Source organism: Pinus tabuliformis, chromosome 7 (genome assembly GCF_031772625.1).
Source record: "Pinus tabuliformis cultivar Carrire ecotype Pingquan chromosome 7, CPIR1, whole genome shotgun sequence".
Lineage (NCBI taxonomy): Eukaryota > Viridiplantae > Streptophyta > Pinopsida > Pinales > Pinaceae > Pinus > Pinus tabuliformis.
The window spans coordinates 2,003,032,491-2,003,104,579 of NC_142293.1; positions in this window are offsets into that span (position 1 = coordinate 2,003,032,491).

Genomic DNA, 72,089 nt, shown 5'->3' on the forward strand with positions numbered 1-72,089 from the left:
GTAACTGATTTTCAACTTGAGCGGTTTTATCTCCCTCCATTTCAATGATGCGCCTCAATCTTAATTGAAGGTCATTACACTCCCTTAGATCAATTCCTATCTCTGGTGTTTCAATTATTTGAATAGATTGGACCGGTCTATTATTTAGATTAGGGTTGGGTTGGGCTGGGAGTTGTGGTCTTAAGTTAGACTGGGGGTTTTGTTGTAATGCTGGCAATGTAGATTGAGTGAGCGGAATGGTTCCTATTGGCTGATTCATCGGTCTTTGCCAGTTTGTTTGCCAGGTTTGACTCTATGAAGTAGGAGGGGACCATTGTATTGGATATACATTGTTTTGCCAATATGGTGGAGTATAGGGAAAATTTGGCCGACTGGGTTGACTTGTTTGGTTTGGCCATGGTGATGATGAAGGAAATGGTTGCTGTGACCAATTTGAGAAGGGAGGTTGATTTTTCAACATTGTATTATATTGTTGAGCATGATATTGTGGATGCTGAAAAGAAGAAGCTGGATTTGGGAACATATGGATTGTCGTGGCTGCCATTGACGGCGCTGATTGAGTAGGTACATCGGTTCTGGCTCTTCTTCTACTTCCTTGTATACTGCTTTCAATCCAAGAAGTGAGGGACAACTCTTTGTAGAGTGGTCTTTTGTACAAATGGAGCAAACTTGAACTGCATCTAATGGACACTCCTTGTGGTTGTGTTTCTTTCTGCATTTGGGACAGAAGATTGCCAAATTCTGTTCTGCCTCTTCTTGCTTTTGTTTAGCCTGCATAATATCAAGTTGTGTTGTTAGTGTCCCCAACATGTCAGTTTTAAAATTTTGTAATAAATTTCCAATTCCTGCGCAAGTTACTCCCTATGCAAAGATCTTGTTTTCCCTTATAAACATGTCATGTTCCGCTGGTTTTAGTCTTGTGCTACCTCTCGAGCTCCTAATGCATAAATTAATAATGTCAACAAAATTTTCCTAATAAATATCTCCTTTTCCCATAATATTTCATGTTTCAATCCATTGTTCCTTCATTCCCCTAATTAATGTTGTTTTTAATGCATTATCAGGTAAGAGTAATGATTCATAAGGAGATATTTGAAGATTATATTGAAACACTCAACATATTCTTCTAATGTTTCATTTGGTCTAGCTACCATCTGAAATATTTCATCTTTTAACTCTCTAGACATGCAATAATCCTGATATTTTTTTAGAAAATATTCTTTCATTTGATCCCAATTACTTATAACACCACCACCCAGGCCCATAAACCATCCTAAAGCAGCCCCTTTTAATGTAGTGGGAAATAATTTCAGTTTCTGGGGATCAGTGGTATAGTCATATCCTCTACACAACACATCAAATTCAAATAAGAATGCATCCAGATCTTCTGATGTAAGGCCATGGAATGTAGGGATATGCTGGAGAGGAATTTCTTTCATAGGTGCATTAACTGCAGTATCCACAATAGGGTATTGCAGTGTAGAGGTTTGGGTGTTTGGCTAGTTCTGGGCCATTTGGTCAAACATATGCCAATAGCCTTCTGGGATATCTAGGAGGTTATTCCTAGGTTGCCAAGGGGGAATGGCTCTAATAGGAATGGTTTTTATAGACATTTTTGTGCCCTACAACACCAAGCGTTAAATGTCCATAAACCAAGGGCTCCTAAGTCCCTAAAAGTGTTGTTCTAACCCCTAAAGGAACAAGGTCAACAGATTACAGCTTCTCCCAGAAGTTCTCCATGAAAAACTACTCAAAATTGGTCAAAACAGGATCATTGCAGCTGCTCCACTAGCTAGGTGCGTTTCATCTCACCCAAATGCACTGTGAGGGTGTGTTGCATTTCAAAAATCCCTTCTGTGGGGTGCGATGGGCGAGAAATGACAAATGGCAGTGTCATTCAACGAGGTGGAGAGGCAATGGAAGCTTCCAGAATCTTCTCCTGTGACACTTGCCTCACTGAATTCAACCAAGGATGAGTAAGAGGCCCTCAGTCTCCAAGTGGAAGCAAGAACTGACAGAGAGAAGACACTAATTAAATCACAAGCTGACTCATCTCCCTTACAGATATCTATATATGGATCCCTCATCCCAGAGATCCAGAGGCTGGAATTTTGCAGATTGTAAGGAATTGCTGTTGGTTTTTTGAGACAAACATTAGATTGTTGGGTGATCTATGCTTTGTTTGAGGTGAAGAGGGGATTCTTTACTGGGAGGTTGATGCTGGGTCAGAACAACTGGTTGTAACTCCTCAGGGATCTTTTCTTGTTTTATCAATAAAATCTATTTGAGTTTTCCTCCATGCTTTTGCATCATTGATGCTTGTTACATTTGTATGGTCAATTTACATCTGATCTTAGATTGTTTATGAATATAGATCCATGTCTTTGTATAGTGCTATGCTTCTGTGATCTTACAGGTACTTTGTGAAGTTGGGCGTGCAAGGGAGCAGGTAGCTGGGGACTATCAAAGGAGAGAGGGATCGAATCAAAGGATTAGCGCAAGACAGAGGTTGGTCCTTCTATTCCTCTCTATCTATAATTCATAAAGGAAAAACATAAGTAGCTTTTCTCTGTTTGTTTCTAAGGCAGCTGTTACACCTTAGTGGGATAGAGCAGTTCTATATAGACACTTTTCCCTGTAACAAAATGGCGACTCCACTGGGGAGATAATTAGTTTGTTTGTTTATCATTCTTTGTTGTTTGTTTCATAAACTTACAAGTAGCATTCGAATTACATTTTCCATAACAAATGCAAAGTAGATAATTGTTGCTACAATCCATTCACTGGATCTGTTTATGATTTAAACTGTTGAATCACAAACTATCTGATTGCCCTTGTGATAGCTCGTAGATCCTCCTTAGATCTACCCCTGATTGTTGCATTATTGACTGCTTTTTACTTGGCCAAAAACCAAGGACTGAACTGCAAACTGTGACCCGGAACCCGAACAGAGTCTCATTTCTGGCCCAGCGCAGGTACTGTTCAGAGATTCTGAATTTCAGCGCACTTCCCGAGTGGACAACCTGCGCTGCATTTCAGATTCTCTGTGTTACAGGTGCGCTGATCAGACTAGCTCTGTGCAACTGTGGCTTCTGTGCTTCATTCTTTCCAGTTCTGTCCCTAAATTTTGCTGCCTGTGATCAGTATATGTCTGTTTGAAACCCCTTTTCCTTGCTGTTATTCCGCCTCCTTTGTACAAAAGAACTGTAGATGTTTTTGTGTGTTTGTTGAGTCATTTATAGTTTTCCTTTGCAAAAGTAGCATAGTTGTTATGCTCTTAACCTGCAAAGCAATACCCAAACATAGAATTTGCAAAGAAAAGATACCGAGAACCAGAATATGCGAAGAAAATATACCCAGAACACAGAATAGCAATGATTTTATTATTCAGAGAGAAATGTTCACAGGCCTCTTCGAGGGGGCAACCTCCAATAGAGCAGAGCTCGATCACAAAAACAAGACACGATACTCCTCGCAGGGAGTCTCTATCCTTTATATATGACTCATACATGCAATACCACGGGCCAACACCGTAGGTTTTATTAATACCATCGATCTAATACTACCGCCCATTTACCATCTATCTAATACTACCGCCCATTTGCAACTAACTGTGGTCCCGTCATTAATTGCGGGTTAACCACTTACAAATATTAATATGGGCTTTATTGACTCTTGACTATGACGTGATCCCATGACATAAATAAGGGGGTTAGGGTGGGACCCTAACATGCCCTCCTCCTTAAGACTAGCCTTGTCCTCAAGGCTGAAGCTGCGGAAACTGCTGAAGAATAGTGGCTGGTTCCCAAGTTGCATCTTCCGGAGAAGTGTCTTTCCATTTGATGAGGACCTCCTTAATCATGCGGCCGCCCAGGTGCTTGTCTCGGGTGTCTAGAACCTGTTCAGGTTGAAGCCAGATTGACCCTTCTTCGTCTAACTCAGGTAGACTGGTTTGAACTTGGCAATTGTTCCCAATCACTTTCTTGAGGCACGATACATGGAAAACTGGATGGATTTTTTCCGTAGGTGGCAAAGACAACTTGTAAGCTACTTCTCCCATGCGCTGAAGTACTTGGTATGGTCCGTAGAATTTTGGAGCGAGCTTTTGACAACCCTTATCTTTGAGTGATGTTTGCTTATATGGTTGTAGCCTCAAAAAGACCTGATCCCCTTCTTGAAATTGGCGCTCTGAGCGATGTTGGTCGGCCTGTTGCTTCATGCAGTTCTGAGCTTGATGAAGATTCTCTCGAAGATGGGCGAGCATGGTTGCGCGGTGTTGTAGGAGTTGATCCACTGCTTGTACTTTGGAGCATCCCTTGAGATAAGAAGTAGGGGAAGGCGAAAGTTGACCATATACTGCTTCATAGGGAGTCATTTTGGTGGTAGCATGATAGTTGGTGTTATACCACCATTCAGCCAGAGGTAACCACTGTGCCCAAAGGTGTTGCTTCTCTGAAGTGAAACATCTAAGGTAGGTTTCTAGACATTTGTTGACAGCTTCGGTTTGACCATCTGTTTGCGGATGATATGAAGTACTGAGTTTGAGTTGAGTGCCTTGTAATCTGAAGAGTTCCTGCCAAAAATCGCTGGTGAAGATCGGGTCGCGGTCAGACACTATTGGAGTGGGCATGCCATGTAATTTGAAGATCTGATCCATGAAAGTTTGAGCAACCAAGGTGGGTGTAAACGGGTGGGGTAGGGCGCAAAAATGAGCATACTTCGAGAGTCGATCCACAACCACCATGATGACTGACTTGTTCCCTGACTTTGGAAGACCTGTAATGAAATCCATAGAAACCTCCGTCGAAATTGAGGCCGGAATGGGCAATGGTTGTAAGGTGCCTGGTGTGTTGATGGTTTCCCCTTTGTGGCGTTGACAGACATCACATTCGGCTACGAAAGTAAGGACGTCCTTTTTCATGCCTGTCCAAAAGAATGATCTTCTGGTGCGAGCATACGTCTTCTGAAAGCCCGAATGTCCTGCAATGGGAGATGAGTGCAATTCTGCCAAAAGGCGACTTTTGAGGGTAGATGTTGGTGATATGACGACTCTGTCCCTGTAGCGAAGAATATCATTCTGCCACGAGTAGCCCGTGCTAGAATTAGGATCTACCTGCAATTGCGAAATGAGTTGGGAGAGCCCTGGGTGTGAAAACCATTCCCTGCGAGCCTCTTCAATCCAGTCTGGAATGGGAAGGGAAATTGCGAGCAGAGTACTTTCCTCCTCAATTTGGCGCGATAATGCATCTGCTACCTTGTTGTCTTTCCCTTTCTTGTAAATGATCTCATAATCATATCCCAGCATTTTGGCTAACCATTTGTTTTTTTGTGGGGAGGATAGGCGTTGCTCCAAAAAATATTTAAGACTGTGATGATCTGTGCGGATTTGGAAACGTCGCCCCAATAAGTAAGGTCGCCAGGTCTCGACTGCATGTAAGATGGCCATCATTTCCTTCTCGTAGGTAGATTGGCCCAGATTCCTCCCACTGAGTTGTTGGCTTGTGAAGGCCAATGGTCGCCCTTCCTGCATTAAGACCGCCCCAATACCTGTACCCGAAGCATCACTTTCAATGACAAAGGATTTGGTGAAGTCAGGTAGTGCTAAGACTGGAGTGGTACACATGGCGTTTTTGAGCGCGGTAAATGCCTGTTGTGCTTCCTCGGTCCAGAAGAAGGAATTTTTCTTTAGGAGTTGAGTGAGGGGCTTCGCTATGTGGCCATAGTTGCGGACAAATTTATGATAATAGCCTGTGAGACCCAAAAATCCTCTCAGGCTCTTCAAAGTCTTAGGTTGCGGCCATTCTTGCATTGCCTGGATCTTTTTGGGGTCCACCTTGACACCTTCACGCCCCACAATGTGGCCCAAATACTCAACTTCTTCCATGCCAAATGCACACTTAGACATTTTGACAAATAATTTATGCTTGCGGAGCAGTTGCAAGAGTAGATCTACATGCTAAAGATGTGCCGCCCAGGTGCCACTATAGATGAGAATGTCATCGAAGAAGACAAGAACAAATTTTCTGAGATATGGTTTGAGGATGTGATTCATAAGACTCTGAAAAGTAGAAGGGGCATTACAGAGACCAAATGGCATGACCAGGAACTCATAATGGCCTTCATGAGTTCTGAAAGCCGTCTTGGGAATGTCGACTTCCTTCATGCGAATTTGGTGGTAGCCGGAGCGAAGATCCAACTTGGTGAAGAATTGAGCCCCATTGAGTTTGTCCAGCAAATCGTCAACCACCGGAATGGGAAATTTATCTTTGACTGTCAACTTGTTGAGGGCCCTGAAGTCGGGACACATCCTCCACTCCCCATCTTTCTTGAGGACCATGACTACTGGGGACGAATAAGGACTAATGCTGGGACGAATGACACCTGCTTCCAACAATTCCTTGATGATTTTTTCTATTTCATTCTTTTGAGTGAACGGATATCGGTATGGCCTCACATTTGGGGGTTGAGCCCCTGGAACCAAGGTGATGCTATGATCATGTTCCCCTCGCGAGGGTGGAAGCTCATGAGGCTTGTCAAAGATCATCCGATGGGTATTTAAAATCTGCTGCATCTCAGGATGAATTGGCAGAGGTCTGGTTTCGACTACCTGGATGGCATTAAATTGCGCTACCACTCCATGATGGCCCTTTTTTAACAATTTTTCCATCCGATGCGAGCTGATGAACGAGGGGGCTCCCGCCTGGAGGCCATGGAGGGTATGTGTGGAGTTGTTCTGCTTAAAACTCATATATAACTCCTGGAAATCCATTGTGATTGGCCCAAGGGTGCGGAGCCATTCAGCACCGAGGACAATGTCACATCCCCCCATGTGTATGGCAAACATGTGGGTTTTCAACTGATAATGCCCCATTTGAAGTTTGACATTTTCACAGCGGCCTTCACATTTCATTGTGCCCCCATCTGCAATTTGGACTTGGAAGTTAGAAACTGCCCTTACAAAACAGTGCGCTGCTTCGGCGATTTTTTGATGGATGAAATTATGGGTACTTCCACTATCAATCAGGACTATTACTGGGCGATGTTTAAGAAAACCCCTGATTTTGAGAGTTTGCGGAGAAGAGATTCCTGCCAACGCATTGAGCGAAATAACTGGGTCGTCAGATACAATCTCCTTTTGGCTGTCTTCTTCTATCGCCTCCGGTTCCTCAAGAGGTGGATCTTCCTCGATGGAGCTGTAGTCAGTGGCATCTATTTGAAAAAACTTGGGCTCCTTGCATTTATGACCAGGGGAATATTTTTCATCACAGTAGTAACATAGTCCTTGCTTCCTTCTTTCGGCCATTTCCTGAGGTGACACCTTTTGGACCTTAAGTGTCTGAGTCGTGGTGTGAGCTTGTGGGGGACGACCTTTAGTGGGGAAATTTGGGCAGCTGTATTGGGCTGTTATGGCACGTTCCACCTTACGGGCTACCTGGCAAGCCTCCGTCCATGTGGGAGGGTGGTGGAGTAGAACTTGAGCTTTGATGGCTTCTTTAAGACCACTGATAAAACATTCCGTGTAGAACTCATCTGAGAGATGCTGAGTGCGGAAGGCTAAGGCTTCAAAAGCGGTGATATATTCATCCACGGTACCCGTCTGTCAGAGCTTAGTGAGACGGCCCAAAAAGGAGTCTCCCTGTTCAAAGCGATCTTGAAGAGCTTTGGCAAATTGGGCCCAACTCGAAAAAGGTGCATTGCGACGTTGATGCCATTCCGCCCATTGCCATCGTTCATTGTCCAAGTACATGGTCGCCACTCCAATCTTAGTCCAATCATCTTGGAGACGATTCAATGTGAAATACTGGTTCATTTGTGCTAGCCATGCGGATGGGTTAGAACCATCAAATTTCTGCATATCCAACTTGGGAGGTCGCTGACTATCCAACTTGGGAGGTGGTGGATGGGTGTGCCAGCCGTGAGGAGAGTGGCTAGACTCACCCTCATGGTGTATATGGCCATTATAGGGTTCCTCAAGAGCTGGCTCCTTGCCCTTATCGAGTGCTTGCCGTACCATGCTCGATAGTCCATCAAGCATATTTTTGAGCTCGTTCATATCTGTTTCAAGTTTGTCTAGTCTTTCATTGGCCATTGCTTGAGCTCTAGTTTCTACCATACACCAACTTGATGAAAAATTGGGACCGCCAAATTTTTTTTTTTTTTAAGGAATTGAATGGTACCACCGTGCTCAGCTCGTTGTCCTGATGCTGATGGGCTAGATCACAAATAAGCACTTCGGAAGATCTCAGACTCTTTTTTTTTTTTTTCGGAAAACTCCTAACGGAGTTTTACTCCTTCCTAATCAATACTGCAGTCGCCAAATCCTCAAAATGTCAATGCCGCCAAAAGTCCTGCAAAAATTATATCCAGGTACAGGAACCCTTCACAGCTACTCCGATCTGGTGGATCTGAGAGATCTGAATGGTGGAACAACTGCTGCTGTTGATCTGGAATATCCGATCTGGTGGATCTGAGAGATCTGAATGGTGGAACAACTGTTGCTGCTGATCTGGAATATCCGATCTGGTGGATTTGAGAGATCTGAATGGTGGAACAACTGCTGCTGCTGCTCTGGAATAGATGATGTGTGATCCCCCGATAGAAAGGGAACTATGGTCTTGGGGAGTGTCAGGTGCTACAGATCACAATATACATAAGGGTCTGACAGTAGTACTCGGCCCAATGTTTCAGGGCTCTAACTAAGGAGGATCGACCGTACCCTTAGCCGTACAGCCCGACTACCCTATCGTACGGGCGAGTAATCTCTCCGAGTGCTGTTCTCGGTGTACTGTAGCCACAAGACGGTCGAAGGTTTATCTATGGTGAGGCTTCAAGGTAGCTAGGGGGCTTCCTATATACCCAGAGGGTACGTGGAAGACAGTCCATGCACGATTCTGTCTAATGCGCTACTACTCGAAGGGGTACCCACAGGGGTTACAAGGGAGTCCAACAGACGTGACCACCTCTTGTATTTCCTGCATGCATGCCTCCCCAAATCTGCAAGTTTATGCGCTTAACGACAGATCTCGTGGTTTAAAGACGCCGGAATACGTCTCTAGCCAAAAAATATTTTGCTAAAATTTGGAGATCCCACCGAGCCCTGGAAAGTGCTCTGATACCACTTGTTATGCTCTTAACCTGCAAAGCAATACCCAAACATAGAATTTGCAAAGAAAAGATACCGAGAACCAGAATATGCGAAGAAAATATACCCAGAACACAGAATAGCAATGATTTTATTATTCAGAGAGAAATGTTCACAGGCCTCTTCGAGGGGGCAACCTCCAATAGAGCAGAGCTCGATCACAAAAACAAGACACGATACTCCTCGCAGGGAGTCTCTATCCTTTATATATGACTCATACATGCAATACCACGGGCCAACACCGTAGGTTTTATTAATACCATCGGTCTAATACTACCGCCCATTTACCATCTATCTAATACTACCGCCCATTTGCAACTAACTGTGGTCTCGTCATTAATTGCGGGTTAACCACTTACAAATATTAATATGGGCTTTATTGACTCTTGACTATGACGTGATCCCATGACATAAATAAGGGGGTTAGGGTGGGACCCTAACAATAGTCGTATTGTCGTCCTTTGATTTGAATCTGTCGCAAGTGTCGATTTCGATCATAGGAGAAAGTTTGATTACTGTTGATGGTCGATTATCCTGTTACTATTGAAAATATAGATTTACTATTGAATGACTTGGAAGGGGTAACCTTGAAACTCTGTTTTATACCTGGGGGCATGCAAACCTTTTGGAGTGCAAGCGAAGAGCGGCTATTTATTTTTTAAATTTATAGGACCTCTAACCCTTTAAATTCATAGGATTGGTCGTTTCCTAACTTGCATATTGAAAGGATGTGGGGAAAATCTCTAGAAGTTGCCGCTTTTATATGAGACATTCTTATCACACGACTGGATTAATCGAGCAGTTTTAGCACATAGTTCAAGCTCGTTAAAAAATAAACATAAGACATGAGCAAATGTTTCCACCCGCGTTTAAGCTCATTAAAAAATGAACTATTCCCCGGTAAATAACCATCATGAATGTAGTACTTCAGCCATTAAAGCCTTGGTCGTGTTTGCACCGTCACCTCCACTTTTTCATTGGCCGATCATTCACCTCCATTTGATTGTTTACCCATTTTGAGGAACAGCTGCGAAGAGTGATTTCACTAGCCATCCTTGTGACACTGCCATGATTGGAAAATTCCAAACCTTACCTGGAATCAGCTGCTACCCGTTTTATCACTCGTTCCTCAAAAGACGAGTCTCCTTTAAGCTCTTTTCAACTGACTCGTAAAATATGAAAAGATTTCCGAGCCATTGGCCTCTCCAACTCGTTAAAGGGATAGGAAGTGCTATCCCTCCTCTAGATTTTAATCTTTTTGGACCCGAGGGATTATTACACAAAAAGATTGAGCACTTGTTTTGTTCGGCTCGTTAAAAGTATCGAAAATTCATCCCTTCTGTATTGTTTTATACTTTTTCGGACTTAAGGGATTAGATGAAGAAAAAGGAATTTTGGAGTTACCTTTAGGTTCCTTTTCAGACTCTCTAAAATTGAAAAGGACCGAGTTATCTTTTTCGTTAAACTCGTTAAAAAGATTAATAGCGACAAACTTGTCTATAGACGAGAACGAGTTTCACTATCGCTAGGCTCGTTAAAACATAGCGATGGGTTTGCCCAAAGGGAAAATTATAGAACAAGCATATGTTATCCTCCTCAAGATTGACAAAAATAAAGAGGTACTGGTCAGCAATGACTGGGGAAAAATTGGGAAGAAAACTCAAAGAAACTTTGTTGGTAGCAAGTCGCTCTTGAACATGACACTTCCACTCCGTGTCCGAGTCGGGTTGGGTTGTTTCATTCACCGGTCACATCACCATGGTCACGCCATACCATCCACATTTGGGGTTAATGCTACCAATCCATCACATCAGTGTCACCGATATGTTCAAGAGAATTCATCCAGAGAAGTCACCTGTGTCTCACCCACTACCATACATTATACTCCATTCTTTCATGACCGCCACCCTGAACCTTATATCACCAGATCGTTTTCACCTCCATCAAAATCATTTGCTCCGTTCTGTGTCATTGATGTGGGATTCATTAAGGCCCTCCTGTGACGGATCACTTCTTTTCGACATCAGCTCATTATCCAAGAAGTTGATCTAGGAACACCCCATTCAGTACTTTGAAGCTTGCATGCCTCAATGGCAAGTTTCTCACTTCCGGCGACAGGTTTACATCAATGGCCTTCGACCGAAAGATTTTGCGTGGTGTCCGACGCCAAGTCCTTTATTCACACCACATGAATTGTACTGCAGTACCTTGAGGGTCATTATCATTATCGGTGATTCCTCTCGCGCTTGTTAACAGTTTACATCATTGACTGGTAATCAAGCGATGTCTTTCCATGTTCGACTTCAGAACATTTCTCACATGGATCGACTTGTACTTCAAGTGAAGATCGGACGAGATTGAAGACCCCAGATCTAGTTTCATCCATCGGGGTTGCGATATATATTTAGGGAAATAAAGACATTAAATGTACAACATTGCAGCACAGATAATCATCCTATCAAAAGGATGATGGCTCTACCAGAATCATCAGTCTACACTCAGACGATTGTCTGTCCTATGTACATGAAAATGAATTTATAAAGTTGAGCATGGGAATGCCCGCCTCAGCTAGATCATGAAAATATTATGAAGATAATGTATTGTATTGTATCTTATTACAGGTTTCCTCCCAGCATTGAAAGAACTTCGGATCCTCATAATAAATCATTTCACCCGACACCAAAAGGTTAACGGCCTCATACTTTAGGGGGCAACTGTTATAGACATTTTTGTGCCCTACAACACCAAGCATGAAATGTCCATAAACCAAGGGCTCCTAAGTCCCTAAAAGTGTTTTTCTAACCCCTAAAGGAACAAGGTCAACAGATTACAGCTTCTCCCAGAAGTTGTCCATGAAAAACTACTCAAAATTGGTCAAAACAGGATCATTGCAGCTGCTCCACTGGCTAGGTGCGTTGCATCTCACCCAAATGCACTGTGAGGGTGCGTTGCATTTCAAAACTCCCTTCTGTGGGGTGCGATGGGCGAGAAATGACAAATGGCAGTGTCATTTTGCGAGGTGGAGAGGCAATGGAAGCTTCTAGAATCTTCTCCTGTGACACTTGCCTCACTGAATTTGACCAAGGATGAGTAAGAGGCCCTTAGTCTCCAAGTGGAAGCAAGAACTGACAGAGAGAAGACACTAATCAAATCACAAGCTGACTCATCCCCCTTATAGATATCTATATATGGATCCCTCATCCCAGAGATCCAGAGGCTAGAATTTTGCATATTGTAAGGAATTGTTATTGGTTTTTTGAGACAAACATTAGATTGTTGGGTGATCTATGCGTTGTTTGAGGTGAAGAGGGGCTTCTTTGCTGGGAGGTTGATGTTGGGTCAGAACAACTGGTTGTAACTCCTCCTGGATCTTTTCTTGTTTTATCAATAAAAGCTATTTAAGTTTTCCTCCATGGTTTGTATCATTGATGCTTGTTACATTTGTATGGTCAATTTACATCTAATCTTAGATTGTTTATGAATATAGATCCATGTCTTTGTATAGTGCTATGCTTCTGTGATCTTACAGGTACTTTGTGAAGATGGGCGTGCAAGGGAGCAGGTAGCTGGGGACTATCAAAGGAGTGAGGGATCGAATCAAAGGATTAGCGCAAGATAGAGGTTGGTCCTTCTATTCCTCTCTATCTATAATTCATAAAGGAAAAACATAAGTAGCTTTTCTCTATTTGTTTCTAAGGCAGTTTCCACACCTTAGTGGGATAGAGCAGTTCTATATAGAAACTTTTCTTGTAACAATGGCCTTAACAACACTTCCTTTATCTGGGATGATGAAAATGCCTAATATCTGGGGGAATTCTGGTGCTTGAGTTTCTTCGACTTCGTTATAAATGATTTTTGCAGTGCTTCCCTTATCTAGTCTACTTAATGGCTGAATTATCCCAAGAGGAGATCTTGGTTCTTCAGTTTCCCCGGTTTCTCCTCTTCCTTCATAGAGGTTACTAAGGTTCCCTTCTTGTAATGATTTTGGGCTAGAATTTTCAATTTCTTGAAAATCTTGCTCTTTGGTTTGACTATGAACCTCAACAAAGGTACAGATAGTGATCCTGTGGCCTGAAGGGAACTAGTAGGCTATCTAGAAGTAACTTTTCTAGGTCCTATTGAAGGCTGAGATTCTGCTTTCTTAAGGATTTCGTCTATAAAGGTCGATCCGCCAAGGGTCACCGGTCCCTTAGCTTTGTCAGGCTTGGGTAGAGGTTTAGGATTCTTTTCAGGATTTTTCTGCTTAGTCATGCACACAAATCAACTGGTAATTTCTACCCAAAGAAAACAACAACAAATATATAGGAAAGCGAGCAGGTTCTTACACTACTCTAGAAAAGAAACAAATGGCTACAATCTTCCCCAGCAATGGTGCCAAAATGTCGAGCCATAAAAAGGGTCTTGTTCACCTCTATTTACCCTACATTAACTTATCAATCCAGGAACGATTTGTTATCTCAAAGAGTGTACTCAGTTTGAGGCGGTCATTTGTCAAAGTAATGCTAGTAGTATAGTGCTCTAAATACAAGATTAAGTGGATGCTTAAAACAAGATCTACTTATAGAAAAGCTCTTTAAGACTCAAATCATGCATTCAGAAAACTATAGCAATTTATCAGTTAAGGGTACAATAACAGTAACTCATCCCTCTGTAAACTGATGTAATTAAAGATAACCAAGGAAAATATCATCAATCTGGGAGCTAGACAACAGATGTCAATACTCACTATAGTCTCAAATCATTCTGCACATCAAAGCAATGATAATACAACTAACAGGAAATGGAACAACAACTAAGAAATGGAATAGCATTTAGTCTTCTAAACAAGATTGAACAGCAAAACCTTAGTCTATAGAAATAAATGCAGCAATTGTATCCTATAGGAATCAGATAACAATCTTCACTCTAAAGATAAATGAGATAGCAAACGGAAATAGAATGGCAACTAATCAGACATGGAGTATAGAACAACAACTAGAGTCAAATATCAATGTACAATGAACCAAGATAAATAGCACACGCGACACGCTTAATATTAAGAGAAACAATAATCTGACTTCGATACAACTAGTATCAATCTCAGTCATAAAGAGCAACGATTGTAATTTGTAATGGAACAACAACGTTAGTTGAACAACAATTGCAATTAAGTGTAAACCATAGATGAATACAATAATACCAACTTATGAATGTTACAGCACTGTTACTCTCTAATTGAACAACAATAGCATTTTGTAAGGAATAGCAACGTTATATCAATGGTTAAAGGAACAACAATGCGTTACAAGTCAGAAAGAACAACATAGCATTCCTGTCATAGAGAACAACATTACTCAATTGAGCATAAACAAAATATAAAAGATCCATGATGTAAAATAGAAAAACACATCAGATTACCAAACAGAGCTAATAATGAAAACCACACATGAAATAGAGATAATGGTACAGGAGCAAGTGGTCCACCAGGGCTGGTTCCCTAAGCCTCCAGGGACACATTGCTTGAGATTACTCTAGAATAAAAGATGGAACGTCAACCAGATTCATATTAAAACATCAAAGCAAAGTTATAGTGGATCACTTCTCAACAAGTGTCAATGATCAAAGTTTCAAATACAAAGGAGAATTACATAAAAATAACAACCGGCCATCCCCCTCGGCTAGCAGCGTTGCCCCTTCTTATAATAGCCGAGTGAAGATATCAATGATGCAAAAAAAGTAAAGATGGTGATCCCTCAGGATCAAAGGATCCTGAGGGATTCACCAAACTGTTAATTCCCAGTTATCCATTTTTTCTCTTGTGCCGATTTGATATCTCCTTTTCCCCTTTCAGGCTAATACACTCAAATTTTGATCGTCTTGTTTGCATGCGGTTTCCTACCAAAGGGATAGCAGTTAACTTTGTCCTGTCTTTGCCTTTGGGACGGAAATATTTCGTTTTCTCCTTTTTCTACATAAGAAAATGACAATTATTAGTTGCTTTTTGTTTCATATAAATCCCATGGATTTTGTCATAATTTCTTATTATCTACCTAGTTCATGATGCAAAGAGGTTATGAGTTTTAAAGAAAAGATGACAAAATAAACAATAAAAACACACCTTCTTCAGTACTCCACACTAACTTATCTCTTCTTACACAATGTTAGACTACAATCACTCCCAATTTGGAAGCTTCTCCCTCCCATTTACCGAATCTTGGTAGTTGTGCCAACTCTTCGGAAGGTCGAGAAGTGATAGGCTTACTAGATCATATTCAAAAACTGTAATACCAACACTCCAAAGTTCATCCTAAAATTGGGTGAGCTTGCTCAGGTACTGTGATATTGTGTCACTTTTCTCCATCTTGATCTTTCTAAGCTTTTCCTTCAGTGGAAGCTTCCAATGGTCACTATTGTTCTGAAACAAGTCTACCAAGGTTTGCCACATTGCATATGGGTTATCCTTCCCATGGAGATTCGAGACAATATGATCTTGAACTCCTTCTAGTATGATCCTCCTCGTCTTTACCACACATTTCTTCCACTCTGCCAGATCTTCAACGTTAGTTGTTAAAGGCTTAGGAATACTATTTTTTATGAATTCCTTCAACCCATTATCTTACAAAACTGCCTCCATCCTGTCCTTCCAAGAAATATAATTCGAGATACCCTCAATGGCATACTCAAGTCTCATTACATAGAACGATATCTTGCTCACTCTAAAGGATGATACTACAAATGCGATTCACCTCAAAGATAAAATCAAATTATTCTCTTCTATTGTAATTCTCTCTTTGATACCATGTAGAAATTCCTTGTAATTTTCTAAAACAAAAGACTTGAATCTACTCTACTCATCAAAGGAAAACAATTAAACGACCGAGGAATCACAACATAAACATGAGACAATATTTAATCACATATGCTAAGATATTTATCTAAGGAGAAAGGAACTACTCAAAACCCCTTCTTATCTGTATTGCATTAGTCAAAAAATAGAGAATAAATAAAATGCTTGCTCAAGCTCAAGTAACCTCTGCACTAGTATTAGCTATCTCACTTCTTCCTAGACAAGATCTGGTCAATACTTAACCAAATCCAAGCCTTCCCAAGTCCCTATTTCCTTGCACTATTTCTCAAGGAATTTTCCCCCTATTAATTAGGGAAATTCACAATTAGGATCATGTAATACGTGTGGGCCCCTTCTCTGACTGCATGCACCACCAGTAGAATTTGGAATTGTCTACCACTGATAATGCACTACCCTTGAACTCCAATATGAACTAGGTAACTAGAATTTCATGCATTCATGAGTTAATTAACGTTAATTGATTAGTTAACTAGTTTAACACTGAAGTTGCACCCCACTAATAAACCTCCTACTAGTTCTTCCAACAATTGGAACTAGTTTAATTGACCTTAACTCAATTTAACTTAATTAAATTGTTACAACTGAAATTAACTCAACCTAGGCTCCTAAAATTTAGGAATCGGTGTACACAACTCAAGTTCAACCCTCAAATCGAATTAACCAATTTAACTAAGTGATAATATATCAGATAATTCATTCAAGTTGTCTTGTGATGTGGAATTTCGATTTTCTCCTAATTTAATTCAAGGGAAATTAAATTAGGAATTTCTTGTTGCATTTTTTCAACATTCGTGAGGCAACAATCGTGAATGATATTTCCATAAATATTCCTATGATAAGTATAGCACTAGAGGATTAGCAAGCAGAACACCAATCTACTATGATTGAGGTTGAGGGTATTATTTTAAACCATCATGTTTATTGATCCGGATTTAAACAAGAACACAACAAATTACAGAGATAACCATATACACAAAGATGCAGCGGAAATAATACTTCATTTCATTAATGGAAAATACTGAAATATGCTTACAACCAGAAATGGAAATAAACCAGCTAGGGCGATGGTAGCTTATCTCTGAGAAGAGATGTGATGGCTACATGCCTCTGAACTGTCTTACAATGAGGCTCGAAGGCATATTTATTGTTGAGAAACAGTGGAAAAACCCTTAACATTCCAAAACCTAACCCTAGAAGATGAAACACCAAACTATGGGGCCCCGTTTGGGGTAAGTTGGTACATCAACTTCCGGGGTCGTAACTTTGGCATACGATCTCCGTTTGACGCATACAATAGCTCGTTAGAAAGATCTATCCGAGCACTATCATTGTTGTAACGGGCAACATCGGTCCATTCGATGGACCCATGTTGCCCCCGGATTCCCCAAAAAACGTCGTTTAGGGCCTCAAAACGGCTCTGGAAGTTCAGGACCCGAAAAACTGCTAAAAATAGTAAGTTGTGCTACAATTAAGGAAACTGAAAACGCTGAGAAGAAAAATGGTGGGGGTCCGAGTGGACTTGGCAGGTGGCCACCAATATCCACCTGGATCATTTATATATTGAATTATTGAGGGGCTAGTTTAAGTTACACTAGTCCTAAAACTATGAAGAAATGTAAATTAGATATTGAAAACTTTAAGACTGCATGGTTAGTACAGTTAGTAACTTACACCAAGAGAAGGGTAACTAGCCAAGTGAAATAGTGCTCGATAGATTTAAATGGTTGTTTCATGAAAGTAAATCTACTTACACTCCCCTTAACATTCTACGACGTGTTAATAGGCATGGACTATTTGGAAAAACATGAAGTTGTCATAAATTTTCTAGAGAAACAGTAAGCTATATAACTTAGGAGGGACAAACCTAGTTAATAAGAGGAATACCGAAACCCATATTAGATAGACAATTTTAGCCATTACAGTTGAAAAAGAGGGTCATGAAAGGGTGTCATTTATTTGCAGTGTATGTTGAAGAAAATGAGAAAGAGACATAAACACAAAAAATAGACCTGCTAATCATTAGAGATTTCAGGATGTTTTTCTGGAAGAGATTCTAGGTTTACCTCCTTGTAGATACATAGATTTCTCCATTGATATAATGCTAGGAGAAACCCCCATGTCTAGAGCACCTTATCAAATGAGCACTCCAGAATTACTTGAACTAATGATGGAGTTGCAAGAGCTACTCGATAAAGGATATATTAGACCCAATGTTTCACTGTGGGGATCCCTTGTGTTATTTATGAAGAAGAAGGATGAGACATTCAAAATGTGCATATATTACTGACAATTAAAAAAACTGACCATTAAAAACAAATATCCGCTACCCCATATTGATGATCTATTCAATCAAGTAAGAGGGGAAAATATATTCTCAAGAATTGTTTTGAGGACCAAATATCACCAGTTGAGAATAAAGTATGAAGACATTCATAACATAACTTTTCGAACCAGATATGGTCACTACAAATTTGTAGTGATACCATTTAGCCTTACTAATTCACCAACAACATTTATGTGCTTAATGAATAACATACTTAATAAATAGCTTCATAAATTCATGTTGGTATTTAAAGATGACATTATGGTATATTCCAAGAATGAACAAGAACACAAGGAACATCAAATATTGGTACTCCAAACCTTAAGAGAACATCAACTATATGCTAAGTTTAATAAATGTGATATTTATAAAGACAAACTATAATATTTTGGCCATGTTATTTCAAACGAGGGAGTATCTAGTGGTCCTAAGATGGTTAAGGCTATTTTTAACTTTCCCACACCCAAGAATGTGTTGGTTTTCTGATCCTTCATGGGAATTATAGGATATTACTGAACATTCATAGAATGGTTCTCTAAACTATCCTACCCTATCACATCTTTACAAAAGTAAGGAATAAAATTTGAGTAAACAACCAAATGCCAAGAAAGGTTTGACAAATTGAAACATTTTCTTACAGTGGCATGTATTTTAAAATTTGTAGACCCATATAAATAATTTTTTGTTTGCACAAATTCTTCTTTGGAAGGTTTAGGACGAATTTTGATACCGGAAAATTCACTAGTGGCTTATGATTCTACAAATATGAAAACACATGAAAAGAAGTATGGAGTATATGATTTAGGTTTGGATACTATAATACATTCTTTAAAGATGTGGAAACACTACCTATTAGGTAAAATAATCATCTTGGTGACATATCATACTAGCTTGAAATATTTTTTCAGCCAAACAGATCTTAATGCGAGACAAGCTAGGTGGATGAGTTTTCTTAGTGAAATTGAATTTGATATCAAACATATTAAAGGGAAAGAAAGAAAAAATAGTAGTTTCTTAAAGTAGACATGCACATGAAATAGTGGCAAAAACTGTTAGCAATATTCACACAGATTTTATGGAGCGAATCATAAATTCATAACAATGGGATCATAACTACTTGGAAATTCAACATAAATTGCAACAGACGACAATTTCAAGATATGTTGAAAACTCAGAAAAGTTGCTAACCTATAGAAATAGATTGTATGTTCCAAATGTAAGTGTTCTAAAACAGATGATATTGGATCAATATCATAAGAAATTGTATGTTGGACACCCTATAGATTTCCGTAATTGTTTTGTTTTGACACCCTTTTTCCTCCATTTTCCTCTTTTTCATCATCACTATCAACTCAATAAAGGCAGTAAATCATATATTTTGATAAGGTAAAAACTCTTACATGTCTTATTTTTCATATTAGTTAATGTTCCTTATTGTTATGTTAAATATTGCATTAGCTACAGAATTAACATGATTCTGCAACTATTTTATAAATTTGCAATTACCTCCATGGTTTGTGGGGTTCTGGTGTGCCAATGAAGCAATCAAGCACATGGGTAGTTGAGGATCGATCCCTTAATGTATCTACTCCTATTCAATTGAGACAATTCACTGAAGGAATTACAAAGTGGTCAAACACATAGCAACAAACGTCTGAGTGCATCACGTTTCTTTGATTTTCTTTCCAAATAGCAAATCAATGAAATAATGCTTTTCTGTTTAGTTTCAAATTTGAATAAGGATTGAACAACATACCTGTGGGTGTAGAAGTCTCAAACTGTTGAGCACACATTTTATATAAATATGTATCCTCTGTAAATGATAACAAGGAGGACATAATAGTCAATTGTTGAAGAATTGTGAAATAGACCTTTGTTTGTATTAATTTGAAGTTACCTTTATGTGATTCGATGCGTATGTGAGTGTGAATTACACCTACTGGATGCAGAGGGCCCCTACAGATAGTCAAGGTTTTTAGTTTATTTCATTTATTTTCTTTATGGTTTTTTTCATTTAATTTCTTTTTGTTATCATTGCATTCTAATTTAGTTTCCTTACTTCGTTGTTTTCATTATTTCATATAACTCAATTATTTCATTTACCATTTTGTTTATGCTTAATCGTTCAATAGTATGGTTCTTCAATGATTTTCACTTCATTACAATTAGTATTTTTATGCTTTTTGGAATTAGATCTTGTATCTACTCTATAGGCTATAATTAGATATTTCTTTCATGATCTTTTAAGATTAGAATTTGTGTATATATATTTTGTAAACAAGCTTTTGTTTGAATTCCAATACTCTATTTCATAGAAACAAGGTGTTTATATAGATTCATAATTTTAGATGAATAACATAAGATATTCTAGGATGATACTCAAACAGATATGACCTGGAAGATTAACCTAACAATAGCTTAACTCTCATTTATTCTAATTGTACCTTAACCTTCAAGTATTAATTTTTAGAAATATAACTCTAATAAAAATCTAGATAACAACGAAAAATGTCAAAACAAACATAACCATCATCTTACTAAACGAAAGAATAGGATTCTAGCATATATATTGCCCCCGCACTTCATAAATTTACCAACTCCGGTCCATAATTTATGCTTGCAATTTAAGAACATTGAATTAACCAAACATTTTGGCGTTGTTGTCAAGGAAGTGTAAATAGAAGCCTTAAAAAAAATCAAATAAAAACATAACATGCAGAGGGAAAGAGACTCTAGCAGTAGGTTTGTAGGTCAAGGGAGAATTTCAATTTCTACATCATCACTCACTCCACCATGACCTCGCAGAGCCACACCACCCAGACAAACTCAAATTCCATCCATAGTAGGCCAATATAGACTTCTTGAAGTCTTAAGATCTGAAATCTAATCTAAAGGTTCACCAACTTCATCAATAGAGGTTGTGATAGAAGTATATCCTACATATCCAACAATTGGAATAATTTTTCTATCTTCAACTGGAGAAAAACTTCTAGCTCAAGAGTTGGAAGTTCTTTCTAAAGAAGAAGAGGAAGAAACTTACTTCAAACCACTAATATAGGAACCAAAAGAACTAGAAGAAAAACTAGATAGTCATGTTGTAGAACCAGATATCTATTCTAAGGAATCCATCATGGCTGAAGAAGGAGAAGGAGAAGTACACAATGTCAATGATGGACAACATAGGATTGGAGGAGCAGGAGGAGGAAATAGAGGAGGAGGAAGAGGAGGTGGTAGAGGTAGAGGAAGAGGAGATCTAGAACCTTTTGGGGTTCCCTATCCTTGATGAAGATACAACATTAAAAATGAAAAACATCTCACCTTCTATTCTGCCCAATTTTCATGGAATAAGAAGTGAAGACCTAGAGATATTTCTCTTTGAATTTGAAGTATTATGTAGATCATATGATTATCTACATGATGCTCAAAAACTAAAATTTTTCCGTGCCACCTTAAAAGATGCAGCATTAAAATGGTTTATGAGTTTAGAAATGAATTCTATAAGGACATGGGCACAAACGAAAGATGCATTCTTACATAAATATAAGGATTATTTCATGCCTCATAACATCAAAGATGTAGTCTTCAAAATGGTACAAAAATAAGATGATAATCTTGAATACTTTTTCGAAAGATTTTTTTATAATATTAAAAGGGAAAAAATGAATAATCTAGATGAGGAAACTTTGAAATATCTCTTACTTAAATCCATTAAAGATGAGTGGATTGATATATAAAATCTAATGGGAAAAGGAGATATCTCTGAGTTACCATTTGCAGATATTTGTGATCTATGTGGGCATATTTCAAGAGGTAAAGCAAGAATAAGAAAAAGTTCAAGGGATCCTCTTTTATCAAGAGTAAATAAATCTGTAGTCGGGAGAATAAGTAGGGCAGGAATAGGTAGCTTGCTTGATAACTTTAAAGCATATATTTTAGGGAGTCTCAATGAGAAAATTGACACCCTTAATATACAAAACAAGCAGAAAGCTGAAAATGTTTCATTATCCATCTTTTGTCCTAGGTGTAGAAAGAAACATGCTCTAAGAGAATGTCCTTTAGATTTAAAAAGCATATAAACCTATGTTATATGTGCAGAAAATCACGATACAAAAGAATGTCCCTCTATACCAGGTCTTAAGGTTGTGGTTAGTGAAGAAGGAATGCCACATCAGGTAGACCCTCTTTACTTAATTTCCAGAAGACCTTCGAAAAATCATCAAACAAATCAAACTCAAGGTTTTAATGCTCAACAATTTGCACAATATTCACAAAATAATTGGAATCCACCTATGCCATGGCAGCCTTGGGCTCAACCACCACAATCTTGGAATAAAGGATGTGTTGTGGCCACCAACAACCCCCCTCTTTGTTTGGTATTAGCAATAACACCAGGCAAATGGGGACCCTTAATAAAAAATCCAAAAAAACATTTTATGAAAATTTTTGTATTCAACTCCTTAAAACTGTATCGCATCGCGAGAAGAGAATAAAACATTTTGTTATGAGCATAATAAACTGCGAAGAAGCGACGTGAAATTCATCGCATCGCATACATTATGAAGCGCTCTTAAATGAAAAATCTTAAGAAATCTCCAACGGCCGATATGCGACGTCGCATATCGCAACATCGATAAGAAGACTAAGCGCGATCTGTGAGCGCGATCTGTGATCTGCGATGAATGCGATTTGCGATAAATGCGATCATGAATTTCTGCGATGACACATCTTGACGACGCGATCAGCGATGCTGCGATGCGAGTCGCAGAAATCACCCATCGCAAATTTTCCTTGGCACAGTATTCAAGGAAAGCTGTCCGTAAACAAAAATTGGGCGCCCGCCTTAAAAGAAATTAATGAATGTACGCGAAAGTATTCAAGAAGGACAGTTTTGTGTTTTTCGAAGAGTCAGTTCACTATGGGTGTCATGATTTTATACATTCATAAGAGCTTAAAGCTTTCATGTCAATCTTTATTATCATTATTCTTTTCCTTTGCGTAAACTGTAAGACAGGAAATAACATGAAGCAATGTGCAGGAAACATCTAAGGAAAAGGGGAAAACGTAAATGCTCGGAGAACAGAGAAGAGATGCCTTCATAAACGGATGCCGTATGCAACAGGACCATAGATTCCAGAGTATCACTCAACAGATGCTGATGTCAATAGGCCATCCAACGCTCAGAGTCAAAAGCGCACAAAAGCAGCATGTTTACAAAAGATCCTGAAGCTTATGCCCGGTAAAGGAAAAAAGGCACTAAAGAAAGAAAACAAAACAGAAAAGCCCGGAACAAAGAACGAAGGCAGTTTTCGATGCAGAAAATTGTTCAGAGAGCAAAGTCCCTAACTTGTTCAGTCATTCGCAAGGCCGGAAGCCGAAATAGCAAAAGCAGAATCAGTTTCAGAGAAATTTGGGTTATTACCAAGTATACACGCAGTGAATACACCCAGCCAGAGGAAGATTCTCGAAAATATCTTCTAGTTTACCAGAAAGTGGTGCCAATGCTTGTTATTTCTATTTTCATAGCTCAAACAAAAGCAGAAGGTGACCAGCTGACTCTTCCTAGGCGAATGTTGCATGCTTGCAGCACTAAGGAGAAAATACAGAAATGGTTAGGAATTAGATTCAATTTTTAGAAATAGTTTTTCTTTAGCAGAAGGGCAGTCATTTAAAACCGTATCCTAAATTTATGTAATTAAGTTAATTAGTTAGCAGTATTTAAACCCTTCTCAGGCATTAGGAGAAGGGTCCAGAAATTTGTCAAAAAACGTGTCCTCAGAACATGCACTTTTGCACCCTCGGAGGGGGTTTTGATGAATGGATGGATCAAGGTTTATTAATGTTTGCATTTGATATCTGCTACTGATGTTGCACTTCTGTACTCTTAGTAGATGTTAGAGCAAGGAGAGATAAATCATTGTTTCTTGAAGCTTATGAGTGGAACCAGTCGTAAATGGTACTTTTATCTCTTGACCGTTTCTGTTTATATTCTTAAAGTGATATACAATTTTTAGTTGTTTATATGTTACTGCATCAATGTGTGAGTTACCATTTGGCACTTTTGTACGGTGGAGTCATTTATTTATGTTTGATATATGAATAACTTATTATGCGATATGCTGTTCACAACTGTTTTGCCTAACTTTTTATGCAAAGTGGTTTATCTTAATTGATTTCTATTCTTATGATAGCTGAATGATCTTTATTACCAGTTATTGTTCGAAATCTCTTTAGATTGCATAATAGAAGAAATACACCCCGGGTTAGCGTAGATTAGATGTGTTGTTTCTCATTAGATTACAATAGCATAGAATTAGTTTAAAAGTTTGAATTAAATTAGCTTTAAGTACTCTTAGATCAGCATCATCCAACTCTGCACACACACACACCCTTAATTGGGAAACTGGTCCCATTATCCCCAGTCAGACCCGCTATACCAAACAGATAAGGAGCTGCCAACCAAGGTTCGGACCGGGTGGGTATCCCCCTTGTTGTCGACCCGATTTTTGGGGCTTCAACATATTTGGCGCTAGAAGGAGGGCCCGAACTATGAATGGCACCTAAATCAAAATCTAAATACCATTCTGAGAGTAAATCACCCTCATCAACTCCCCCGACTTCTCCAGTACGTTTAAATCCAGAGTCAGAAGTCGCTCGAGTATTAATCGTTGCTACATACCCTAATATTTCAGACCAATCTACCATTGAACCCCCTGAAGTTCAAACTATGATTCACAAACTCCAGGGATTTTCTATTTCTACACAGAGGTCTGATAAATCTCAAAGCAGCGTGACTTCGCAGTACAATCCCGCTCATCCCCTGACCAGATTAAAGAGTGAAAAATTTGGCATCCAGCCAACTGAATTCCCTCTCCCCACCAGGAAAAAAGCAAGGAAAACACCACAAGAGTCTGACAGTGAGACTCTTTCATCTACATCGTCCATTTCAACTCCCTCACCGTGAAGTCAGCCACCCACATCTTCATTCCAAACCACCCATCCATCTTCAACAACCCCTCTTCTTCAATCATCTAAGATCATAATATCTTCATCTTCCCAGCCTCAGGGATCATCCTTTGCACTTTCATTTACTAGCAGCTCAACGATGGCCCAGTCTCCATGGAACAATCCTGGGGTAGTTTTAATGCCTCCACCCCTGAGCCAAATACCGGCCCATCCTGAGAAATGGCTACCCAAATTCAATCCAGAAGCAGGCATGCTAGCTGAAGAGCACATTAACAATTTCATGCTTTCTTTCAATCTCAACGGAGTTACCAACGAGGATGATGTTGTTCGGCTTTTTCCCTATACAATGCAAGGAACAACCGAGTCATGGTACTTTTCATTACCCTCCGGGTCTATCACAAGTTGGGACATTTTTCAAATTCAATTCCTTACCAAGTTTGGTGATGATAGATCAACGACAATGTTAATCAATGACCTATCCAATCTTAAAGCCAAGGCTAGAGAACCCATCAAAGATTTCAATTTACGGTTCAATAAAATCCTCAACAAAATTCCCACTGCTTCCCAACCCAGCGAAGAAGTACGATGTGAATGGTATATTATAGCCTTACCATCAAAATTAGCAATCTTCGTGGATAGGGCAAATAAAACAACCTTAGTTGAAAACCTGACAGAGGCGATAGCAGTATAGAAACGCATAGTAGCCCTGGAAAAGAGATTTGCGATAGAGGAACGCAAATATAAAAAAGTCACCTTCAAGGAAGACTCCAAGAAGAAACAAACGAAAGATCCTTTCGATTTGGAAGGATTGCAAAAAGTATTAAAGACCATGTCCAATGAGATGATTGACATAAAAAAACAAGTAGCAGAAACTTCTTCAAAAAAAACCCTACAGAGCTTTTAAAAGAGGCCCTTCAATGGATGTGAAACCACCCAACGCTATCTCAAATGTCGAATCTGAAGAAGAGGAAGAAGAAGAGAGTACCACTGAAGGGCAGACCGATGACGAAGAAGTTGTGGAAGTACAAGGAATGTGGGATTTCATCCTCCCACAAGAAGAAGATCAAGAAGCATTTCCGGTTAGCACACGAAGCAAAAATCAACTTGATCCTCCCCAAACTACCCCTAAGAAGAAGGGCGCAAGCCCTGCAACAAAAGATAAAGTCGCAACAAAGAAAACGACCGCTAAAGCGAATCAATCTAGCCCAGTCCAACCAGATCAAACACCTCCATCAAGAACACTGATAGTGTCGGATGAAATAGAATACAATATTATTGATGACATGAAAAAGACTAGGGCTAATATCACTCTTTATGAATTGAGAAAATTGAAACATCAAAAGAAGATAATGATGAAAGAATTACATGCCGTGCCTACTACATCTTTGCCTACAGCTGTAGCTTCCCACAACATGGGAAGACCTCCAACCAACACGATCAATAAGATTGATCCAAATGACATCGCCTTGATTGGAGGAAGATCAAGGTCTCACACTCCCCCTTTTCTTCTCACTTATGAAATTTTCAATAAAAATGTGCACAATTGTTTGGTAGATTCTGGTGCTTCAACGAATATTTTACCCAGATCAATATGTGCCAAGTTGAATGTTCAACCACAAAAATCCGCAGTGTGCATAGTTCAGCTTGATCGATCTCAAGTCGAAGTGATTGGTGAACTTAATCAAGTAACCATAAGATTGTCGTCCAACCCGAAGGTATGTCAGTTTATTGACATTCTAGTAGCTGATATCCTAGAATTCTATGGCTTGATTCTTAGCAGGGGTTGGTCCAAAAAACTCCATGGATACTTCTCAACCGACTGGTCGCACATGTGGTTACCCTACAATGGTAAACCAAATCAAATAAAGGTTGAACGAGAGTTACACCAGAAGTACATAGTAATGGAATTGGAGGGAGAAAATGAAGCAATAGCATATAACAACAGTATCATAGGAAATTACTCGGTAGATTCTTTCCTCGGCAATTTCAATGCTCATACATCACCTTAGAAAATTCAGTTTTGTCCCAAGTAGAAATTTTTTCCCAAACTGATAATTCAAAGTGTGTTAATTTTGTAGATAAACCTGTAAATACATCTTTGTTTTGGAAATTATATTTTGATGGCTCTAAATCTAACGAAGGAGCAGGAGCAGGATGCGTTCTGATTAGTCCATAAGGAAATAAGACCATGCTTACGTGTAGAATTGAATTCGATTGCACAAACAATACAACGGAATATGAGGCCTTGGTGCAAGGCCTATACAAAGCAATCGGGTTGAACGTCAAGTATCTTCAAGTCTTCGGAGACTCTGAGATTGTCGTCAAACAGGTACGTAACACCATACATTGCCTATCAGGTCATTTGAAACACTATCAATCTTTAGTACAAGATCTGACTGAGCATTTCATAGCATTCAATATTTCGTCAATCCCAAGACTCCAAAACGCGAGCGCAGACCTTTTAGCTAACGTAGCCTCTAGACTTATTCCCTCCGAAGATTTTAGTCCAGATAGATTCTCAATAGAATTAATCTTTAGACCGTCCATCCCTGACAACATTACAAATTGGAGAGTATTCAATGACGATCCTGATATTGTAAATTTCCTCACTTCTGAAGGATCCTACTCCAATCAAATAATTGACGAAGACCATCACGATCGACAAATACAACAAGATAGCACTGATAATTCTATACCTAAATCGGTGGTTAAGTTGGAAGACTTATATGATTTGAAAAGTCGGTTTAAAAGGTCTACCAATTCTAAGCTCTATAGTTCAACTCTGAACTACAAATTAGTAAACCTAGGAACCGATGATAAACCACAAAACGTTAATCTAGGCCACGACCTAGCCCCTGAAGAAAAACTAGCGTATATTCGTTTTTTGAGACAATACAAAAATGTTTTTGCTTGGAATTACGATGAGCTGAAGACATACGACACTTCTATCATTCAACATACTATCCCTATGATTGACAACGAAAAACCTGTCCAACAGAAACTCAGAAAAATCCACCCCAATTTAGAAAATCAGATAAAAACTGAGCTAAATAAGTTATTAAAAGCCAGAATAATTTTCCTCGTCAGACATTCCAAATGGGTCTCCAATATGGTACCCGTTAGAATCTGCATCGATTTTCGGAATCTCAACAAAACCTGTCAAAAAGACAATTTTCCCCTCCCACCTATGGAGCAGATATTATAGGCAGTAGCAGGCTCAGAACTAATGTCTTTTTTGGATGGATTTTCAGGATACAATCAAGTGCTGGTACATCCCGATGAATGGGGCACATACGCATATCGGAAGATGCCATTTGGTTTGATCAATGCCGGCGCTACATTTCAGAGAGCCATGGACATCGCATTCAAGGGTTTAGTCAATAAATCTGTAGTAATTTATTTGGATGATATAACAGTGTACTCCAAGAAGCGAAGCGACCATCTCAAAGACTTGAAACAAATCTTTCAACGATGTTTAAGGTATGGAATTTCACTTAACCCAAAGAAATCTTTTTTTGTATTAAGTGAAGGAAAACTTCTAGGACTCATAGTGTCAAAATCTACTATTCACATTGAGCCTGACAGAATCAAAGAAATTTTTGAAATATCCCTACCTCATAATAAAAAAGCCATGCAATCTTTCCTTGGTCAAATCAATTTTGTGAAGAGATTTGTCCCAGATTTTTCATGAATTGTTTCTCCTTTGCAAACCATGATTAAAAAGAATTCAAATTTTAAATGCGGTCAAGATGAGCATGAAGCATTCAACCTGATCAAACAAGCTATCATTAACGCTCCATCTTTAGCAACCCTGATTTTTTCAGAATCTTTTATCTTATACACATTTGCCTCAGAGAAATCATATGCCGCGATTCTAACTCAAGCAAATCAAGAGAAAGCGGAAGCTCCAATCGCATTTTTTAGCTCGAATTTACAAGGTGCTGAACTCAACTATTCAAACGTGGAGAAACAGGCATATGTTGTTTTCAAAGTGGTCAAATATTTCAGACCTTTCTTACTTAAAACCCATACTAAGGTCATAGTACCGTTTCCAGCGGTAAGAAATCTTCTAGTACAGAAGGATGTGGGTGAAAAAAGAGCAAATTGGATCACTGCTTTACAAGAATACGACCTTGAGATCAAACCAGCAAGCATTGTAAGAGGTCAAGGCTTCTGCAAAATGTTGGCTGGAGCATCGCAAATTCCTGAAAATTCATCTGAAGAGGTACAAATGTATGAGGTAAGCCTAAACGATGCAGAATCATTATATGCTGACACCATTTATTATCTTAAGAACGAGTATGCTCCATCACACCTGGATCACACCAAGAAAAGAGCTTTGAGATTGAAAGCTAAACAATATCAGCTCATAAATGATGTTCTGTTTAAAAGGAATTACGATTATGTTCTTCTTAGGTGTCTTGAGAAAACTGAAGCCGAAAAGGTTTTGCAGGAACTCCACGATGGACCAGCAGGCGGACACTATGCTGGAGATGCTACTGCACATAAAATCTTACGTGCAGGATATTATTGGCCCACGCTGTTCAAAGACTCACACAGTTACGTGAGGAAATGCCAAGTCTGCCAAACTACTGCAGGGAGACAAAAGAAACTGTCCATGCCACTACAGCCGGTAAACATCGAGCAACCATTCAGTCAGTGGGGCTTGGACATAATAGGTGAGATCGTTCCTCACTCTTCTAAGCATCATAGATACATCCTCACGGCAATAGATTATTTTACTAAATGGGTAGAAGCAGTTCCTCTCAAGACAGCTAATTTTGAAAACATCATTGAATTCATAGATCAATTTATAATCACTAGGTTTGGATTGCCAACGGCTTTAATGTTTGATAATGCCTCATACTTTTCTGGGAATGCAATGACTGAGTTTGCACTTAAAAGAGGGTTCAAACTGAAATATTCGGCCAACTACTATCCTCAAGGTAATGGATTAGCTGAGTCAACAAATAAAAACCTAATCAGGATTATTAAAAGAACAGTTGACCAGAACCAAAAGAATTGGCACAAAACTTTGGTAAATGGTTTATGGGCAGATAGAATAACGAAGAAAGCTTCAATCGGCACTTCTCCCTTTAATTTAGTTTATGGGAAGGAAGTGGTTCTCCCAACTCACTTAGTGATCCCCTCCTTGTCTTTAGTAAAATACATCGATGAAGTATCTACTTCCTCCTTACAATTAAGACAAATGGAAATAATTAAATTAGAAGAATGATGAGAACAAGCTAAGAAAACCCATGCTCATCACCAAGCACTAATAAAATCCTCTTTTGATTCAAGCATAATGACCAGGAAAAATTTTGAGATGGGAGATCTAGTTTTGAAATGGGATAAGGCTCATGAAGAAAAGGGCAAACATACAAAATTTCAGAAGATGTGGCTTGGTCCTTTTCAGATTGTAGAAGTCATAGGCCCATCAACGTTTGTGTTGCAGGATTTAGCAGGTAGAAGGGATTCTTTGCCTGTTAATGGAAAAATCCTTAAAATATATTTTCCATAGAAGATTATTCTTCTATTTTGTAGGATAGTTTTAGTTTTTTCTTTTCTTTCTTATAAATAAAACCAGTTGTAGATGGTTACTACAGGGGTTCACGAAAAAGACACCATTCTCTATCAGATTTTGATTTTTTTTTTTTCGCTTGTAAAAATAGTAAAAATTTTCAAAAATCTGATCTTTATTATTGACAGATAGAGTTAAAAAAAAAAAAAAAAAAACTTTAGCCTAGATATGATACTTGTTTCAACTTCAAAAAATTTGATGAAAGCAACCTTTGGCAAAAAATTGTTTTATATCAGCACAATGAAAGGTATCAATAATAAAATAAATATTCTCTGTAAAACTGTTGTTTTCAAACTCTATTATTGTCGTCCAGAGATTTCTTAAGGAAAAATAATGATTTCCTCCCTGCTAAAGGAAATCGCAGCATTCAGAGGAACAATCCGAGAAAACACTATATCTCAAAGAATAAGAGGTCTCATCACGAGCCGGCTTATCATGATCACAGATATTATAACTTGCTGACTTTGCCAATACTGTCCACCAAAACAGGGCAACGACTCAAGATTGTTGCAATCAAAAGACAAGGGGTCTCATCACGAGCCAGCTTGTTTAGCAAAAGTGTAAATCAGGTGAATGACTGTGTCATAATTTGGCCACCAAACCAAGACATTGTTCTTTAGAGAATAAAAAAGGAAAAAAGTGTCAAAATGGGTTTTTCTCTGAAAAGTTGTAAATAGCCTTAAGCAGGATAAAGGATCATTGCTGGGTAACAGGTAACCCTGTCGAGGCTATGGACGCCTGCTGGCAGCAGAGGCTCTACCTACGACAAATGAGCATATTTTAAAATCCAGCACATAGAGAAGACCTTATTTTATCTTTAAAAGACCAAGTAATGGCTGATGTAAATACAAGGACAAAGCCTGAGGAAGCAAACAACTGGAATAGAAAAAGGTTGAAACAAAATATCATTGATAGGATAAGGCATAATATACTCTATCTGTCCATAACAAAATTTAGACTTATGAAAATTTTTCTGCTTTGGAAGTTAAAATTCAATAGAAAAGCAGAGATAACTGGTTCTTCCCAGTGAATCGCCATTGTTGTGGCCACCAACAACCCCCCTCTTTGTTTGGTATTAGCAATAACACCAGGCAAATGGGGAACCTTAATAAAAAATCCAAAAAAACATTTTATGAAAATTTTTGTATTCAACTCCTTAAAACTGTATCGCATCGCGAGAAGAGAATAAAACATTTTCTTATGAGCATAATAAACTACAAAGAAGTGACGCAAAATTCATCGCATCACATACATTATGAAGTGCTCTTAAATGAAAAATCTTAAGAAATCTCCGACGGCCGATATGCGACGTCGCATATCGCAACATTGCATAAGCAGCACACAATGATTGAATGACTAAGCGCGATCTGCGATCTGCGATGCTGCGATCTGTGATGAATGCGATTTGCGATAAATGCGATCATGAATTTCTGCGATGACACATCTTGACGACGCGATCCGCGATGTTGCGATTCGAGTCGCAGAAATCACCCATCGCAAATTTTCCTCGGCGCAGTATTCAAGGAAATCTGTCCGTAAACCAAAATTGGGCGCGCGCCTTAAAATAAATTAATGAATGTATGCCAAAGTATTCAAGAAGGACAGTTTTGTGTTTTTCGAAGAGTCAGTTCGCTATGGGTTTCATGATTTTATATATTCATACGAGCTTAAAGCTTTCATGTCAATCTTTATTATCATTATTCTTTTCCTTTGCGTTAACTGTAAGACAGGAAATAACATGAAGCAATGTTCAGGAAACATCTAAGGAAAAGGGGAAAGCGTCAATGCTCGAAGAACAAAGAAGAGATGCCTTCATAAACGGATGCCCCATGCAACAGGACCACAGATTCCAGAGTATCACTCAACAGATGTTGATGTCAATAGGCCATCCAACGCTCAGAGTCAAAAGTGCACAAAAGCAGCATGTTTACAAAAGATCCTGAAGCTTATGCCCGGTAAAGGAAAAAAGGCGCTAAAGAAGGAAAACGCACCAGAAAAGCCCAGAACAAAGAACAGAGGCAGTTTTCGATGCAGAAAATTGTTCAGAGAGCAAAGTCCCTAACTTGTTCAGTCATTCCCCCGGATGCGGGTGATTAAGGCGATGGGACGAGAGTTGGGAGCTGGCCACATGCCGTCCCTCAGGCATCACGTGGCACCCCATGCGCGTATATGGATAGGACATACCAGGTTTAAGACGCAGGGACCTGGGACAGTTAATGCCCGGAGATTGCACTCGATCCAGAGCAACGCAGCAGTAATGGCGGATGGCAGGGTAGGTGAGGATGAGGAGAATAAAACTGGACTGGAGCAGGGAATGTGGGTCGTGTTGCATTCGGCTGGCCTCTCTGTTGTCGAAGCGGTCCCTTCTCAGACGGACGGGTCCATTACGAGGCTGGTTCTTGCAATTGATAGTCTGGTTCACTTGGCAGTTTGCTGGAAGTCTCATACAGCTATGGTGAGACCCCGACAGCGGCTGCTGAGCCGTCGAGGCTCTTCCAGAGGAGGGGGTTCGCGCAGACCTGTAAGGGATGATGCTGTGCATTACTGCCACTGCAATCTAGAAAGCTCCATTGGAGCCATTCCACTACACTCAGGCCAACACATGGATGCCGTGGCTTCTAGCTCAGCCTCCTTGCCAGCTTTTGGCTCCACCATCTTCAATTTCACCAGCTCAACGACAAACCCAAGAATCATTGCGCATGTTTCCATACTGTTCATTGAGAATCCTCCTGAGGCGGATGACCCCACTGAAGCTCGGGAGCAAGGGATGCAGGACTACCCTGGGGAAGCAGAGCAGGCTCCGACAGCTGAGTTGGAGCAGGAAGAAAAGGGCCGGGTTACCATCGAGGAAAAGTCCAAGCATTCCCAGAATGCTCCAAACGCGGTTACTGGGGAAGAGGAAGCGATCTCTCCTACTGAAGCTGAGCCGGATTACTAAGGGTGGTGCCCAATTGTGGAAGAGCAACCAGATGAGCCGAATGAATAACCGCGCCAGTGCTCATGCTTCACCAGGTCGCTCCAAGTCCAGTCACCGTTTTCTGGTTTGTTGTCTGTTCAGTCAAGGTTTTTTGGGATGTTATAGCTGTTGAGTTTTTTTGTGTTAATGACGAGAGCAGTTACTGTATCCCCTGCGCGGGCCACCGTCAATGTTACTGTTACTGTTACTGTTAATGTTTGTGTTATGGTTAGCTCCTTTTTGTCTAAGGCCCCTGCGCGGGCCACCGTCTATGGGCAGTCTTGGAATTTCAGTTTACTACCCCTGCGAGGGCTTGCTATGGGGGACTATGTCTTGGTTTCTGTCAGTCTTAGTTTTTGTCTCTGTCTGGTGCCCTTTGAGGGCAAGAGCTTACTGGTTTCACCTGATGTAATTTTGAACTCTGTACATATTTAATAGATTAGCCTTTTTACCGAGAAAAAAAAAAACTTGTTCAGTCATTCGCAAGGCTGGAAACCGAAATAGCAAAAGCAGAATTAGTTTGAGAGAAATTTGAGTTATTACCAAGTATACACGCAATGAATACACCTAGCCAGAGGAAGATTCTCGAAAATATCTTCTAGTTTACCAGAAAGTGGTGCCAGCGCTTGCTATTTCTATTTTCATAGCTCAAACGAAAGCAGAAGGCGACCAACCGACTCTTCCCAGGCGAATGTTGCATGCTTGCAGCACTAAGGAGCAAATACAGAAATGGTTAGGAATTAGATTCAATTTTTAGAAATAGTTTTGCTTTAGCAGAAGGGCGATCATTTAAAACCGTATCCTAAATTTATGTAATTAAGTTAATTAGTTAGCAGTATTTAAACCCTTCTCAGGCATTAGGAGAAGGGTCTAGAAATTTGTCAAAAAACTTGTCCTTAGAACATGCACTTTTGCACCCTCGGAGGGGGTTTTAATGAATGGATGGATCAAGGTTTATTAATGTTTGCATTTGATATCTGCTACTGATGTTGCACTTCTGTACTCTTAGTAAATGTTAGAGCAAGGAGAGATAAATCATTGTTGCTTGAAGCTTATGAGTGGAACCAGTCATAAATGGTACTTTTATCTCTTGACTGTTTCTGTTTATATTCTTAAAGTGATATACAATTTTTAGTTGTTTATATGTTACTGCATGAATGTGTGAGTTACCATTTGGCACTTTTGTATGGTGGAGTCATTTATTTATGTTTGATATATGAATAACTTATTATGCGATATGCTGTTCACAACTGTTTTGCCTAACTTTTTATGCAAAGTGGTTTATCTTAATTGATTTCTATTCTTATGATAGCCGAATGATCTTTATTACCAGTTATTGTTTGAAATCTCTTTAGATCACATAATAGAAGAAATACACCCCGGGTTAGCGTAGATTAGATGTGTTGTTTCTCATTAGATTACAATAGCATAGAGTTAGTTTAAAAGTTTGAATTAAATTAGCTTTAAGTACTCTTAGATCAGCATCATCCAACTCTACACACACACACACCCTTAAATTGGGAAACTGGTCCCAATATCGCCAGTCGGACCCGCTATACCAAACGGATAAGGAGCTGCCAACCAAGGTCCGAACCGGATGGGTATCCCCCTTGTTGTCGACCCGATTTTCGGGGCTTCAACAGGATGGAAAAATCCTTATGGAAGATATTCTCAATATCAACAATATCCGCCACCTTATCAAAATTTTCCACCACAATACTTCCCTCAAACCAACCAGTTACCTAAAGCTCAAGCTCAAAATGCAAATCCACAACTTTCTTTCCCATTTTCACAAAGACAAAATCAATTACCCGTTCAAACACTCCAAAATCCAAACAATAAAACTTCACAACTTGCTTACAACTTAGAAGGATAGAATCCCGAAACTTATATAGTCACTCCATTAGATATGAATAATGTTCAATTAAGGTAAGGTAGAGTATTAGAAAAGAAGAAGCCGTTTGTTGTTATTTAGGAAACAAAAAAGAACTCTCAAAAAGAGAATAATGACACTGAAGAAGAGATTTCCCTTACCCAGAAACAAAATATTGAAATAGAAAAAAATCCCACACATTCTAATAATACTCCTAGTATAGAACAACCTTCAGTATCTATCTGAAGACCGCATTTTCCTGAAAGGTTGAAAATTGATAAAGGAGTATAAAATCAAATCATATTGCCTGATTATGATAGGTTATATGAATTTCAAAATGTCTGTATAAAGATTCATTTATTACAAGAAATAAAATAAATACCGATTTTTGCAAAAACAATTAAGGAATTGAGTACTAAAGGATCAGGAAGAAAAAGAAAAGAAATAAAAAGAATTCAACTAGTAGGGAAAATTGCAGATATCATGATGGGGAAAACAATAATTCAAAAATATTTAGATCCAAGAAGCCCCATTGTGAAAACTGACATCAATGGAATGGAAATACCAAACACATTTATTTATCTAGGGGTAGGGATAAACATAATGAGAAAACAAACTATGAATAAATTGAAGCTTCCTAATATTTAATACACACCAAAATTGTTAAAATGAGCAGACAAGTCTGTAATTAAAATCGATGGTGTGTTAGAAGATATATATGTATCCTTAGATTCTCAGGGATATCCTGTTGATTTCATGATTCTAACACCCAAGAATTATTTAGGAGAACATCCATTAATTTTAGGAAGACCGTGGTCAGCTACAACTGATACTTTTATTAGTTGTAGATTAGGAAACATGTTTATCTCAGATGGAAGCTCGATAAAGAAATTTACATTGTACCCACCTGCAAAAACAATGATAGAAGTAGAAAATGAAGAATGGATAGATGATGATAATGATATACAACTAGTCTTCACTATTGCACAAATAAATGAGGAGGATCCAATTTTAAATTCAATAGAAAATAATGAACCCTCTTTATATTCTGACGATAGTCAAAATTTTCAAGAACAATGTAATAGTGAATATATATCTTCTAGGAAAATGTACTTCCATTTTATGGAAAGAAAATGAAATTATGTAATAGAAATTATTCCAGGAAAAATCTTGAACATCAATGAAAACCTAGAAGAATTACAAAAAAATAAACTAGTAGAAATATTGCAGAAACTCTCTTTTTCATATGCATGGGAATACATTAATATGGAGGGAATTGATCCTAAAACCTGCATGCATCATATTTATATTGAAGAAAATGCTAGACCAAATCGACAACCACAAAGAAGAATGAATCCAAACTTAAAAGAAATTGTTAAAGAGGAATTGTAGAAACTGTTAAATATAAATTTCATCTATCCAATATCAGACAATCAATGGGTTTCACCCCTAGTAATTGTTCCTAGGAAAAATGGAAAATGGAGAGTATGCATTGATTACAGAGAATTGAATAAAGAAACTTTGAAAGATCACTTTCGACTTCCTTTCATAGATCAATTTTTAGATACATTAGCAGGAAAACATATTTCTCATTTTTGGATGGTTTTAGTGGGTATAATCAGATTCAGGTAGCACCTGAAGATGAAGACAAAACCAGATTCACCTTTCCAGGGGGGTATTATGCTTACCAAGTACTTCCTTTTGGATTATGCAATGCTTCAACAACATTCCAAAGAGAAGTACTAGGAATTTTCTCTGATCTTATTCATGATTATGTGGAAGTGTATATTGATGATTTTACAGTTTATGGAAATTATTTTGAAGAAGCACTTCAAAATTTAGAAAAAATTCTCATAAGATGCAAAGAAGAAAATCTTTCATTAAGTCATGAAAAATGTTTTATGATGTTTAATGAAGGAATAGTTTTAGGTGACCATATTTCAGGAAATGGAATTAAGGTAGACTCATCTAAGGTAGAAATTATTTCCAAATTTTCAATAAGATGTTAGGAGTTTTCTTGGTTTTACTAGATATAAAACAAGATTCATAAAAAAATTCACAAAGATTTCATCTCTATTCTTCAAATTACTCACCAAAGATTGTGAATCTAGTTGGAACTGTGACTCTCAAAAGGATTTTGAAACTTTGAAAAAGAAGATATCTGAAGAACCCATCATAAAAGGACCTAATTGGAAGTTTCCTTTTCATATATCTATTGATGCTTCAAACACAGTTCTAGGAGCTATGTTAGGACAAAAAAAAATCAATCCTTATGCCATTTATTATGCCAATAAAAATTTAACTCCTGCAGAGCTAAACGACACTATCACTGAAAATGAGTTTTTAGTTGTCATTCATGCCATTAATAAATTTAGACATTACATTACTAGCTATGAAAATTTCATTCATACAGACCATTCTGCCATTAGATATTTAATGAATAAACCAATTACTAATAGTAGAGTAACAAGATGGTTATTATTGTTAAATTCAATATCACCATTCTAGACCAACATGGAAAACAAAACACAATTGCTGACTTGTTATCTAGAATTCAAAATAATAACAATGATACATGTGTAGAGGATAAGTTTCCTCATGAATATATTTTTGAAGTGTCTAATAAAACACCTTTGTTTGTAGATATTGCCAATTATTTAGTTTTAAGAAAGTTACCCTCCTATTTGTTTCCTAGAGAAAGGAGAAGAATAATCCAAGAAAGTGCATCTTATTCAAGGATAAATGAATAATTATACAAGATAATACTAGATCTCATCATCCAAAGGTGTGTAAGAGAAGATGAAATACCTGAAATACTTAGAGCATGTCATGACGAACCATGTGGGGGTCAGTTTGACAACAAAATAATTGCTTATAAAGTACTTCTCTTAGGATATTATCGGCCCTCCCTTTTTAAGGATGCTAAGGAATATGTTAAGAGGTGTGATAGCTGTCAAAGAATGGGGAAACCTATTCCTTCCAATGAAATGCCACTACAGCCTCAGGTACTTATCGAACCTTTTGAAAAATGGGATTTGGATTTTGTTGGACCAAGTAATCGATCTTCAAAACAAAAAAATATATTATTGTATACATTGATTATGTTACTAAATGGGTAGAATCTAAAGAAATTTATTTTTCTACTAAAAATGTTGTAGTATCATTTCTTTTTTAGGATACTTTTACTTGTTTTGGTGTCCCAAGAGAAATTGTAACATATGAAGGAAATCAATTTACATCCAGAGTAGTGCAAAATATAGTGGAAGAGTATAAAATCAAGCATTGAAAGTCTACTCCATACCATAGACAAGCAAATGGACAAGTAGAGTATACCAATAAAGTAATTGAAGCAATCCTCACCAAGACAGTTCACTTGCATAGAAGGGACTGGGCAGAAAATCTCCCAGAAGCTTTATGGGCCTACCGTACCAAATGGAGAAACACTACAGGACATCCTCCCTTTGAACTTGTTTATGGGAAGCAGATCCTATTTCCAATTGAGCTCCAAATTCTAACCTACAAGACAATAGTCAAGTTGAGACTTGACTTATCAAAAGCATTAAAGCAAAGAATGGGACAACTCAATGAGCTTGATGAAATAAGTCAAGATGCTAACTAGAAGACTAGTTTAGTCCAACAACAAAGATCCAAATGGTATGATAAATACATCAAAGAAAGAAAATTTCAGCTAGGAGACTGGGCATTAATCTTTGATTCAAAGTTGAAAAATTTCTAAGGAAAGTTTCAAACTCACTAGCTTGGGCCTTATGAGATTGAAAATGTTTTTTATAATGGAACAATCAGAATTAGGACTATTGATTAAGAAAAAGTTCCTCTCCTAGTGAATGGACATCGACTCAGGATCTATCATTAGCTAATGGCAAAGGAGGAATTTGTAAAGATTTTCTAGGACAACTATGATTTGAAGTTGGTTAAGAAAAATTCTTCTTCTTCTCCACCTTAAATTTTTCTTTTAAAAAAAATTTAAAAAATTAGAAATTAAAAATTAAAAAATAAATAAAAAAATATAATAAATATGTATAAACATGACAACCAACAATTATTGGCATGTTTTTGTAGAAAATTCAAGATGAAAACCATGAATTCTTGGAATCTTAAATTTTCTTTGTATCCCATTTTCTAGAATTCCATCTTCTTTTATCCCTTTCTTTTAAAAAATAATAAATAGGTACAAAATTGTTGATTTTCTGCAGCTTTGATGACTTTCTGCAACCAATTTGACATACATCTTTAATCATACAATTGAAGGAATGATTGACTCCCTCCACTGCAAAGTACCTGAAGATAACATAAAAGGAAACCAAAGGTTAGCAAGAAAATAATTTAAATTTATGCATTTCTTTAATTTAATAATAGGGATCAAAACATTACATATATGAAATATAAGACATAGTACTACTGAAAAATAAAAATCATTATTGCAAAGAGTTGGTCATGTCATGTCATGTCAAATCTTGCATAATCCTCCATTCACTCTAAGTAATCATAATTCATATCCCAATCCATTGAATCGGTCACCCAAAACATGCACATGAATGATCCTAACAGATAGATTCTACCTCATTTCCTTATACCCTCACTACCTATGCTCTCATTATTCCATCACTCACACTCTCAGCCTTTCCGCTCTTGAAACCCTACCAATCCATCCTACCTTGTCAAACAAAACAATTTTGAAACAAAGCTTCTTGGCCATGGGAGTGATAGTCAGAATAGATCCAATAGGGAATTTTTTTTTGGAAGGGTACCCACAGACAAAATAATTACTGCAGAAAGCACAGTGGCCAGAATTTGTAGAGAAATTTGATGGTTTCCATAGAGAAGTGACAAAATCCTTCACCAGGGCCTTTCATGGAGTCGAAGTGGAGATAGGGGACATCAAATTCACTGTGGAAAAATCATTTATAGCCGAAGCCATTGGAATGCCGCGATTAGAGAGAAATGGTTCAAGAACAAACGTATTGAAAAAAATACTGGAAGGGTTTCCTGAAGCATGGACACCACCATTTGCAAGAAGGGCATTCCAAGCATGACATTGAAAAGTAAGTGGAGGAACCTACTTCTAATAATCCAAAAATTCATTACCTACGAAGGAAGGTTTGGGTGTATTTTTTTTCTATCATATTCGGTTATTAATGAATTTTCTTGAAGAAAATGAGATAAAAATTTTGTATTTCTTACTGAATAGTCTTAGAAAGATGTCAGGAAATGTTCAGAGGAGAATTCAATTTATAGATAATACAACGCATCACCATGGTCTACTCAAAATAATTTTCGAATGCCATCTCCAAAACATGGGTGATAATTGAGAGAGGATTTTAGTAAGAAATCACATTTAAGAAGAAACTCATGGGTAGCCAAATAGCATCAGACCTAAGAGTGGAAGGAAAAGAAAAATTGATAATAATCAGGAACAAGAACCACGACAACCACATAAACTATTAGAAGATGACATCCCTCTTGCAGAAGTTTTAGAGAAAATAAACAAAATAAATGTTAGAAGAAAGAAAGCTAGTAAAGAAATAGAGATTTTACCATGAGAAAAGAAGCCTAAAATAGAAAGGAAGAAAAATCAAAAGACCCTTGCCATAGGTTTAAGAAGGAGAAACAGACTCAACTCAGCAAAAAAATTACCCTCAAAGAGCACAAAGCATGTCAATATATAAATAGAAGAAAAATCAGAGCAGAAGAAGAAGATTTAGGAACTCCTCCAAGGGTTTCATCTCCAAGGGTTTCACCACCGAGGGTTTCATCACCAACTATCACCTCGCCTCCTCAGAGTCCAAGATGAAGAATGCCAGAGATTGATATGGTGTAACAAGAGATCTATGATTATATTAAGTCCCTGGAAAAAATGGACGCAACAAGAACATCAATTCCAATTCAAGAGGAGGAAGAAGTCCAGCTTAATGAGCCACAAGAACCTCTAGTATTCAATATATTGAAACAAGAAATATTCGAACTAGAGACATTAAACAAGTACATTAAAAATGAAAATTAAGCCTTGAAAGCACATAATGGAATCAAAATAGCTAAGAGTGACAACCTCCTCTTACATCTAAGTTTGTGGTTTAATAATAACAAGAAACTAAAGAAGAAAAACAAGGCTTTACAAACATAGGTTATAAACTTGAAATACAAGATCCTCATGAGGAAACCAAGGATGGAAACAATTGAAAAGAAAGTGAAAGAGATGAAATTAGATGTACTGGAAGAAGTTTCCAAGAAAATTCAGTAGTTCAAGATATCAATTTTGCAATTTGTATGAGGACATACAAAATATTCAGTGTGCGGGAACGTAGAGTTCCATAACTGTTTGTTTTGACACCCTTTTTCCTTTGTTTTCCTCTTTTTCATCATTACTATAAACTCAATAAAGGAAGTAAATCATAGATTTTGATAAGGTAAAAACTTGTACATGTATTATTTTTCATATTCGTTAACGTTCCTTATTGTTATGTTAAAGATTGCATTAGCTACATAATTAACATGATTCTGCAACTATTTTATAAATATGCAGCTACCTCCATGGTTCGCGGGGTTCTGGTGTGCCAATGAAGCAATCAAGCACTTGGGTGGTTGAAGATCAATCCCCTCATGGATCTCCTCCTAGTCACTCGAGCCAATTCACCGAAGGAATCACACAATGGTGTAGTCAAAGCCATAGGTCAAAGACATAGCAACAAAAGTTCGAGTGCATCATGTTTCTTTGATTTGATTTCCAAATAGAAAATCGACAAAATAACACTTTTCTGTTTAGTTTCAAATTTTAATAAGTATTGAACAACAAACATGTAGGCGTAGAAGTCTCAAACTATTGAGAACACATTTTATATAAATATGTATCCTCTATAAACGATAACAAGGAGGACGCAATAGTTAATTGCTGAAGAATTGTGAAATAGACCTTTTTCTCTATTAATTTGAAGTTAACTTTATGTGATTCAATGCGTATGTGAGTGTGAATTACACCTACTGGATGCGGAGGGCCCTTGCAGACAGTCAAGGTCTTTAGTTTATTTCATTTCGTTGCTTTATGATTGTTTTCATTTAATTGCTTTCTGTTGTCACTACATTCTAATTTAGTTTCCTTACCTCGTTTTTTTCATTATTTCGTATAACTAAGTTATTTCGTTTACCATTTCACTTATTCTTACATTCGTTCAATAGTTTAGTTCTTCATTGTTTTTCTCTTCATTACAATTAGTTTTTTCATGCATTTTAGAATTAGAACTCGTATCTACATTATATTCTGCAATTAGAGATTTCTTTCATGCTCTTTTAAGATCATAATTTGTATATATATATATATATATATATATATATATATATATATATTATAGACAATCTTTTGTTTTAATTCCAATACTTTGTTTCATAGCAGCAAGGTGTTTATATAGATTCATAATTTTAGATGAATAACATAAGATATTCTTGGATGATACTCAAATACATATGACCTAGTATATCAATCTAACAATATCTTAACACTCATTTATTCTAACAGTAGCTTAAAACAATGTAAACTTTGAAACGGGAACTGATACTGTTACCCGTTTCGTAGAGATAGCAAAAAAGTGACCTGATTCTGAAAATGGGTGATGCCGAACGAACATGTTTTTTTAGAGCATAGTTTTTGGCACTTTAGAGCATAGTTTTTGGCACTTTAATTTTTTTATGTACATTACATTTTAGAATTGTTTTAAATTGGTAGTGATTTTCATGCTGATTTAAAAAAGTGAGTATTATGCATCACCCCATTTTTTTAAAAGACCTGTTTTTTGGCTTTAAATTTTCTAATGTATAAAATGTAAATAATTATTTTGTAGATTTGATCATTTTTGAAGTGGTCATTTTCTTCACATTTTCTTATTTTTTATTTTAATTTTAACTTTTTTTTTAGTGAGGTTTTTATTGTTTTGCATTTTTAAATTAGGAGGTCAATATTTAGAATTTTCGATATTCTACATATTTATACATCCTTAATTAATTTTTCAATCCACATGAAATAATTGTTTCTAAAAAACAATATTTTTTAACAATGGACATAAAAATAACCATATCTAACATAAATATAACTAAAAAACTACACGTTTTGATAATTTTTTGCTAGAATTGACATGTCAAAATCACAAAATTTATACGATAATTTTAACTAAAAATGGTAAAATAATAACTTATTTTATGAATTTCATGTCAAAAAAATAATAATAATCACTTTTTTTTTTTTTTTTTTTTTTTTTTCAGAAAATAATGATTAACTTAAAAATCAATGCGAAAATCACATATTACAAATATTGAACGTATAACAACCCTAATTGAGTGTTTATTCTTCTCATAAAATGTCAAAGTCAAAACATTTCAAAGCTTGATTTACAAGCATAACTTAAATTTAATCAACAATGTCACGTAATCCAAACTCTTCGTCCTCTAGAGTTTCATCATTTTCTTCTTCCACAATATTTTCTGTTTCATTTTGCTCATATTCCTCTTCTAATGGGTCTTTGATGTCTGTTAATCTCCCAATGTATGTCTTTCCAAACATTCCATGTAATGGTGGTTGGGGTTCCTTTGCCTTTTTTGCCACACGTGATTCACTAAAGTTCCCTTTCTTCAACCCAATTTCTTGCATTGCATCTGGAAGAAATTGAAGAGCATTAATTCTTTGCTGAATGAAATTGCACTGTACTAGATCTTTTTCAATTGCAATGCAATTTCTTCCTTTTTGAAGGCAACATGCTAGTGTTGTACCTAATTATCAAGCACAAAATAAATAATGAATTAAATTAATACAATGACATATTAATTAAAAAATAACATATTGAAATTCAATTCCACATAATAAAACTTACTTGAGCCAGAAAATAAATCCAGAACCAAATCTCCTTCATCCGAACAAATGTCTATAAGATAGTTAATCAATAATTGTGGTTTTTGATAAATGTTAACTATCTCTCCTTTTGCTTCTTTGTCTTCATACGTTAGTTTTCTCACAACAGCATCATAATTCAGTATTTGGCTATGACTCTTTCCGTCTACGCAATTAAAAATCATAGACATATGGCTATCATCTTTTGCCCAACTATCAATATGAATGAACTCACAATCATTTATAAATTGTTGATCTTCATTGTTAAAAAGATTTGGCTTTTTCCTGTAACATGAAATAGTAAAAGTTCAATTAACTTGTACATAAATAAATTTTTCAACATTAATCAAATATACATTTTAAACGTCTTACCATGTATGCTGCATCCTTGAATTTGTTTTCCCCTTGAAGCTTGACAATATCAATGCCAATTGTGTGTCTGAATGAAATGTCACAAATCTCCATAATGGTGATGACGTGACTTCTACAAATCCTGCAACCACTTTACTAAAAGCTTGATAAGTATAAGGGTCACTATCATAGTCAATGTTTGGAATATTGAAACCATGGGGAATATCTGCAATGACTAGGGCATAATACCTTTTAGGTATGATTTTAGCAATGTCTTCACAGTCACCTTGTATTACTTGATATTGAATAGTGTCTAGCCCATTCCAAATGAAATGGTTAAGACTTGGATCAAGTTGAACATTCTTAATACGTTGCTTTTTGATTCTTTCGATCTTTATTTTTTCAATAAAGGTTTTGAAACTATCTAGCGCTCCATTATCATCCTTCCTCATATTTTATAAAACAAACAAATATATGTGTAAGTTATAAATTAAAAATAGTACACAGGTGAATAAAAATTAATGTATAAATCAAGATACCTTTTTAAATGCAAGATAAAAAGCTTTTAATGTTGATGTAGAACATGAATCTAGATAGTTGCGTACAACATCATCCCAACTATCTTCATTCAACAATCTAACCATTTGTTCTGGAATTTTCATATAAACTTTGTGACTGCATAGATAAAGTAACAAAAAGTTAATATAATGATATGTATAACAAGTACTACCAAGAACAACATGTTTTATTTAAAATATAATTATAATCTAGAAATAAATAAAAATAATTCAACAAACTTACTTTTGAAATTATTCAGACATTTCCTCCAATGATAATTCCCCTGACCTCACATGAGATAATATTGTTTTGACAATTTTATCATCTTTCACTCCTTGCATCGCCCTCCAAGGTGTGATAGTCATATCGTCTGGAAGCTGCTTCATTTCAGGAGCTAATTTACTATTGACACATATCAATGGCTTCGAATTTTTGACCTTCTGGTTTTTAATGGCAATGTCTTCCCACATGCTAAAAATCTCATCAATCAACTTCCAAACATCTCCAGTTCTAAATGCCAATTGGAAAATGTTATCAACACCTCTAAATAAATCACTATTTTTGTTTCCTTTTCCACCTTTTGAATTTGTTTTCTCTTCAATTTGATATCCTATTTCCATAAAACATTCCTTTCAGAAATATGCAGTAACATTTATCCTATCCCCACCATTTTTTTCTTCAAATTCACTATGAATAAATCTAACCCTTTGGATGAAATTCATAGACATCCTATATTCATTATCTAAATTATGATCCCATGCCACTAACTTTGCTTCTATATCTGATAAACCAACGTAAATGATACATTTCATTATTTCAAAACGTGGGTTATTAGGATATTCATCCATCAATTGTCTTTGAGCTTCTACAGAATGGTCCCCCCCAAGCACATAATAATTGTATTCAAAAAATTTTGACTTATCAAATGCTTCTTTATTGGGAAGTTGAAGTGGATCAACAAGAAGCACATAACTAACCACATGAGCATATGGATTTTACCTCATCAATGTCTTCAAGTTGTGAACATGCAGATGATGTGACTTTCTAACTTGATATTGACATTGTCCTTCACTTGCTCTATAGGTTTGCCTGACATTAAGCTGAAATGTGCGACCACCATCAATTAAGTTTCTCTTTGTCAAATTCTCTCGAATGACATTTTGTTTTGTTTTGATAATTCCATCCTCTAAATCAGCTCCTGGTGTAATGATTTCTTTGCTTTCTTTTGAAGTTTCACTAGGTTCTTGACTGTTGGTAATGACTTCTTCAAAATTTTTAGCGTTACTTTTCTTGGTCATAACATTCCCAACAGATATATTCTTGGGCATTGTTACTTTTGGTTTTTTATGGCTCTTCTCAGTTCCAATGTCAACTTCAATAATGACAACATATGCTTCACTGTCAATTTCAACTTCATTGTTCTCAAAAGTAACTTGTTTACCCTTGCTAGATTTATCCACCAGAGGCCTTTTTTATGATTCTTTGGATGTAGTTTTGTAGCATCATCAATTACTACATTTTGCCTATTTTCCATATCTTCTTCCGACACTGAGTAAAAACTGCTGACAACTTTCATGATATCATGCTCTATGAAATGAATGCCTCCCAACCTAATTGAACAACTTTCAACAAAATTCTGCCAAACAAAATATCATATGTCAATAAAAAACAAAGCTAAAAAATATAGCGAGACAGTTTCAAGAATGCAAAATACAAATATAAATAACAATACTTACGATGTTTTGTGTCATCTCATTTACGATTTGTTTACACAACTTTGTAGATACCTCTCTTATGTCATACAATGAATATGATAGTCGGTATTTAATCCTTTCATGTGACTTGGGAGTCTTTGTAAGTATGTAAACAACTTCAGTGTTCGGTACCAAACACATATCTATGACTCTTCCCATCACCTCAAAAATTCCATTATCATTATGTATATCAATATATAGATATATATATTCACATTTGTCTTTTCTTTTTCTTTCACATACCATATTCTTGATGGAAATTTCACTTCTTTCGAATTCTTCCAGTCTGAAATCATCTTCTTATCACTTGAAAGATTTGTGGTCATGAGCTCAGGTGGAGTTCGTTCACCAATGTTTCTTGAAGATGCACCTTTAAGAGTCTTTGGTCCAAAAAGATTCACTGAAATTCTCTTTAATGCCATTTTCCTGAAAATAGAAACATATAAATCAATAAATAATAAAAACATATTAACTTAAATTAACAATGAAAATATATCATAAATTTTTTATTTGTATGATCAACAATCACCCCACCGGCTGCCCCTCACATTCCAAAAGGGCATGCATTAACATTCTTGTGTAAAAAAGGTAAATCACCAATAAACATTTCAAAATTAACTATATATATATGAAATGTCAATTTTTTAATAAGTACAAAAAAAAATGTAATGGCGCCTCACCTAAACCCCTCAGTGCCCCAGGTGCACCCACCTAGGGCCCCCTGCGGGCACCCACGCAGCGCCCCCCCCCCCGACCAGTGCCCCTGCGGCCCAACCATCCCACCACACCCTCGGGCGCCCTCACCCACCCCCCCGCTTGGTCGCCCTCACAACCCCATGCGCCCCAACCCTCCCAAACCCCTGCCCCCAACCGGCCCGGGCGCCCTCACCCGCCACCCCGCCCGGGCACCCTCGCAACCCCCCCCGGCCGGCGTAGGCGGCCTTACCCACCCGCTCATCCTAACCCTCCCAACCCCCCCACCCGGCGCAGGCGCCCACACCTCGCCAACCCCCCCACCCCAACCCGCCCAACCCCCCCCAGCCCGGGCGCCCTCACCCACAACGCCCCCCCCAACCCACCCAATCCTCCCCCCCAACCCTCGGCTCAGGCGCCCTCACCAGCCCGTCCACCCGGCGCCCTCACTAGCCCGTCCACCCGGCGCCTTCACTCGCCTCACCCACTCAGGTGCCCTCACCCACCCGCGCGCCTTGTTATAGACAATTTTGTGCCTTGCAGCATCAGGCATGAATTGTCAATAATCCAAGGGATCCAAAGTCCCTAAATATGGTGTTCCTACCCCTAGAGGAACAAGGTCAGCAAACCAACAGCTCTCAGATCAGTTCTCCACCTGAAAACGCTCAAAAACAAGCAATCCTGAAATCAAAGCAGGTGCTCCACTAGGCTTCTGCGCTGAAACTCAACTCCTCCATGGTGTACCTACGTTGCAAAGCAGGTAGAACAAAGGCCACCTGCGCTGAGCGAGATGGGACAAGTGGCACACTGAGTCATTGCTCTGGAATCTTCCAAAAATGACACTTGGATCATGGATTTCGCCTTGTGATGAGTCAGAGGCTCTGTTTCTCCAAGTGGAAGCAAGGTTCTCCAAGTGGACTCAAGAACTGAAGATCAACTGAAGAGAGAGAGGACACAAGGCAGCTACACATCAGTTGCAAGCTGACTCATCCTTTCTCAATTCATCTATATATTGAGCTCTCTCCTATGAGCTCAGGAGGCTGGAATTTTGTGCAAAGTAATGATATGCTGTTGGTTTCACTATAGAACTATTGGGTGATTGCTTGAAGGAGGTGAAGAGGAGAAATTCTTTCTGCTGGGAGGTGTTGCTGGATTGGAGCCTTCAATGGTTGTAACCTTCTCAGAACTTTACTTCTTCCATTAATAAAAGCTATTGAGGTTCTTCTATATGCATTTGTTTCAATGATGTATTGTGATGATTGTATATTTGATTTATGCTAATCCTTGAATTAGTTATGAATGCATGCTTCTTGTAGTTTCCTTCTTTGTTATTTTGCAGGATCTCATTGTAGCTGGGCCAGCAAAAGAGCAAAGAGCTAGGAGCAAGCAGCAAAGAGAAGAGATTGGAGCAAATATTAAGCGCAAGGCAACGGTTAGTGCATTTCTTCACTCTCTCTTGCTCTCATAAAGAAGTAAACCTTAAGTAGTTTTGTTTATAGTTGTTGCTGAGGTACTATCACCCTTAGAGTGGGATAGGGTCATCCGAATCGGATACTTTTCCCTACAACAAACTGGCGACTCCGCTGGGGAATATATGGTGCTCTCTTTCGCGAGTTTAGAGATGTCTTTGCGTGGTCATATGATGAAATGCCAGGCATTGACTCGAGTATCGTTGAACATGAAATTAAAATGTATCCTGATGTCAAACCAGTAAGACAACGGCTTCGACAGGTACATCCTAAGAAAGCCGCTGCCATTAAGGCAGAGGTTGAGAAACTTCTCCATGCTGGATTCATCTACCCGGTTCCTCTAACCGATTGGGTGTCGAATATTGTACCTGTTATGAAAAAACAAGGAACAATACGAGTGTGCGTCGATTATAGAGATGTAAATCAAGCTTGTCCAAAGGACAACTACCCTACACCCTTCATCGACCAGATAATTGATGAATGCGCCGGATGTGAAATCTTTTCCTTTATGGACGGATTCTCCGGGTATAATCAAATAAATATCCGCCCACAGGACCAGTCAAAGACTGCATTTATTTGTCCGTGGGGCACATTCGCTTATCGGAAATTACCCTTTGGTTTAAAGAACGCAGGGGCGACGTTTCAGAGGGCAATGAATTATGCCTTCCATGACATCAAGAACATCGTTCAACCATATCTCGACGACCTTCCGGCTCATTCGCGAAAGCGGACTGATCATCCGCAGCATTTGAGAGCAATATTTCTACGTTGCCGACACTACAAGATAAGACTCAATCCACACAAATGTGTGTTTTGCGTCGGTTCTGGTCGTTTACTTGGCTTTGTAGTCTCTAAGGATGGGATTCGTCTCGACCCATGCAAGGTTCAGGCAATCATTAATTTGCCTCCACCTTCAAATTTGCTTCAGATTCAGAAACTCCAAGGGAAAGCAAACTTTCTGAGGAGGTTCATTCCAAATTACGCAGAACTTGCTAAGGGTTATACTCGTCTTTTGAAAAAAGATGTACCTTTCGTCTGGGACCAGGTGGCGCAAGCTTCCTTTGATGCTCTAAAAGATTGTCTAGTAAGAGCATCATTAATGTACGCCCCAGACTATCAAAGAGATTTTAACCTGTATCTAGCTGCAGCAGATACGACCATTGCGATGGTTTTAGTTCAAGAAGTCAATGGAATAGAACATCCCATCTATTATTTAAGTAAAAACTTAAACGATACAGAAAGTAAATATTCTTATGTTGAAAAACTAGCGCTTGCAGCTGTTCAAGCGATTCAAAGATTTCGACATTATGTCCTCTTTCGGAAAACTACCATTTTGTCAGATTGCAACCCCATGACTTATATACTGTCGCGACAGTTGCTGGGGGGCAAATATTCAAAATGGATAGCAATCCTTCAAGAGTTTGATCTGGAATTTGTAAAATCCAAATCGAAGAAAGCTCTAGTTTTCGCAGAATTATTGTGTGATCTCCCATCATCGTCCAACGATGAAACATCGAAAGAGTCAATCGTGGACGAAAGTTTGTTTCTGATATCTGCAACCGATGAGTGGTACGGAGATATCATCGTTTATCTCCAGACCCAAAGGTTCAGGCCTAACACCTCTCGCTCCGAACAGAAACGTATACGATACCAAGCAAAAGACTACATGATCGTCGGTGATACGCTTTACCGTCGTGGTGTCGATACAGTTCTGAGGAGGTGCCTTACCCATGAGGAGGCCGAAAAAGCCCTGAATGATTGTCATTCAGGCGCGTGTGGGGGGCATCAGTCTGGATATGCAACAGCACAAAGAATCTTACGAGCAGGATACTTCTGGCCAACCATGTTCAAAGATTGCATAACCGCAGTCAGAAGTTGCCATGCCTGTCAAATCTTTGATAGCAAAACCAGACGACCACCCGCTCCTTTACAGCCGATAGTTGCTGTTGGGCCTTTCGCCAAGTGGGGCATCGATTTCATGCAATGTAACCCCACCTCGACCGGGGGGCATGGGTATATTATAGTCGCTGTTGACTATTTTACCAAATGGGCCGAGGCGATGCCTACATTGGATAACACTGGCGAAACAGCTGCCCTTTTCTTTTTCAATCATGTAGTCGCCAGGTTCGGCGTACCACAGGCTATAGTTACGGATCATGGATCGCATTTTCGCAATCACATGATGGTCGAATTAGCTGCCAAGCTAGGGCTATCTCACGACAGCTCTACCCCATATTATCCACAAGCTAACGGACAAGTTGAGGCAATCAACAAGGTCCTGAAGCGTATGTTGCAAAGGATGATCGGGGTTCATAAAAGAAGGTGGCACCTAATCCTGTACTCAGCCTTGTGGGCTTACCGAACATCGGTAAAGAACGCAACCGGGTTCACACCTTTTCAATTGGTGTATGGCCTGGAAGCAGTCTTACCAATCCAGTGCGAAATTTCGTCGCTTAAACTCGCAATTGATCTCCTCCCCGGAACTTCAGAGGAAGAGGCTCGTTTCTTGGAATTAATCCACTTGGATGAAACCCGTCGTGATGCCGCTTTGGCTAACGAAGCCCATAAGAAACGAGTCAAGGCTCAGTTCGACAAAAATGTCAAACCCCGTGTCTTCTCAGAAGGTGATTTGGTCTTGCTTTATGACCAAGAATCCGATAAATTAGGAGCAGGTAAATTCAATTCCTTATGGATGGGCCCCTATATCGTTAAAAGAGTGTTAGCAAAAGGAGCCTACGAGTTAATAGATTACGACGGAATTCCACTGGCGCAGCCCCGGAACGGGCTGTACCTCAAGCGTTACTATGCTTAAATAGTAACCTGCATGCTTTTGTTGTATTTTGTTTTCGCCAAAGTTCTTGTTCTGGTTGAGTGATTCCCCTTTTTTTCATTCGTTGCAGATGTCAAACCTTATGGAGACATGTGTTGGATATGCCGACGGAGCGAGTCGTAGTTCGCAGAACCTATCCTCCACAGCATGGGCCATTTTTGATCCAAGTGGCGAGTTAGTAAGTTTCAGAGGTGTATGTATTGGGCAATCAACGAATAACATCGCTGAGTATAGCGTGTTGATAGAACTACTCTCTGATGCCATCACACGAGGCATACGCCGACTAATTGTCAGGCTAGACTCACAGCTCGTAGTACTACAACTCAATGGCATATATTCTGTTCGTAATCCAGCTATTTATCGCATGTTCCTAAGAGTAAAGATCTTGGAAAGACGATTTGATTCAATTCAATATCAACATATTTCAAGAAATCTAAACACATTAACCGACTCATTGGCAAACTATGTGTTAAATAGACATTTGCAACATTTATAAAAAAAGACACATCATAAAAAGTGTACATATGAATCATCCAAATCAACCAGAATGAAAATCGAAAATCAAAATATATATAAGCTGTTCATAAAGTTCATACATAATGTTCTGTAACCGAGACAAAATTGGTCATGTGACCTAAAAACTCAAAAATGCTAGGAGGCACCCTAGCCTAATGATGCTCCTGATAGTAGGCTACAGTCTGTGCTATCATGCGCAGAAGACGGGTCCATCGTCTAGGTACACCGATAGTATGCTGCTGCATCGGCAAAGGTAACTCGTCGATCTGTACATCCGGAAGACCACGGGTAAGGTTCTCGACCTGCCCCTGCACAACTGTAAGGGTCTCAGTATCGCCAAGATCACGAATAATAGCTCTCCTAGCAGGCTCCTCTGCCGGAGCAGCAACGGGCGGTCTCAGACGAACTGCCGGACGAACAGGACCGACATCTGCAAGCACACATGAGTTCAATTAAAGTCTCGATAGAATAAAGCACAAGAACATTATAAATGAAAACAATGAACAGTAATATGGTTGAAGTTTTTACCGGTAGCATCCCACTGAGCACCGTCTGGCAGTACCATATCCGGATCACCCCGGAAATCCATACCAACATATGGGTACTCAGAAAAAGCCATCTCCTGGCGATCGAACCACCTGAAGAAAGCAGCATTGAAAGAAATCTGGGATTGACCAGCATGTCTAGACATGTGATCGACCCATCGCTGCATACGTGGCTCGGTAGGAGAAGGCACTCCGAGATCAATGTACTGAGGTTGCATCAGAGGGATCTTCTCTAAGGCGAAGGCAGTCAGAATCGAACCAAAACCAAAGTTTTTTAGCTTCCCGTCCTTCACCTTGTTCAATTGACTTTTCATCTGAGTAAGCACTGCATCGCTCCAGTTGAAGATCTTCGGTTGGAGACATTCCAAGGCGTGCTGCATATGAGACCTGTTGGCAACATGTAAAGATGCGCTACCGGCCATCCTACCAAGAGTATACAGAATGGACCTGAGAGGCCTGCTAGTAACATCACGGATAACCACCTTGCCGTCTCTGCTCGGCTGGGACCCCTCCCTGCAGTACTGGCGGACATAGTCTCTCACAGAATCATTCCCCCGAACTGTACCTGATAAAGAAATGGGGGCACCCCGCCTTGACAAGCCAGTCAAGAAGTAAATATCTGTCACAGTCAATGGAATAGGTTTGTTCCTGATCTGGAATACTTGGTTAACAGGATCCCAAGCATCAAGCATATACTGCAGAAGAGAGATCTGTGCTCTCATGCTAGAGATACGGAAAAACTTCAGCAAACCACAGTCTCGTAATGCGCCCACCGTGACAGGATCATGAAGGGCAATCATATCTTCTTCTTCATGTTCTCGTTCTCGCCATGTTAGGGCCATCTTGATCAAGAATCCCTGCAAAACAAACAAGAGAATGAGTAAGCTCCTGGAATTGATGAAAAACTGGCGAAAATTTCATCAAAATCTGTGAAAAATTGTTGTTTTTATGCCCCAACGCAGGTACCCAGTGTACTACTTGCGCTGAAGGACAAGCTGCCTTCATACAGCTTGGCTTCCAACGCAGTTTTCGAAAGGGGAACCTGCGCTGATCAGAGGGCGCCCTGGCAAAACCCCAGAGGCTCAATAGAACAGCAAAACAGGCATAAAACAGGAAAATGAAACCATGAAAATGAAGAGCTAAGGTTTAGCTCCTACCTGGTCCAAACGGCGCCGAAAATCGTCCGCAGAATCTCCCGGAATCAGCTGGTGAAAATCAAGAGGAAAGAGGCTCCTCCAAAGCTCCAACAAGCAAAATACAAATGAAATGGTAAAATGAGAGGTAAAAACCCTTTTTATTTGCGTTTTACGTAATTCAAGGTAAATATTAATGTGTTAATCTCATTTTCAAGTAAATATTACTCATTTCTAACTAGTTTGTTGCAGCAATTTTGAAAATGCAGTGCTATCAGTTAAAAAGAGAAGCTAGTTATGGTAAAAAATCAAAAGTAAACCATATATTCGAGCAGTTTTAGCACACAGTTCATGCTCGTTAAAAAATAAACGCAAGATCCGAGCAGTTTTAGCACATAGTTCATGCTCGTTAAAAAATAAACATAAGTTGTGAGCAATCTTCCCCTAGAGTTCAAGCTCACCCAGAAAAAATGAACCGGTAAATAACCTTGGTAAATGTAACCTTTGACAGCCATATTAAAGCCCTTGGTCGTGTTCTTGCAGTCTCACCTCCACCGTTCATTTGGCCAATCGTTCATCTCCATATGATTGTTTACCCATTTTGAGGAGTAGCTGCGAAGAGTGATTTCACTAAGCCATCCTTGTGACACTGCCGTGATTGGAATATTCCAACCTGTACCTGGAATCTACTGCTGCCCTGTTCATCACTCGTTCCTCAAAAGACGAGTCTTCTTTGAGCTCTTTTCTCCTGACTCGTAAAATATGAAAAGTTTTCCGAGTTTTGGCCTTCCAGCTCGTTAAACGACAGGAAGAGCTATCCCTCCTTTAGATTTTAATCTTTTTGGACCTGAGGGATTATTGCACAAAAAGATCGAGCGCTTGTTTTGTTCGGCTCGTTAAAAGTACCGAAAACTCATCCCTTCTGTATTGTTTTATACTTTTTCGGACTTAAGGGATTAGATGACGAAAAAGGAATTCTGGAGTTGACTTTATGTACCTTTTCAGACTCTCTAAAAATGAAAAGGACCGAGTTATCCTTGTCGTTAGACTCGTTAAATTCATTAAATAGCGACAAACTTGTCTTTAGACGAGAAAGAGTTTCCCTATCGCTAGGCTCATTAAAACATAGCGATGGGCTTGCCCGAAGGGCAGGTTATAGAACAAGCATATGTTATCCTCCTCAAGCTTGACAAAAATAAAGAGGTACTGGTCAGCAATGACTGGGGAAAAATTGGGAGAACCTCACAGCTTTAATGGTAGCAAGTCGCTCTTGAACATGACACTTTTTCCTCCGTATCACATCGGGTTGGGTTGTTTCACTCACCGGTCTCATCACCATGGTCCTCGCCACACCATCCACATTTGGGGTAATGCTACCGATCCATCACATCAGTGTCGTTATATGTTCAAGAGATGTTGTTCTGCAAAGAGTCAACCGTGTCCCATCCACTGCCATACATTGTCCTTCATCCATTTCATGACCGCCACCCTGAATCATACATCACAGTTTGTTTTCACCTCATCACAATCACTAGCTCCGTTCCGTGTCACTGATGGGGGATTCATTAAGGCCCTCCTTTGACGGATCGCTCCTTGTCGACATCAGCTCATTATCCAAGGAGTTGATCTAGGAACAACCCCTTCAGTACTTTGAAGCTTGCATGCCTCAATGGCAAGTTTCTCACTTCCGGCGACAGGTATACATCAATGACCTTCGACCAGAAGATTTTGCATGGTGGTCGACGCCAAGTCCTGTATTCCCACCATGTGAATTGTACTGCTGTACCTTGAGGGTCATCATCCTTATCGGTGATTCCTCTCACGTTTGTTAACGGTTTACATCATTGACCGGTAATCAAGCGATGTCTTTCCATGTTCGACTTCAAGAAATTCTCACATGGATCGACTTGTACATCGAGTGAAGATCGGAAGAGATTGAAGACCCCGGATCTAGTTCCATCCATCCGGGCTGCGATATATATTCAGGATATAAAGACATTTGATGTGTACATCATTGCAGCAGATGATCATCCTTCTCAAAGGATGATAATTTCAGCAGAGAATTATCAGTCTACCATCAGACAATCGTCTGTTCTATGTACCAAAATGAATTTATAAAGCTGAGCATGGGAATGCCCTCCTCAGCTAGATCATGAAAAAGTATGAAAAATAATGTATTGTATTGTATCTTATTACAGGACACTTCTCAGCAGATTGAATGAACTTCGGATCCTCCTAATAAAGCATTTCACCCGATAAACGACCTCATACTTTAGGGGGCATCTGTTATAGACAATTTTGTGCCTTGCAGCATCAGGCATGAATTGTCAATAATCCAAGGGATCCAAAGTCCCTAAACATGATGTTCCTACCCCTAGAGGAACAAGGTCAGCAAACCAACAGCTCTCAGATCAGTTCTCCACCTGAAAACGCTCAAAAACAAGCAATCCTGAAATCAAAGCAGGTGCTCCACTAGGCTTCTGCGCTGAAACTCAACTCCTCCATGGTGTACCTGCGTTGCAAAGCAGGTAGAACAAAGGCCACCTGCGCTGAGCGAGATGGGACAAGTGGCACACTGAGTCATTGCTCTGGAATCTTCCAAAAATGACACTTGGATCAGGGATTTCGCCTTGTGATGAGTCAGAGGCTCTGTTTCTCCAAGTGGAAGCAAGGTTCTCCAAGTGGACTCAAGAACTGAAGATCAACTGAAGAGAGAGAGGACACAAGGCAGCTACACATCAGTTGCAAGCTGACTCATCCTTTCTCAATTCATCTATATATTGAGCTCTCTCCTATGAGCTCAGGAGGCTGGAATTTTGTGCAAAGTAATGATATGCTATTGGTTTCACTATAGAACTATTGGGTGATTGCTTGAAGGAGGTGAAGAGGAGAAATTCTTTCTGCTGGGAGGTGTTGCTGGATTGGAGCCTTCAATGGTTGTAACCTTCTCAGAACTTTACTTCTTCCATTAATAAAAGCTATTGAGGTTCTTCTATATGCATTTGTTTCAATGATGTATTGTGATGATTGTATATTTGATTTATGCTAATCCTTGAATCAGTTATGAATGCATGCTTCTTGTAGTTTCCTTCTTTGTTATTTTGCAGGATCTCATTGTAGCTGGGCCAGCAAAAGAGCAAAGAGCTAGGAGCAAGCAGCAAAGAGAAGAGATTGGAGCAAATATTAAGCGCAAGGCAACGGTTAGTGCATTTCTTCACTCTCTCTTGCTCTCATAAAGAAGTAAACCTTAAGTAGTTTTGTTTACAGTTGTTGCTGAGGTACTATCACCCTTAGAGTGGGATAGGGTCATCCGAATCGGATACTTTTCCCTACAACACGCCTCCCCCGCCCGGGCGCCCTCACCCGCTCGCCCGCCTAACCCGCCCGGCGCCCTCACCCGCTCGACCCACCCGGCGCCCTCGCTCGCCTTGCTCGCCCGGCGCCCTCGCCCACCTTGCCCGCCCGGCGCCCTCGACTAGTCGCCCGCCTCACCTGCTCGACGCCCTCGTCCGCCCGCCCCTCCCGGCACCCTCGCCTGCCCCTCCCGACGCCCTCGCCCGCCCGCTTCGCCCGCCGCCCTCGCCCGCCAGTCCCGCCCGGCCGCCCTCGCCTGCTCGCCCGCCTGGTGCCCTCACCCGCTCGACGCCCTCGCCCGCCCGCCCGCCCCACCCGGCGCCCTCGCCCGCCCTCCCCGCCCGGTGCCCTAGCCCACCCGGCCCGCCCGCCTGCTCGCCTAGCGCCGTCACCTGGTCCGCTCGCCCGCCCGCCCGATGCCCTCGCCCGACCCGCCCACCCGATGCCCTTGCCCGACCCGCCCGCCTGGTGCCCTCACCCGCCCCCCCGCTCGGCGCCCTCACGCCCCTCACCCGCCTGCGCCCCCGCCCAGGTGCCCTCACCCTCCCGCCCTCACCCACCCTCCCTCGGCCGCGCCCCCGCCGGAATCGCCCTGCTGCCTGCCGGGCGGGGCCAAGGGTGGCCCGTGTCGCGCAGTCGAGGGACGGTGGGTCAGGCCGCCGGGGAGGGCGAGCAGGTGTGGAGGCAGGTCGATCAGGGCGTCGGGCGGGCGGGCGGGGCAGGTGGGCGGGTGAGGCGGGTGGGGGCACTGGGCGGGCGAGGGCGCTGGGCGGGTGGGGGCACCGGGCGGGCGGGCGGGCGGGCGGGTGGGCAGGCGGGTGAGGGCACTGGGCGAGCGAGCGGGAGGGCGGGCGGGCGGGTAGGTCGGCGGGTGAGGCGGGTGGGCAGGTGAGGGCGCTGGGCAGGTGAGGCGGGCGAGGACGCCGGGCGGGCGGGCGGGTGAGGGCACCAGGCGGGTGAGGCGGGCGAGGGCGCCGGGCGGGCGGGTGAGGGCGCTGGGGGCGGGTGACGGCGCCTAGGCGGGTGAGGGCGCTGGGCGGGCGGGTGACGGCGCCTAGGCGGGTGAGGGCGTCCGGGTCAGGTGGGGGTGAGGGCGCCGTGTAGGTGAGGCGGGCGAGGACGTCGGGTGGGCAGGCAGGTGAGGGCACCCGGGCGGGTGAGGCGGGCGAGGGCGTCGGGTAGGCGGGCGGGCGGGCGAGGGTGCCCATGCGGGTGAGGCGGGTGAGGGTGCCCGGGCCAGGTGGGGGTGCGGTTGAGGCAGGCGGGCGGGCAGGTGAGACGGGTGAGGTTGCCCGGGCTGGCTGGGGGCGCAGTTGAGGCAGGTAGGCGAGCGGGTGAGGGCGCCCAGGCGGGTGAGGGCGCCCGGGCCGGGTGAGGGCGTGCTTGAGGGTGGGTGAGGGTGCTTGGGTGGGGGGACGGGTGAGGGCGCCCGGGTCGGGTGGGGTGGCGGGTGAGGATGTGTGAGGGCGCCTGAGATGGGGGGCGGGTGAGGGCACCGGGGCCGGGGGGCGGGTGAGGGTGCCCGGGCCGGGGGGTTGTTTGAGAGGGTTGCGGCGCGGGGGGTTGTGTGGGCACCCGGGCGAGGGGGGTTGGCATGGCACCCAGGCCGGCAGGGGGGGTAGGGAGGGTTAGGCGCAGGGGGTTGTGAAGGTGCCCGGGCCGAGCAAGGGGAAGGGTGAGGGCGCTCGGGCGGGCAGAGGGTTGGGTTGGTAGGGATTAAGGGGGCAGGGTCGCGGGGTGTGGGTTAAGGTAGTGAGGGTGTCGGGAAGGGGGTTGGAGGTAGGGGACGAGTCGAGCTGTGGCACCCACCCTAGCAGCTCACCTGCCCGTCGTGGGGATTGGGCGATTCTGAGAATCGCCCAACCCCACGACAGGCGGGCGAGCTGTTGGGCCACCCCCACACCCCCTATCCCCCTCCACGCCCTCACACCCCGCCCGCTCGCCCGACCTCCTCGCCCCCATGACACCACGACAGTCCACCCACAAGTATTGGGCGATTGAGTTTGATCGGGCCCACCATGCTTACGATGGATGTAATTGTTATTTTGGCTCAGAAAAATTATTAATTTAAAAAAAAATCTTTGAGGAAAAAAATTTAACTTACCTTTCAATTGCGAGAATTCTTCGTTGAATATATTGTTGATAGCGATGTAGCTGCTCCACAAATTCACGAGTCTTTCTACGTTTTTCAGAAAGCTTGGATGTGATGTGAGTAATAGTGATAATGAAATTTTAATATATAAGTGAAATTACGGAGATGTTTTACCGTATGGTTAATGTGGGATAATTTGTTTTAGAATATATTATAAAAATCTAAAAAATAAAATTCAATTGTTTGGTAAATATTATATACTTCAACTATTAAAATAATTAATGTAGAAGTTGTAATTTACAATTTTAATTTTAATGATTTGTTTCATAAAAAAAATTTAGTTTACATTTTTCAATAAATTGTAGAAGAAAATAATGAAGGTAAATAAATCTAACAAACTTTTTGGAGGGAAATATTTTTGTGAAAATTTTTGGAGGGAAATATTTTCGTGAAACTTTTTGGAGGGAAAATTTCATTCTTTAAGCTATATAATATCTTTAGGGGACTTTCCATTTGTATCATTCAACATCTTCTATTTGAAAGGGATGGATTGTTCTGATAGTGAATTTTCGATTTATACACCATCAACATCTTCATCGCGTAACAACTCTATTCATATCGATGAATATAGCGGGAATTCTTCCACTATGAATAGAAAGTCAATTCTTCCACTTAGTCCTGATTCTAAGGACTATGAGAGCAACACTGATGAAACAGTGGATGAATAATTTCAAATAAATAAAGAGTCAAAGATTCCACTTAGTCCTAATTCTGAGGACTATGAAAGCCACAGTGATGAAGAGCATGATGGTGAAGTTCAAAAGAACAGAGTGTCACGATGTCCACTTAGTCCTAATTCTGAGGACTATGAGAGCAACAATTTTGAAGAGCATGATGTTGAAGTTCAAAAGAATGGAGTGTCACGATGTCCACTTAGTCCTAATTCTGAGGACTATGAGAGCAACAGCTTTGAAGAGCATGATGGTGAAGTTCAAAAGAACAGAGTGTCACAGTGTCTACTTAGTCCTAATTCGGAGGACTATGAGAGCAGCAGTTTTGAAGAGCATGATGGAAAATTTCAAAATAATGGAGTGTCACAGTGTCCACTTAGTCCTAATTCTAAGGACTATGAGAGCAGTAGTGATCAAGAGCGTGATAACGATTTTCAAGAGAATGGAGTGTCAAAGTGTCCACTTAGTCCAGATTCTGAGGACTATGAGAGCAGTAGTGATGAAGAGTGTGATAACGATTTTCAAAAGAATGGAGTGTCAAAGTGTCCACTTAGTCCTAATTTTAAGGACTATGAGAGCAGTAGTGATGAAAAGCATGATGTTGAATTTCAAAAGTATGGAGTGTCACGGTGTCCAGTTAGTCCTAATTCTAAGGACTATGAGAGCAGCAGTGATGAAGAGTCAGATGATGAATTTCAAAAGATTGGAGTGTCACAGTGTCCACTTAGTCCTAATTCTCTGAACTATGAGAGCAATAGTTATGAAGTGTGTGATGATGAATTTCAAAAGAATGGAGTGTCATTGTGTCCTCTTAGTCCTAATTCTAAGGACTATGAGAGCAGCAGTGATGAAGGACAGGATGATGCACTTAGTCCTAATTGTAATGAGTATAAAGGTAGCAGTGACAAAGAACAGGATGTAGCATCTTCAATAAGTAAACAATCACATTTTCGATGTAGTCCTAATTCTATGGACTATGAGAATAGAACTGAAAATGCACATGAGGAAGAATATCCATTAAACATCGAGTCAGATTTTCCATTCAGTCTGAATTCTAAGGACTACGTCAGTAGGACTGAAGAAGCAGAAGATGAAGAATATCCTCCAAGTAAATATTTGAAAAGCAGAGCTGATCATAGTGTGGATAACATTCCTCTTAATGATGATGAAAAGCCTTATACAAATGATGATCCAATGATGGAGATGTTGCCAAGAAATATTGTATCGAGGAGTAGGAGCAGACCTTTTCGTATCAATGCAAGTTGTTCTAGTTATACAAGGGGTAGAGCAGAATATCTAACGAGAAGAAGTTCTATCAGTGCTCTCATTTCAAGTGAATGTTTCCAAAAAGATTGCTTGAAACATATGGATTTCAAATTTGCATTAGAAGGAAGGAAGAGATATTTGTCAATGAATAAAAGCATGCAAAATTCATATTTAGTTGGGTGCATGCAATCTACATTGTCAGGTTATGATTATCATATTGGGACTTTATTTATCTGTAGAAAAGGTTTCAAAATGTTTCATTCCATTGGGAATTTTTGTCTCTCGAGAATTCAAGAAAATTTGGAAAAGGATCCCACATTTCATTCAGAAGTACGTCATAAAAGACAGTTTGGGCCATTATCAAATATTGCAATGTCATGGATGAAAGATTTCTTTTCAAAGCATGGAGAGTGTATGCCAAATAGAGAGACAATACATATTCCAGATAATTTTTCAAGATGAGAAATATACAACTTATACAAAGAATATGCAGAATGTGCCGAGGGACATGGCCAGTTTATTACATATCAATATTTTGTGAAGGTATGGAAGAAAGAATTCAAAAATGTCTGTATTCCTAAGAAGACAAGGATGGGGATTTGCAGTACATGTGCTTCTCTTAAATAAAAAAGGGACAAATGTGAAGGCTTAGAAAGAGGTAAGCGTTCATAAATTTAAATTTTAAAATTGTATAGTCATCACTATGAAAACATATTTCTTAATGAATTTGTTTTATGTTGTGTAGATTTAATTGTCAAAGAACTTCAGGAGCATAGCGAACAACAAACAAACGAAAGGAAGAAGTTGTACAAGCATCGAAAGAACTGTTATCATAATCTGAATAAATATTTGGGTTTGATAATTGATGGTATGGACCAGAAGAAAACACTTTTACCACATTTTGTTCACGCACGTAAAAATTTACAGGAGGAAAATTTTATTCAGTTTCACTTGGTTGGTTGTATGGTCTTCAATGGGAAAATGTTGCCAAGGGTGTACTTCACAGCGCCAAATATTCATAATGATGCAAATCTGACCATAACCATAATTCATGATGTGATTTCTCATTGGTCTGGTAATCTTCCTAAAGTTTTGTATCTACAATTGGACAACACTTGCCGTGAAAACAAAAATCAGGTTGTTTTTGGATATCTAAACATTCTTGTTGAATTGAGAAATTTTCAAAAGGTAAAGGTTGGTTTCCTTCTTGTTGGGCACACTCATGACCATATTGATCAGATGTTCAGTCGTTTTTCAGTCACATTGAGGAGGAAGGAAGTTGGGAGCTTGCCATCACTAATTGAATGTATTAAGAAATCATACATGCTAGAGCCTACTTTTGATGTGTTGGAAGAAACTGTTGACATGCGAAGGTTTATTTTGGGATCATATGGTGAGGGGAAATGCATTGAACAACTTAATGACATTAGCTTCCAACATCAATTTCGTATCAAAAAAATTGATGGGAAAACACTAATATGGGGCAAGAAGTATTCAACTACTGCAGAATGGGCACCATCATCAGGTTTGCAATTTTTGAAGTTCATTCCAGATCATCCAATATTTGCATCAAAAATATTGTTATTACAATTAGTTGGTGAAGTTCAGAATGCACACAGACAGAATAGAGATATAAATCATTCTGATTGCCTGGAAGAAATTAAAAAATGTATTAGATATACATATGAGTACTTTGACATCGCTGATTCAATTTGGTGGGAGTCATTTTTCAATAATCAAACTGATCTCATTTCAACCACAACAAATGAAGATATACCTTTGAAAAATCCATTTATTTGGCCACAAAATGTGTCGAATGAACATGAGGAAGTAAACATTGTTGAACAACAACAATCTCAAGGTATTATTAATTCTTCACAGGCAGCAGAAAGAGAGATGTATATTGGTTCCAGAAGATCTCGTGCACAACATGAAGCCATGGAAGACCTTTATAGGGGTTCAGTACAGGATATTAAGGAGGGTTGCATGATTGCAGTGCTAGCAGACGAAGATCCCAATGGATATCCATTTTGGGTTGCTAAAGTTATAAAGGTCTTTACAGAAAATGAGGATGTTACAAGTGTTGAAGTACATTGGTATGCCACAAATACACACCCATTCAATGGTGTGTATAAGCCAGAGATGGTAGTTGACAAAAGAAATGGCGGAAAAAGAAAAATAAAGGGTACAAATATAAATCGCCACTGCACAGACATATTAAAATTGGAGGATGTTGACATACTTATTTATGACTTCAATTTAAAAAAGAGAGGAACTCTTCGCTTCAAGACGATAGAGATTCTAAAAGGGTTGTTACCAGAAGGAACAATGTTGACATGGGAATCTACTGAAACCAGTCGTAGATATAGAAGAATTTTTAAATCTGAAATGTTGGGCATGCATGTGGACTCAGATGGGGCACTAGTTAATGAAACAGAAGAATATGGAACATCTTCGTCAGCATCCAGTCAGTCATCTGAAGATGTGAATTCTGATGGTGTGAAAGAAAATATGAGTGATTTTGAATAATTGTTTAAGACAGTTTATATCACTGATGTATGCATCGTATCTTTTTCCATATGGTGTTAAATGAGAAGTTTTGAGGCATTTTTATGTTGTTGGATTATATGTCTTAATTATGATAAATTTTATTTTTTAAAATATCTACAATGCAATATTAAATTAGAGATATAATGTATGTTTTATTCAATATACAAATAATGACTTTTGAATTCATTTAGTGATGTAATTTGTTCATAATGTCATGGTTTTTTAATTTTATAGTTGAAAAAATTTCAATTTCTTTTGTATCTAGCATGTTATGGTTGAAAACATGTTAAATTTACACTTAGGAAAGAAAAATTATATTCTACCAAAAACATTAATGTGTTTTTTTCCTCATAAACAACTTTGTTTGACACATAAAAATTTGGTTTTATTAGCATTTTTTAAAATTTTTGAAAATTGACCCTAAAAAAAAAAATCATTATTCCAGTATCATCACTTTCATTTTGAAGTTATATTTTGCATGAAAATTTCATAGTAAATTTCATAGTCACTGCCATTTTTAAAACATGTTCAAAATTAACGCCTAAAAAATAAAAACATCGTTCCAGTATACACACTTTTCATTTTTAGCATTGTTTTTGATGTTTTTTTGGGGTTTTTTGGTCAAAGTTCCCGTTTTGAGTTTATAGTTCCCGTTTCAAAGTTTACATTGTTTTAACTTTCAAGTATTAATTTGTATAAATCTAACTGTAATAAAAATCTAGATAACAACGAAAATTGCAAAACAAACATAACCAGCATCTTACTAAATGAAAGAATAGGCTTATAGCATATATAGTGAACCTGCAGTTCATAAGTTTACCAACTATAGTTGATAATTTATGCTTGCAATTTAAGAACATTAAATTGACCAAACACACCCTAGGTATGAAAAGATGATAATCGCACTCTAGAAGCAATTCTACTAGCCTAACATTAAAAATAGCGAAAATTTGAAGGATGGAATTTTATCTTAAAGTTGAGAAATATTGGCGAATCTTATTAGTTGCTAATATCTAAATTTTAAAATGTTTGATGATAATTTTGTAAAAATGTTTAGATTTCTAATTATTTTATATTAGAAAATGCATAATATTGGCGACTTTTAAGGTAAAATAATTCTATACTTGTTGATGGTGCTCAACCAGCCAACATTCAGGGGATCTCCGAGGTATGAAGTCCCAACTAGACCTCACACTATTTGGTGTAGGAGTCCCATCCAATATGATGGCTCGATTTCCATTAGCTCTTGTTTGTCAGCACATGAGAGTGGTTTACTTTGTTATTAAACAATGAGGTTTGCGTGCCTAGTGAGTGCTTAGTGACACTTGTGTCCACGGGGGATTCACTCAATGAACCTACGACATATCACGTGCTTTCATGGCGTATTAAACAATACCCTTAATTTTACTACATATTGGAAAATCCCTCTAAAAATCACATTATTTAACCACCTACCAATATGATCCCAATACAACTTTCCAATTAAATAAAACCCTACTTTCACTAGATACTATAGGTATCCCTTTTTTCGCTAACATTTTTTATACCCCTTTATACTTTTTCATTAATTTTAAGCTTTATGTTTTATATTTTCCAATATAAAAACCCTTTACCCCCTATATATCCTCCAATATATTATGTCATTTTTTCCTCAATATATATCCCCCAATATGAAGCCACGTGGTATGATATCGCTCCCCTAGTGAAGCCCATGCTTGCGTTAAGGTTGTTTGACCACAGAGGGAGAGGGTGAGAGTGAGTCTCAAGTCAAAAGGGAATAGTCCCAAATCTCTTAGAGATACACAACATAGCAAGACACGCGCAACTTCTAGTAGAGTAGTCAACACGGATGCGACAATTAGAAAATGCAAGGTGAACAGATAGCACATACAAAACCCAACAGAATAGTCCACATGAGTGTGACAGTCATTATAAATTTTTTATGAAATGAATATGTCGAGTGTCCGATAGAATAATCCACACGGGTGAGACACCGTTAACAACTGATACAACACATTTCCAATAGCATATGTACTAGAGCAACTGAAATAGTTCAACTGTATTAATACAGGTTAAAGCAACAAGCATTACAAACATCTAAAGAATAGTCTTACAAACGAATACAATACATGTGTGAAAATGTGTTGGCCTGTTAACAAGATTCTGATTGAAGCGAAAGTTCCAAGACACATCGGTATACCATACATCACAAACCGTGATAGCGGGGCATTGGAGCCATTGCTCACTCCTCCAAGAAAATACTACAGACTCTCAAGGCTATGTGAGAGGAGCCAAGGTGAAAAGTATTTTGCATGTACAAATGAGGGGTATATATAGCCTAGGCTAAACTTGACCCTTGTGACTCTTCAACTTCCCTGATTACTTCTTGACTTACATGACTCTTCAACTAACATGACTCTTCAACTTTACATGTGGGTCTCTTGGACTTCCAATTTACATTACATTGATTACAACAGTATGGCCCATAGTTCTGACATGGCTGAGATTAGTAATGACATGACTCAACACGACAGTGCTGATATGTTCATGCTGATGGTGGTGTCCATGTCAAGTTGTAGCAATTCTGAGTGATGAGTGTGCTCTTGGGGTATCATAGATTCACCTCCGCATGGAAAGGTGTGTGGAGTATTCAATGGTATTCACGTTTTCTTGATGTTGCACGTGCATGTATCCCCTTCGCTAGTACTTGGCATGATTCACGTGTTCATCCGCTCATGAACAAGTCTCCTAGCATGCTCTCCTTGTTCATCATGTTCATTGCCACACCATGTCTAATCCATGTACTTGTATCTATAATCACTCATAATTAGACGAATCAAATCAAGAAATATCCTAGTCTACCATGATGCATCATCTTTTGTTTTCAGGTGTAGGTGACTGGGAGAGAGGACAAGGCTCTGAAACTATATAGATCACATTTCAGGCAGGGATGCAGACAGTGAGGCACTGTCAAGGAAAATTGCGTAGAGGTCAATGGGAGACCGAGATGAGAAATCTAGAATAGTAGCGACCATCTGGGAGATCTTGCTCAGATGGAGGGAAGAATTGCACAATTTTTTCAGGGAGGCTGTGAGGATAGTAGGGAGGACACTGGTAGTGAAAAATGCATAGATTCTCAGGGGAGGCTAGGAATAGGCTACAGGAGCTTGCTGACCAAAATTAGACAGAACTAGGAGGGAGGCCTGTAAGACATTTCTGCTTAGTTTCTGGGTTGAGTGGGGTGTTGGGCAACTGGAGGAAAACCCAAGAAAATTGCATAGTTTTTAGAAGGGACAGAAGACTGACTGTCAAAGGGATTGGCTGATAGAACTGTGAAAATTTTTGGAAAATTCCAGTGACAGGCATCGGGTGCCTATCCCTCATGTCTGCATAATTTCTTCAGTCAGCCAAGGTAGGCATGCTGACATATTCTGCGCAATTTCGGAGGAGTGAAGCTCGGGGTCATTGCCCAGTCAAACTCTTTACTTGACTAGCATGAGGCTTGATGGATTGGCTTGCGGGCAGCGCAGATTGAGATGGATTCTTGGGCAAATTCTACGCTATTATGGGTGACAGTCAACCAGGTGAATTCTAGGATTGCGCAGTGTAGACTTCCTAGGAGGAAGCCACAAGCTTTGTGCAATTCTGGGCATCAATAAATGATCATTGAGGGTTGACACTGTGCAATGCATCTCAGTAGAGGTTCGACTGGTGGAGGGTGGTTTGGTTGACAGACCTTTGGCAAAATGAATAAGTGTGTGAACGAGTGAAATCATGCAGGCATGACCTTGCAAACACACACTCAACATGACTCAACGACATGACACCTCGAACCAACAAGACAACATTTGCTCAGTGTGATTGACTAATGGGTGCAAGTGACAAGCGTGACACTTGGGATAGATCATTGAATGACCGTGAAAACACTTGCATGACATTGCATACAATTTCGTGTGTGAGTGCGCCATATGCTTACATAGGGAATACAACTTGTACGAATGAAGATGGACCTTGAACATGTCCATAACATGACTACAAACATGACATTGTGACCAACATGCTAAAATATGTCGAGTGAACAGTCAAGCGAGGAGGGTGTAAATACTCATCATGAGATCATGGGATGAGCCCAAGTTTTTGCAAACATCAAGGGAAAATCCAAGGAAGGCTCTGAAATTGGATGCAAGAAAAATTTTGAAGGGTGTTGCAACCACTACAAAACTTAGCGACACACTGGTTGAATACCAACTTCTTTGTTTTGGCCCATTGTCAGCACACAACTTTGGTCTATCAGGGAGTATTGAATCACTGTGCGGGTTACTTCGGCTTCCCCACTTACCTGATGGAAAAACATGGTTCAGATTTTGCGAACTCAGTCAAGAAAAACAAAAAGTTTCATCTTGATCACAGTGTTTTGAAATTGGGAAGGGTGGTTTGCCTCGTGAGTTTAAATTTTTTTAGAGTATAAGTTTTCATCTCTGGTGTTGCTACACTACCAACAAGCCTAGACGGTATCCGACGGAGTCACGGATGAACACACACATTTCTCCACTACCAATGAGCCTTGTTAGTACCCTGGTGGTGTTTCATGCTTCACCTCTCTATGGAGGAAGCCTTTCTCTTCTTTCACCTTTGTATTTGTTTAAAATAGGATTATGAATAGGAACTTATTTCTTTTGGGGGTGGAAGAGGGGTCCCGAATTATTGAGAGAAGAAGTTTTATTTTCCTTCAAATGAGCATGTAATACCTCTCATATAGGTTTTATTGTTTAGATTTTCCCCTTCTCCATTTCTACTAGTTGGATGAGCTTGAACACACAGAGTAGAAGGCTGAGTACAGGCATGGGGTTCCCTAGTGTGGACACAGGTTCATGGTTGGACCAGAGCTTCCCTTGCATACAACTCATATTTTCCGTCAAGACTTCATTGACTGGAGGTTACGACCAAGCATAAAGAAGACGGATGGAGGATCGGCCAATTGCTGTAGTGTCACAAGACTCTTTGGATCTTAGCCACATACTCATTCAAAAGCCATAACTCAGTAGAGGGCAACACTTATTGACAAAACCAAAAATAGCATGATATTAAACAAAAGAAACAAAATGGAAAAAAAATAGTAAATCAAAGTGAAAATACAACAAGGAATAAACAGACTATATACATGGCATAGGGTGTGGCCCCGTCTTACTGAAAGTAGTGTTTGAGATCTTGGCCATTAACAGGAAGGTTGTCAATCCTCTCGTCAAGTGATTGCAGATGGTACGTGTGTATGCCAAGATTCTCCTGAACAGTGTACAGACTAATCCACAGGGACTGTAACTTTGTATGTTTGCCTTTGTCTTCATAGGGTTTATCCCACTTCAAGTCTAAGTCACCCACATTGAAGTTAGCATTCCCTTTAGAATTCTTGACGAACCATCTCTTGATACAGTTTTGGTGGAGTGTGAATTTTTCTTTTTCTTTCATCCTTTCTTCCTACAACTTGTGAAGTGTATCCATCTGTTACAGATCCATTTGGGTACATCATTCCCATCATCTAGATTAGTGTTTTAGGGCTGATCAAACCCTAATTTTAGTTGCTACATTCCCTAAACAAGTCAACCTTTTGAATGCCTTTTTCCCAGATAGTTTCATGGCCTGAAGACATCCTGAAATGACTTCTAGGGGGACCAACACAGGTAGGCCCATGTAAGGGTGTGTTACAGAGTAGTTAAGTCCATGACAGGGTGCTCTGCAGAGCACTTAGGCCCTCTTTGACTTGCGTTCGGTGAGTTTGATCGAAATTCACATAGGGTTTGGGGAATATTCTTATCTTCTGGAGCCTTCTAGAAGATTCCCACACTTATCATCTCTTATGAGCTCGAAAATGGATGAGGAATGAGTTAAGATACCTCCTGTCCTCTCTTCCCTTCCTCCATGGAACTGATTCTAGGTTGGAAGGCCATTCAATACCCTTATTGATGACAAAACCGCCTCCATCTTCCTATAAATTGAGCACTCATCAAAGTGATCAATGGGTTGGAATTTGATGAATTGTAAGGAGATAATGTTAGTTTGAGAATTGGGACTATTGTAAGTGTCGTTATGCTGCCAGAATGTTATGCTTATGATGTGATGTGGATGGAACCAAAGCTGGAGAAGTGACTTTGAAACAAGCTTCATGGTTGTAATTTTTCCTTCTATTCAATAAAGTATTTTCACCTTTTTCCATATGCTTATCTTGATATATGATTCTTATATGTGTGAATGTATCTGATTCCATTTACTTTTAATCATTAGATCTTTTGCTTTGATTGGTTCTTTGTCTTCTGTTGATGTCTACAAGTACTTCTCAAGTGTGGTAAGTACGGGAAGGAGTGGCAGGATCGATACAAAGGAGACAAGAGGAAAGTGAAAGTAAAAGTAGGTGCTCTCATTCTCTTTATCCTATATATTGTTTATATAAAATTGTTAGAGTGCTTTAAACTGTTGTTCTAGATATAGCTACTTATCTAGGGAATTAATATTTATCCATAGATACCAAATTCTTCATAACAAATTGGTGACCATACTAGGGAGATGATCATTGTTCCAAGTAGATTATCACATCCTAGGAGACTCTAGTAGCCCTTACTTCCTTTCATTGATTGTATTTCAGCCTTGTTGAAGTGAATTTTGGTCAAAAATTGTGTTTAGTTGCCTCTTGAAATGGCTTACTGTCACCAATGCAGGCTTGTGAGGGACACAATGTGCTGCAGAGAACCCTTGGCTTAGGGACAATGCTCTAAAGTGCATTGTCTCCCATTCAAGGCTGCGCTGGACCTCCTTGGGTTAGTTTTTCACCTTTGGATAGGTTTTTTCACCAAATTTCTTCTATTTGATTGCTTGTGGAACCATCAATGAGTGTCATGTCTCTGAAATCAAGATTGTATCTCCTTTGCTAGCCCTACTTTGACTTGATTGATTAATGTTTCTTAAATTATTTCTTTGTCACTATCGATTCATGGTCAAAATTAGATTATAGTCGATTAATCTTTGTTCAAAAGAAAGTGTCTTAAACTCTTATTTTCCTTCGAAACAGAACTGTTGTAAAATCTTCGTTTTTGTTAAATATTGATTGATTGCATGTGCATTAGTGTCCTTTTTTGTTCATCATAACATTAACGGAATCAAAAAGAAAAACTTGCATCGTGCATTGAAAAACTTTGTGTGTGCTCATAAGAATAGTTTAGGGAAATTGCATTATATTGTGCTCTTTTCTCTTTGACTGAAAGAAATTTGATTGCTCTATCCCTATTAGCTAAGATTTTCATTGATAAATTGAATGAAAGGAATGCTTATCATATTAGTTTCATTCTAGGAATTGAAAATACATCTTGTGGTGAACCTTGAAAGGAAAATTCCTAATCAATGCCAACTTAAAATTAATCTCAATTTACCTAATGGAGCATTGTCACCTAATGAATAACATTTAGAGGTTCTAGACTAGAGACGTGTTCTGGCATCGTAAAACATAGCAGCTGTCACTAACTTGTTTGCCATACATCCCGAGTGTGATATCTCATTCCACATGTGTGAGTATATCATAGCTCATCCACCTACCTTTGGGTATATAGGGTGGTGTTACAATACGTAAAGTATGTGGGAATGCTCTCACTATGCGGTTTTCATTAGACAACGCTAATACGGATTG